Source organism: Mobula hypostoma, chromosome 24 (genome assembly GCF_963921235.1).
Source record: "Mobula hypostoma chromosome 24, sMobHyp1.1, whole genome shotgun sequence".
Classification (NCBI taxonomy): Eukaryota; Metazoa; Chordata; class Chondrichthyes; order Myliobatiformes; family Myliobatidae; genus Mobula; species Mobula hypostoma.
The window spans coordinates 28,820,513-28,881,460 of record NC_086120.1 but is presented as its reverse complement, the minus strand read 5'-3'; the positions used below and the strand labels follow the sequence as shown (position 1 = coordinate 28,881,460).

At 40.0% G+C, this 60,948-nt stretch overlaps 2 protein-coding genes across 2 annotated transcripts in view; both read left to right on the top strand.

Annotated features, from left to right (window-relative positions):
- The first annotated feature begins 9,566 nt into the window (after positions 1–9,566).
- cope (COPI coat complex subunit epsilon) lies at positions 9,567–44,286 on the top strand. Its single transcript, XM_063032158.1, has 10 exons — positions 9,567–9,693; positions 16,544–16,606; positions 18,348–18,448; positions 19,656–19,808; positions 23,045–23,098; positions 24,226–24,307; positions 27,343–27,498; positions 41,761–41,829; positions 42,766–42,840; positions 43,941–44,286. The coding sequence occupies exons 1-10, from the start codon at positions 9,589–9,591 to the stop codon at positions 43,986–43,988; spliced, it is 906 nt and encodes a 301-aa protein (XP_062888228.1). The 5' UTR covers positions 9,567–9,588; the 3' UTR covers positions 43,989–44,286.
- Positions 44,287–58,988: 14,702 nt separating this feature from the next.
- The window catches only part of LOC134337412 (CTD small phosphatase-like protein 2-B), a 29,125-nt gene continuing 27,165 nt past the window's right edge, over positions 58,989–60,948 (top strand). Inside the window, exons 1-2 of the mRNA XM_063032387.1 lie at positions 58,989–59,042; positions 59,958–60,122. Of these exons, the coding sequence (XP_062888457.1) occupies positions 59,976–60,122 (147 nt within the window). The 5' untranslated portion in view covers positions 58,989–59,042; positions 59,958–59,975. The remainder of the gene's footprint in view (positions 59,043–59,957; positions 60,123–60,948) is intronic.

The window sequence follows — 60,948 nt, the reverse complement described above, 5'->3', positions numbered from 1 at the left end:
GGCCTTCTCATGGCCCCTTCTGGCTCTCCTAATTTCATTCTTAAGCTCCTTCCGGCTAGCCTTATAATTTTCTAGATTTCTATCATTACCTAGTTTTTTGAACCTTTTGTAAGCTTATCTTTTCTTCATGACTAGATTTTCAACAGCCTTTGTACACCCTAGTTCCTGTACCCTACCACTTTCTTCCCTGTCTCATTGGAACGTACCTATGCAGAACGCCACACAAATATCCCCCAAACATTCGCCACATTTCTGCCATATATTTCCCTGAGAACATCTGTTCCCAATTTATGCTTCCAAGTTCCAATTAAATGCTTTCCTAACTTGTCTGTTCCTATCCCTCTCCAATGCTATGGTAAAGGAGATAAAATTGTGATCACTTTCTCCAAAATGCTCTCCCACTGAGAGACCTGACACTTGACCAAGTTCATTTCCCAATACCAGATCAAGTACAGCCTTTCCTCTTGTAGGCTTATCTACATATTGTGTCAGGAAACTTTCCTGAATACACCTCACAAACTCCACCCCATCTAAACTCCCTGCTCTAGGGAGATGCTAATCAATATTGGGGAAATTAAAATCTCCCATCATGACCACCCTGTTATTATTGCACCGTTCCAGAATCTGTCTCCCTATCTGCTTCTCGATGTCCCTGTTACTATTGGGTGGTCTATAAAAAACATCCAGTAGATTTATTGACCCCTTCCTGTTCCTAACTTCCACCCCCACAGATTCAGTAGACTATCCTCCATGACTTCCTCCTTTTCTGCAGCCGTGACACTATCACTGATTAGCAGTGCCATGCCCCCACCTCTTTTGCCTCCCTCCCTGACCTTTCTGAAACATCTAAAGCCTGGCATTCTAAGTAGCCATTCCTGCCCCTGAGCCATCCAAGTCTTTGTAATGGCCACAACGTCATAAACTGATCCACGCTCCAAGCTCATCCGCTTTGTTCAAGATACTCCTTGTATTAAAATAGACACATCTCAAACCATCAGGCTGAGCACATCCCTTCTCTATCACCTGCCTATCCTCCCTCTCACACTGTCTACAAGCTTTCTCGATTTGTGTGCCAACCAGCCAACATCTTCAATACAGAAGAGAACCCAAAGAATGAGTGACAGTAAAAATGTTAGAACCCCAAAGTCCCCTCAATTCTCTCACATGCACAAGTAGCAGCAAAGCATCAGCCCTCTCCCACTTATTTCAGCAGGAAGCATCAGCACCCAGCACCCACCAAGCAAGCAATTGCAAATCCCCCAAAGAGAGACCATGATCTGCGGTCAAACAAAAGCTAAGGCTCTCTCTTTCTCTCTAACCAGGAACAGAAGTGTCACCCCTTTTCCACAGTAAGAGGGGAGACCAACAAAACAACTCGCTGATTATGATGTTACAGTCTGCTGCGTCCATGGTGACAAGGCAAATGTGCCAAATATAGATGTTCATTCGTTTGAGTAGCTCAAGATCGTAGTGATCTTTCTTCTGGATACAATCCGATTGACTCAGGGTGAACCATCTGCCAAATAACTTGAAAAGTGACAGCTTTGGACAGAATCTTGTATCCACATTCAACAATGAGATGGGTCACAAATATCTGATTTTTTCCCTCTCTGCCTCTTACTTGTAGATGAGGCAATGATGTCCTCCTTCATAAACAGGGCATCACTCTCCCATCACCCACTGACCTAAACTGCGAACTTACAATCGCAATTTTTACTGTAACCTCTTGCATCTAATATATTGGTAACTTAGAGCTCAATATTCTCAACTCTCTTTCAGTCCAGAGTTTCATCCAAAAGATGGCATATACAAAAGCATAGCTGCTGGATAGATAAAATCTAAAAAAAAATACAAATGCTGGACATCTAAAATAAAAATAGATGGTGCGGAAAGTACTCAGCAGGTGTGGCCGCATCTGTGGGAAGAGAAACGGAATTAACATTTCAGGTCAAAGACCGTCCATCAGGAGTGGGTGAAGGAAGCAGGATAGATGGAAAAGAATGGACCATCTTCACAGTAGGAATTCTTGGAAATTGTGGTTCTGAGGAAGGCTCTTCAACATGAAAGATTAACTCTTGCTTTTTCTCCCCACAGATGGTATAATATTATTAGTAACTGATTAATCCTACTTCTACAGTAGTCTGCTACAATAGATCAAAAGCTTTTGTTTGTAGCTCTACGAGGATTCTAAACTGGGATTCTGAACTCTGAGAGAGATGAATAGTCTCCATTTCAAAGGACTGTATTCATTTGAAACTCTAGAAAATATTCCTGAGGCAATTTCTGTGTGTGAACAAAGCCTAATGTAGACATGCTATTGTGTCAGATTAGATTGTATAGTTTTAACCTCTTGAGTCTTAGGCCAAGAGAGTCTACTCTTGTATCATTTCCCATCACTGTAGTTAAAATATGTTTGGCTCATGCTTGCTTCTAAGTCAGGTGGTTGTAAGTTTAAAGCACACAAAAGAAATTGATGCATTATCCTTGAGCTCTGCTCCAAGGAAAACACTGCATTTGTGGACATACTGTGCTGGGGATGAAATATTAAATTCCAGTTCTGTAATGATTCACAAGAACACTGAAGACTGAAACACAGCATCTGAAGACAAGTTATTCAGCTAAATACTCCATCCATATGCAAGCATGAACTGTTTTTAGATATTATACCAGTATCTTTAAAATATATATTTTTGAAAATGATCCAAAGTACTTTACCAGCAATAAAATGCATTTGAGCTCTGGTCACAGGATACTCAACAGCTAACCTGTGCACAGCAAGCTCCCAAAACTGTAACATAATAATATTTTGGGCAATTGATTCAAGAGAGAATATTTGAAGATTGAGCTCCCTTGTTCAATCTTGTAGAGGGCATACAGGATTGGGCTATGCCAACTAGTGGAGTGGTGTCGCAACAACAACCTGGCACTCAACGTCAGTAAGACGAAAGAGCTGATTGTGGACTTTGGGAAGGGTAAGACGAAGGAACACATACCAATCCTCATAGAGGGATCAGAGGTGGAGAGAGTGAGCGGTTTCAAATTCCTGGATGCCAAGATCTCTGAGGACCCAACCTGGTCCCAACATGTCGATGAAGTTATAAAGAAGGCAAGACAGCGACTATACTTCATTAGTGCTGGAGAGGGCAGGAACAGGGAGATAATGGATCTGAATGTGTGGCTGAGGAACTGGTGCAGGAAGCAAGGATTTACATTCTTGGACCACTGGGGTATGTTTTGTGGTAAGGATGAATTGTACAAAAGGGATGGGTTGCACCTTAATAGGCGGGGGACCAGCATTCTGGCAGGCAGGTTTGCCACTGCAACGCGGGTGTGTTTAAACTAAATAGTGGGGGGAGGAGGGGATGAACTGGAACTATAAGGATGGAGTTAAAGGGAAAGTGAGAATAAGAAAAGTTAAGAAAGACTACAGAATCAATGGAGCAGAAAGCTCAAGAAGGGATCGTACAGTCTGGCCAAGTGAAATAGGAATTGATATGAAAGGTGAGGGGAGTAATGAATTAAAATCAGATAGCAGATTATCAGATTCTTACTGTACTTTCTGCCATGTAGTCACTGACGTAATGTATACTCAGGGAGTGATTAGGCAGACAAATGGAATGTTGAGAATGAGTAAGACTTGGGAATGGGATCTTTTACATCTCCTGAGGAAGCAATTATTCATCTTTTTTTTCAGTCAAAAATTTCTTTATCTGCAAGAGGGTACTCCTGACGGTGCAGTGTTCCTTCAGCATTGCTCTGCCGGGCTCGGAATAAGGGCTCTAAGCACCGAGGAACTTCAATACTCAATGACAGAGGGAAGGAAGGGCGCAAACAGGCTGCATTTTTGGGAGAGGAGGAGCTCCTGAAGAACGTCTGACCATGGGAGTGGATGGACCTTCTCCATTGTAGAGAAACAGTGAAACACTTGCATAGTACAGCACAGGCCATTCAGCCCAGAATGTTGTGCTGAACCAGCTAAGAAGCAAATCAAAAACATGCAAACACTGATCCCGCCTACCTACACCATGTCCGTATCCCTCCATCATCCTTACATGCAGGTGTCTGTCCAAGCATCTTTTAAAAGCCTCTACCACCATACCAGGCAGTGCATTCCAGGCATTCACCACTCTCTGAGTAAACTTACCCCTCACATCCTCTACATTTAAGGTTGGATAAGATTTTGCATAGGAGGGGAATTAAGGGTTATGGGGAAAAGGCAGGTAGGTGGAGATGAGTCCATGGCCAGATCAGCCATGATCTTATTGAATAGCGGAGCAGGCTCGACGGGCCAGGTGGCCGACTCCTGCTCCTATTTCTTGTGTTCTCTTTGAATCTACCCTCTCTCGCCTTCAATGTATGCCCTCAAGTATTAGACATTTCAACCCTGGGAGAAAGATGCTCCCTGTCTACTCTAGCTATGCCTCTCATAATCTAGTAAACCTCTATCAGATCTCCTCTCTGCCTCCGCCGCTCAGAGAAAACAACCTGATTTTATCCAGCCTCTCATGATAGCACGTGCCCTCCAAATCAGGCAGCCTTTGGCCCAACTTCAAATCTTCTCTACATTCCCAACTTTCAGCAAACATCACTATATTCACATAGAGCTTCTCATCATTACATTCCAACCTAGACTTTGTATAATTCAGCTCACTGCCTCCAGCTCCATCCATCTCCCTCTGTTGGACTTCCTCTCTATTCCAGCATTATTGCACTCAGTCGCCACTCTATTAGGTATACCAGCTCAGAAGAAGGCTGAAAAGCAGGACTTCCAGGGTGGTTATCTCCGGTTTGCTTCCAGTTCCCTGTGCTGGAGTGGTCAAGAACAGGGAGATAATGGATCTGAACGTGTGGCTGGGGAACTGGTGCAGGAATCAAGGATTTACATTCTTGGACCACTGGGGTATGTTTCGGGGTAAGGATGAATTGTACAAAAGGGACGGGTTGCACCTTAATAAGCGGGGCACCAGCATTCTGGTAGCCAAGTTTGCCTCTGCAACACGGGTGTGTTTAAACTAAGTTGTGGGGGGGAGGGGACGAACTGGAAACATAAGGATGGAGATGAAAGGAAAGTGAGAATAAGAAAAGTTAAGAATGACAGCAGAAAGCTCAAGAAGGGATCGTACAGTATGGCCAAGTGATATAGGAACTGATGTGGGAGGTGAGGGGAGTAATGAATTAAAAGTATTGTATATGAAATGCACGGAGTATAAGAAATAAAGTGGATGGGCTTGAGGCTCAGCTGGAAATTGGTAAGTATGATGTTGTGGGAATAACAGAGACATGGCTTCAAGTGGACAGGGCCTGGGAAATGAATATTCAAGGGTATACGTCCTATCGAAAGGACAGACTGATGGGCAGAGGGGGTGGGGTGGCTCTGTTGGTGAGGAATGATATTCAGTCCCTTGCGAGGGGGGACATAGAATCAGGAGACGTAGAGTCAGTATGGATAGAACTGAGAAATTCTAAGGGTAGAAAGACCCTAATGGGAGTTATCTACAGGCCCCCAAACAGTAGTCTGGATGTAGGGTGTAAGTTGAATCAAGAGTTAAAATTGGCATGTCGCAATGGTAATGCTACAGTTGTTATGGGGGACTTCAACATGCAGGTAGACTGGAGGAATCAGGTTGGTGCTGGACCCCAAGAAATGGAGTTTGTGGAGTCCCTCCGAGATGGATTCTTAGAACAGCTTGTACTGGAGCCCACCAGAGAGAACGCTATTCTAGATTTAGTGTTGTGCAATGAACCGGATTTGATCAGGGACCTCGAGGTAAAGGGCCATTAGGAGGTAGTGACCATAATATGATAAGTTTTAATCTACGAATTGAGAAGGAGAAGGGAAAATCGGAAGTGTCAATAGTACAATTGAACAAAGGGAACTATGCAGCTATGAGGGAGGAGCTGGCCAAAGTTCAATGGAACAATACCCTAGCAGGGATGACAGTGGAACAACAATGGCAGGTATTTCTGGGAATAATGCAGAAGGTGCAGGATCAGTTCATTCCAAAGAGGAAGAAAGATCCTAAGGGAGTAAGGGGAGGCCGTGGCTGACAAGAGAAGTAGTGGGCAGTATAAAAATAAAAGAGAAGAATTATAACATAGCAAAGATGAGTGGGAAGCCGGAGGATTGGGAAACTTTTAAAGGGCAACAGAAGATAACTAAAAAGGTAATACGCGGAGAAAAAATAAGGTACTAAGGTAAACTAGCCAGGAATATAAAGGAGGATAGTAAAAGCTTCTTTAGGTATGTGAAAAGGAAAAAAAATAGTTAAGACCAAAATTGGGCCCTTGAAGACAGAAAAGGGTGAATTCATTATGGGGAACAAGGAAATGGCAGACAAGTTGAACAGGTACTTTGGATCTGTCTTCACTAGGGGAGACACAAACAATCTCCCAGATATAATAGTGGCCAAAGGACCTAGGGTAATGGATAAACTAAAGGAAATTTATATTAGGCAGGAAATGGACTATTAGGTCTGAAGGCTGATAAGTCCCCGGGACCTGATGGTCTGCATCACAGGGTACTTAAGGAGGTGGCTTTAGAAATCGTGGATGTATTGGTAATCATTTTCCAATGTTCTAGATCCTGTTCCTGTGGATTGGAGGGTGGCTAATGTTGTCCCACTTTTCAAGAAAGGAGGGAAGAGAAAACAGGCAATTATAGACCAGTTAGCCTGACGTCAGTGGTGGGAAAGATGCTGGAGGCAATTATAAAAGATGAAATTACGACACATTTGAATGGCAGTAACAGGATAGGTCAGAGTTAGCATGGATTTAAGAAGGGGAAATCATGCTTGACTAATCTTCTGGAATTTTTTGAGGATGTAACTATGAAAATGGACAAGGGAGAGCCAGTGGATGTAGTGTACCTGGACTTTTAGAAAGCCTTTGATAAAGTTCCACATAGGAGATTAGTGGGCAAAACTAGGGCACATGGTATTGGGGGCAGAGTACTGACATGGATTGAAAATTGGCTGGCCGACAGAAAACAAAGAGTAGCGATTAACGGGTCCCTTTCGGAATGGCAGGCGGAGACCAGTGGGGTACCGCAGGGTTCAGTGCTGGGAGCGCAGCTGTTTACAATATACATTAATGATTTAGGTGAACGGATTAAAAGTAACATTAGCAAATTTGCCGATGACACAAAGCTGGGTGGCAGTGTGAAATGTGAGGAGGATGTTATGAGAATGCAGGGTGACTTGGACAGGCTGGATGAGTGGGTGGATGCATGGCAGATGCATTTTAATGTGGATAAATGTGAGGTTATCCACTTTGGTGGTAAGAACAGGAAGGCAGATTATTATCTAAATGGAGTCAAGTTAGGAAAAGGGGAAGTACAACGAGATCTAGGTGTTCTTGTTCATCAGTCACTGAAAGCAAGCATGCAGGTACAGCAAGCAGTGAAGAAAGCTAATGGCATGCTGGCCTTCATAATAAGGGGGATTGAGTATAGGAGCAAAGAGGTCCTTCTGCAGTTGTACAGGGCCCTGGTGAGACCACACCTGGAGTATTGTGTGCAGTTTTGGTCTCCAAATTTGAGGAAGGACATTCTTGCTTTTGAGGGAGTGCAGCATAGGTTCACAAGGTTAATTCCTGGGATGGCGGGACTGTCATGTGTTGAAAGATTGGAGCGACTGGGCTTGTATACACTGGAATTTAGAAGGATGAGATGGAATTTGATTGAAACATGTAAGATTATTAAGGGATTGGACACGCTGGAGGCAGAAAGCATGTTCCCGCTGACGGGTGAGTCCAGAACCAGAGGCCACAGTTTAAGAATAAGGGGTAGGCCGTTTAGAACGGAGTTGAGAAAAAACTTTTTCACCCAGAGAGTGGTGGATATGTGGAATGCTCTGCCCCAGAAGGCAGTGGAGGCCAAGTCTCTGGACATTTTCAAGAAAGAGATGGATAGAGCTCTTAAAGATAGCAGAATCAAAGGTTATGGGGATAAGACAGGAACGGGGTACTGATTGTGGATGATCAGCCATGATCACAGTGAATGGCGGTGCTGGCTCGAAGGGCCGAAAGGCCTACTCCTGCACCTATTGTCTATTGTCTATTAGGAGTTTGAAGAGATATCAACAAATGCACTGAAAACTTCTATAGATGCACCGTGGAGAGCATTCTGACAGGCTGCATCACCGTCTGGTTGCGGGGTGGGGGGGGGGGAACTACTGCACAGGACCGAAAGAAGCTGCAGAGGGTTGCATATCTAGTCGGCTCCATCTTGTGTACTAGCCTACAAAGTACCCAGGACGTCTTCAAGGAGCAGTGTCTCAGAAAGGTAACATCCATTATTAAGGACCTCCAGCACCCAGGGCATGCCCTTTCCTCATTATTACCATCAGGTAGGAGGTACAGAAGCCTGAAGACATACACTCAGCAATTCAGGAACATCTTCTTCGCCTCTGCCATCCGATTCCTAAATGGACATTGAACCCTTGAACACTACCTTACTTTTTAAAATACATATTATTTCTGTTTTTAGCATGATTTTTAATCTATTCAATATACCTATACTAATTTATTTTTTTTTCTCTATATCACGTATTGCATTGAACTGCTGCTGCTAAGTTAACAGATTTCACAACACATGCAGGTGATAATAAACCTGATTCTGATTGTTTCTTTCTGAAATAATGAAATAACATTTTGCTGCCACTTGAAATAGTAGAAAGGACTTCAGCCCAATGAGGCAGGCCTTCCCAACTAGATGCCCACCTTCTCCTGTTACACTGTTTATTTCCTGGTGCAATCTTCTGCTGCAGCTCAGTTTCCGGTACTTCACCATGGCTGAGCACATTATAGCGACCGTCATAGTACAGACAGCTGGCAAGGCCTGTCCTCAAACTCACAGGCTGCCGAAGCTGACAGTAGATTGCGACCATGAAATGTTTGTGTACATTCACAAACATTCAGTACAAGCAATACTAACAATGAAAGCAGTTTGCACAAGGGGTGTAGATCTAGAACTTATGCCCAGGCTCAGAGGCAACCATGAATAGAATGCTTTGTAATATTACCAGAAATTACATTATTACTATCAAAGCTACGGCTTTGAACCTGCCCTGATTCCAAGCCCCAACCGGACTTTCCGGCTTGTTCCTGAACGCTGTTTTGACAACATTCAAAAATATCTCTATAAACATATTCAATAACTGCAGGTGTTGGAACTTGGAGCAACAACCAATCCGCTGGAGGAACTCAGCGGGTCGTGTAGCATCTGTGGCGGAGAAAACTTATCGATATTTCTGGTTGGAAAGCTGCATCGGGACTGATAGCGAAGAGGGGAGACGGTCAGATGGGTCTCAACCAGAAATATCGATAATTCCCTTCCCTCCAGTAGTTTATAGCTCTCATTACGTCCCACTTTGATCGTGATGTTGGGCCTTTTTATAGCCAGCTTTGTATTATAATACCCCTGAGAAATATTTTGATGTGTTAATTATCCCGCATTACAGTCAAGACAAAACTCGGCCAAGTTCAGCAGTTCTTTTCGGAGCATGCGCAGAATAGCCGACGAGCTTCCCACACGGACTTCCGGCGCCACGTAGGCCGCGCCTGCGCATTTGTCAGGGCAAGCCGAGGAAGATGGCGGCAATGCAGCAGGGGGAGGGGGATCCGCTTTTCGATGTGAGGAACAGTTTCTACATTGGCAGCTATCAGCAGTGTATAAATGAGGCGCAAAAACTCAAGGTGAGTTGGCCGAGTTATAGAAAATTGCAAAAAGGGCAGGTATAACTTCCCTAACCCAGGCTAGTTAACTTGGGGGAACGGGCTGACAGAAGGCCGGCTGCTGGTGGGGATGGTGGTCACGGCCAAGGTGTCCGGGCTCAGGGCTCCGTGACCCAGTGGCCAGTTGGCTCGGCAGAGTACCACCTGTTTTAAATAATTCATTTACATGAACTTGGCTTTAACTGATAAGGAGTTGGGGTTCATGAAAGGTTGGGTTCAGGACTTAATTGGGCAGTGGATGCCAGATGGAGAGGTGCTAACATAGTGTTTACATCAAAGCTGAAGCTTGTCAAACCGGACAAAATTGAATGCAATTAATTTAAAATCTGAGCTTACTTTCAAATGGTTTATTACAGTTAGGTTGATGAACCCTACAACTGTGGTACAGGAACATTGAATGTACGAAATAAATAAGGACAGGCTATTTAGCCCTGTGTGTTTGCTCCATCATTCAATAATATCATGACTGGTATTTCACATTGGTGTCACATACCTGCTAATCTTTTATTCCTTCTGATGCTTAAAATCTAAGCACCTTTTTGATTTGTCTTGAAAATGCACAGTGTATTCCAAAGATTCATCAGTGTCTTAGTTTTCTATCTTTTCTCTCAAATTAGATGCCTTTCATGTACTTCTACACAGAATCACAGAGTACTACAGCACAGAAACAGGCCCTTTGGCCCATCTAGTCCATGCTTAACTGTTATTCTAGTCTCATCAACCCACATCAGGACCACAGCCCTCCAATCTGTGTACTGTTCTTAAATGTTGTAATTGAGCCCCATCCACCAATTCTGTTGGCAGGTCATTCCGCACTCACACCACCCTCTGAGTGAAGAAGTTCCCCCTCGGGTTCCCATTAAACATTTCACCTTTCACCCTTAACCTATGGCATCTAGTTCTAGTCTCCCCCAACCTCAATAGAAAAAGCCTGCTTGCATTAACCTTATCTATTCCCTTCGTAATTTTATATACCTCTATCAAATCCCTCCTCATTCTCCTACACTCCAGAAAATAAAGTCCTAATGTCTTCAACCTTTCCCTATAACTAGGGTCTTCAAGTCCCAGCAACTGTTAAATACTCTCTGTACTCTTTCAATCTTGTCGATATCTTTCCTGTACGTCGGTGAGCAGAATTGCACACAATATTTCAAAGTTCAGCCTCACCAATATCTAGTACAACTTCAGCATAACATCCCAACTCCTGTACTTGTACTTTTGAAGGTCTATGTGCCAAAAACTCTCTTTACAACCCTATCTACCTGAAATGCTACTTTTAAGGGATTGGGTATTCCTATGTTCTACCACACTCCTCAGTGTCCTACCATTCACTGTAAAGGCCAGTTTATACTTCTGCGTTGAATCTACACCACAGGTACAGCGTAGCCACCTACCCTACGCCGTAGCCTGATGCACACCTCCCCAAAAAATGTACCTACGCATCGCGGCGACGCAGACCGCCACATCTGTGATTGGTCCGCTTGGTAGCATCGCTTGGAGACGATGAACCAAATTGTCAAATCTACCTGCCTACATCCGAAAATATTTGAAATGCATTTCCTCGTCCATGCCTCTCAGTGGCCGGACAAGCACAGAAAATTCACCCTCCTTCTGCCTCAATCCGTTCAATGGTCGTACACACCATCTCCTCCGATGCCTTCTCTCTTTTCTGCATTGCAGTAATTTCAATAAAAGTAACTCTTGTTTAACATTTATTAGTTCCAACTCCAACATGATGCACTCAGTTTCAGTCGTTGTTGTTTGAAGTACACAAAGAAACTGTTTTGGCGGTGAATTGCAGAGCGACGCAGACACACCAACGCACAAGTATAAATGCTCACAACGGCGTGGAGCCTATACAAAAGTATAAATCAGGCTTTCGTCCTACCCTGGTTTGTTCTCCCATAGTGCAACACTTCACACTTGTCTGCTTTAAATTACATCCACCATTTTCAGCTGGTCCAGGTTCCATTGCAAGCTTTGATAGCCTTCCTCAATGTCCACTTTGCCTACAGTATTGGTGTCATCTGCAAATTTGCTAATCCAGTTTACCACATTCATCCAGATCATTGATATAAATGACAAACAACAATGGACCCAACACCAATCCTTGCAGCACTCCACTCGTCACAGGCCTCCAGTCAGATTGGCAACCATCTACTACCACTCTGTGGCTTCTCCTGTGAAGCCGAGGTGGAATCCAGTTTACTACCTCATCCTGAATACCAAGCAATTTAAACTTCTTGACTAACCTCTTTTGCAGAACTTTGTCAAAAATCTCGCCAAAGTCCATGTAGACAACCTCAACTACCTTTCCTTCATCAACTTTCCTGATAATTCCTTGAAAAACTATATAAAGTTGGTTAGACAGGATCTGCCACACAAAGCCATGTTGACTATCCCTAATCAGTCCCTGTCTCTTCAAATACTTATGTATCCAGTCCTTTAGAATACCTTCCAATACCCACTACTGATGTCTGGCTCACCTGTCTATAATTTCCTGACATTCTTAGAGCCTTCCTTTAACAACATCAGCTGTCCTCCAGTCCTTTGACATCTCATGCTTGGCTAAAGACATATTAAAAATCTCTGTCAGGCCCTGGGGATTTATCCACCCTAATTTGCCTCAAGACAGCCAGTACCTCCTCATCTCTAATCCATACACGATCCATTACCTCACTGCTGCTTTGCCTCAGTGTCATTCAAGTAAACATAGATGCAAGAAATCTATTTATTTGCCTTATCTACCAGCCCGAAGTCATGCCTCCTGATATCTCTTTTAAGTGTTCTCTTGCATTTTGTTTTCTCTCAAGCACCTCATTTGTTCTTTGCTGCCTATACCTGCTATGCAGCTTCTTCTTAACCAGAGCCTTAATATCCTTCAAAAATCAGGATTCCCTAAACCTGTTAGCCTTGTTTTTTATTCTAACAGGAACATACAAACACTGTACTTCAAAATTTCACTTTTGATGGCTTCCCATTTAACATACCTGATCGGATGCTGAGGGACTATGCAGCCCAGTTAACTGAGTTTCTAACAGATATCTTTAACATCTCTTTGGAATACTACACTGTCCTGTCAGGCATCAAGGCAGCCACCATCATCCCGGTGCCCAAGAGGTCACCAGTAACCTGCCTCAACAATTACTTTCCAGTAACACTGATCTCAACAATAAAGAGTGGCTGTTTATGGATCACATTAAATACCACCTTCCTCCTACACTGACCTGTTCCATTTTGCTTATCACTGAAGTCGGTTCACTGATGATGGCACAGTCTCTGTACTCCACTCCACCTCGTCTCCCCCCCCCCCCATAAGGATGCTGCTTATTAACTCCTGCTTGGCATTCAGTATGATTATCCCTCAGAGGCAGGTGAGTAAACTGCCCTCATTGGGTCTCAATACCTCTCTCTGTAATTGGATCCTGGACTTCTTGACAGAAAGGCCACAGCCAGTCTGTGTTGGCAGAAACATTTCTAGCTCCATCATGCTGAACGCTGGTATTCACCAGGGCTACGTGTTCTGCCCACTGCTGATGGGTGACTGCATTGCTAGATCCAGTTCAAAGCAAATCGTCAGGTTGGCTCATGATACAAGTGGTCAGCCTCTGAATAATTGATCAATGAGAAAGAGACGGCATACAGAGAGGAGGTGGAGCGGCTGATAGAATGCTGTGAATACAACAACTTGAGTCTCAACGTGGACAAGACCAAAGAGGAGATTGTGGACTTTTGGAAGGTGCAGGCTAACCACTCCTCACTACACATACACAGCTGCTCCGTGAGGAGAGTTAAGAGCACCAAGTTTCTGGCAGTGGATGATAATGGATGATCTCACCTGATCCCTCAACACCACCTGTTTGGTCAAAAAAAAGCATGGCAGGGTCTCTACTTTCTGAGGAGATTGAAGCAAGTAAGGCTTCCTTTCTCTCTCTCTCTAACACCCCCTCCCCCCGCCTTTTTAACCAAGGAGCACCATCTAGAGTGTCTTGACCAACTGTTCCACCATCTGTACAGGAGCTGTAAGGCGTCTGACCACAAGTCCTTACAAAGGTGTAGTGGTTACTTGAAAACAAACCAAAACTACTGAGAGACTGAGTACAAGAACTGACATTGTTTGGCGTGCTTCCAAATAGCTGAGTTCCAAGTCGAAGAAAAGTACATTCGGATTGCTCCTTTATTATGAAAACAGCAAAGATGAATGATCTTATAGCAATAAAAAAACTAATGAAACTAAATTAGTGATATGGCGAAATAAGAGCAACTAGTCTTCAAATCAGCATAATTAGTGAACAACAAAAAAAATCCCTGTACCTGGCTGCCTCTAACTAAACTAAAACTAAGACAAAGTGTGAATGCATAAGTATACTCATTTGCTTCTATCACGCTCTAACCCACGTGACAAATTGCAATAACCTATAAAATGTGCAACACATGATATAAAACAGACAGAAAATAGATAGGAACACACATCAAAGTTGCTGGTGAACACAGCAGGCCAGGCAGCATCTCTAGGAAGAGGTACAGTCGACGTTTCAGGCCGAGATCCTTCGTCAGGACTAACTGAAGGAAGAGTTAGTAAGATTTGCCAAATCTCTTACTTAACTCTTCCTTCAGTTAGTCCTGACGAAGGGTCTCGGCCTGAAACATCGGCTGTACCTCTTCCTAGAGATGCTGCCTGGCCTGCTGCGTTCACCAGCAACTTTGAAGTGTGTTGCTTGAATTTCCAGCATCTGCAGAATTCCTGTTGGTTGCGTTCAGAAAATAGATACGTGGTTCCTACAAAAGGATTGCAAGTACTGCAGAGAGGAGCCCCATTTATCAGGAGCGTTGTGTATGCAAGGCTATTAGCATTTTCAGTGATCCCTCCTATCCGTCCAACAATCTCTTTGAGTGTCCCCCCAACTTTCTCACCACCATCAGACAGAAAGTACCATAGCATTAGGATGAGAACTGTAAGGGTGGGACACAGCTTCTCCCCCAGGCCACAACGACTACTGAACTCCCAGCTGCCACCCAGGTCTTATCACGCAAGAAGTGCCAGGAGTGTTACACTATTTACTTTGTGTTGTGTGTGAGTTACATATACTGTGTTGTGCACCTTGGTTCAGAGGAACATTGTCTCATTTAGCAGTATGCATGTGTATGTTTCAGTAACAATAAACTTGAACTTTATTTTTTTTATTTAGAGATACAGCATGGAATAGGCCCTTCCAGTCCTTCAAGCCGCACCACCCAACAACCCCAATTAAACCCTAGCTCAATCATAGGACAATTCATAATGATCAGTTAGCCAACCTGGTATGTCTTTCGACTGTGGGAGAAGGCATTCCACAGGAAAGGCATACAGGGACTCCTTACAAAGGATGCCAGGATTGATCTCTGAACTCTGATGCCTCGAGCTGAAACAGTGTCTCACTAACTCCAATGCAACTGTGGCGTCCACTTGAACAACAGTCCTTATACATGTTTCATCATGTGTAACTATGTGGAGACCATTCATTTAGCCAGTCTACATAGCTCTAAACCCTCTTTCCAATGCGCAATGCCCTTTTCTATTCTGTGAATTATTGCAGCAACAGATCTGCCAATTATGATTTCCATTTTATAAATCTATGTTCATTCTACCCAGTCTTATTTCCTGAGTGCCCTGTGATAACTTCCTTAATAAAACATAGAATTATTTTCCACCAACATTCCGTCAGTTTTTTTTACACAGCTGCATGGATCAATCATTGCTCTAAGCAGGAGATTTTTACATGGTCTGAAAACTGCATGGCATGTTACTTTTTTTTTGTAATATGTATACTATGAATATTTAAAATGAAAATTGAAAAATCCCACACTTTGATTTTCTTTATTAAAGGGTATAATGAAATGCAGTACAACAAAGAAAATCTTTCACATTTCGTAAACTTTTTAACTGCGCCCAATTCCAGCTGCTGTGTGCATGGAAGCATTTCAGTTACTGTGTGGCTGTGCACCGTGCAGCTTAGAGGGAATGTTGTTTCCCACAGCTGCTAACCTGCCTCCAGCTCCCTGGTTTCTTCTTTATCTTTGCTGGAATTTATGTAATTTTCGATGAACATAACCAGTGCATCTACTTTCTCCATAGCAGCCACCTAAGATTCTGGTCATCAGGCCCGGGAATTCATTGGCCATTTATTGGAAAGGGTGAATAATCCTAAATGTAATCTGTACATAGGGTTAACGTTGTAAACTGCTTGGTATGAACGTAAACTGGCATTACATTTTGATGAACTTCTCCATCAGCCCGAACTCAATTTTCCAAAGTATCCTTTTCTGTACTTTAGTTGTAACTCTAAAGCCTAATTCATTTTCTCTTCACCTATTTGTAAAGTTCATTTTCCCTTTACTTCAAATTTTAAACACGTCTGGCTGCATTTTATTTCATAGAAGTGTGGATTGATGTTCTTTGACACACTGTGTGCTAGCATACTGACATCAAAATGTTGTCATTTGCAACATGCTTTAGTTCAATTGGCTGTATTTCAGTCATCTGCAAACTTTACTGTCTCTCCTTACAGTCTGGTACACCAGCATTTTTCACCTGTGTACCTCAGACTACCTGTCAGCAACACTGTACCTTGTTACAGCCTTTCTGCTTTTGAGCGCTCTTCCTATATGTGGTAATGGTCACCTTCCTCTTTATCTCTTACTCATTATCTGATTTTTTTTTAAATTGCCTTGAAAGACTTTTTTTCTGAAGATCAAGCACAGCGATGGAATTAAGTGCTGACAAGCAAAAATATTTGTTTTCATGGTCGTAACAAACTGATGTGTTTTTCAGGTCTCTAATCCTGAGAAAGAAATTGAGCGTGATGTTTTCCTTTATAGAGCTTATATTGCACAGGTATGAACAATGTTCACTATAATTATATCAATTCTTGTAATTGAATAAAATTTTTATTTATGTGTTTTCATGTGCAGCCTTACCCCCTCATTTTCAAGAGAGAGAGACTATAAGTCACTCATTGAGGCTCCCAGTTGAAAAGCATACAAGTAGGTCAAGGCAGATGTTTCCTCAGATTTCCACTTCCCACAGTGAAGCAGCTGGTGTTTTTTTTATATTTTACATGTTACGCACCTAGCTACTTTTTCCTACTGTCTGTTTTGAAATGTGAACTTGACCCCGCTTTCTTTTTTTTTGCCAGCACCACTTGGATGAAGGGCTTACTCACTTTTTCAATAGGGAAAACAGTTTTATCTACACTAGCAAGTCCTCTGCTCATTTTAAAGACCTCTAGTACATCACAATTGTATATGTTAAATGAAGTGGTAGTATAGTTTGTAGAAAATGTTATTATGGTTTCTTCTGAATCTTCAAGTGCTAGCTTCACAGCGGAGCTTCCTGAGATGTGCAACTTAGTTCAGTATAGTGGTGTTGACTCAAGAGCTTGGTAATAATTTCTGTAATAAAAATGTTTAATTGGCTCAATTTACTTGTGAATGATTGTAATGCAATGTAGTGACAATACTGTCTAACTACAGTATCAAGGGAGCCCCATAGGGTTAACCTACACCTGTCAAGTTCAAGTGTGTGTTGTATCACCAAACTTTCACTGTATCATTGGTCACTGGTACTTCAACTTTTAAATCTCTTTACTGCTCAGGGATATTATTTTATAATCAGTTTATTCCATTGATTACGTGTGATCAGTTGCAATCTGCAATCCCTATGTTTGCTTAGATTTGGTTGGATGCAAAATAAATTTAATGTGCTTGGCATTCGCTGTTGGATAGTTATATTGTGTAATTAATAGATTTAAAAAAAATAACTTTGCACAGATTTGTTGACTTTCTGTATTGCTTTTAGGAACTAAGGTATTCAGTTGCTTTTGTGTCTTGATTTCTCAGTTGGTACTACTAGATCTTGCACAGCTTGGGTACTATTAATCTCCAGTATGATGCATCAGCTTTCCTGCAGGTTAATTCAGTTAGTCCTGACTAATGCAATGAGTGTGTCTTCAGCTGATTATAGGTTATTCTCGAGTTAAGCACTCCCAATTTATGAACATTCCTACACAAGATTGAGCTTCCATAATATTAAATTCAAAAGCCCAGCATACCTACAGATGTTCAGCACTATGAATAGCAGAAATAGTTTTTTTTCTCTCTCTCTCTCTGTCTCTCTCTCTCCACTTTCAATAATTATTATTATCAGTCCTGTGTATTTTTGATACAGTTCATTACAATACCCTGTGGTTGCCATATTGAATGATTTTTCTGATTTCTAACTGGTGGACAAACATTCAGTAAGTGCTTATGGGTGTCTGTAAAGATGGAACCCATTCATTACCCTGTGACAGTCTGTAAATGAGAAAACTTGATAAAAGTGGTGACTGGACATTTGTCTTCCGATTCCTTGTATTATTATCAGTAATTCTGCTGTTTTACTTTGGAAAATGTACATAGTTGCTCAATTTTTTTAAGATGTGAAGGAGTAACCATATTGTTGAAGGAGAAATATTGGGCTAGATATAACAGGGAATGATTAAACTTGCTTTTCAGTGGGAACATATCAACCAACACCACTGAATTTAAAACCTAACTGATTAGAAACAGACTTCTAATTATTTTATCTTCCTCTTTAGCGAAAATATGGTGTTATATTGGATGATATCAAACCAGGAGCTCCCCCTGAATTACAGGCTGTAAAAATGTTTGCTGAATATTTGTCCAATGAGGATCAAAGGTAAGGGGTCATACTTGAGTGGATGTTCTTTTTTTGATGATGGGCTGGATATCTCTTCCTGGTTGATGCTGAATAACCCTGTCTTTCTCAGTGCTAGAGTTGACCTTGAAGCATCCTTGCATTCCGTGCCTAATGTAAACTATGATGTGTGAATGCTGCTTCAGATGTGATCAGGTTTGGTTGAGGTCTCAGTACCCATTGAAAGGCTACAGTTCCTTTGGAACTTCTTAGTTTCTGTAAGTGGTTGTGTTTCAAACAAGGTCAATATTGCCAGTCTCTATTTTCACGCAAGTTACCATTTCAGAGTTCATTTAAAAATTGACTGCATTGTTGAGGGTCTGGACTCACTAAAAGCCAGGTCAGTAAGTACATAATATTTCTTTACAAAAGTACACCAGTTGTATTTTTACAAGAATCCAGTAGTTTCACAACCACTTACTGGTTTTTTAATAGATATTCAATGAATAAACTTTAAATCCTTAGGTACTACAGTTGTGTTTTGTATCGTATCTCCAGCTCATTGTTCTTGGGCTGTTGTGTTATGAATCTAGTAACATACCCAATATGCAATATGGTAAATGCTATTTGGCAGTTTGCTGCATGTCTGTGGGTATTGCATCAAAGCACAATTACATCATCATTTGTGAAGTCCATTTTTAAGAAGGTATCACTGGATTCTGTAATTCTATCCTCTAGATCAGGGGTTCCTATGGACCCTAGGTTGGGACCCCCTGCTGTAGGTGATGATAATGAGAGTAGTGACAGATCCTAGGTGTTGTGATTTAATTTGGCTCAAAGGCATCCGTTAGTCTTGGATCTGCGCCTGGAAAGTCTTCACTCTCCAGGGCGCGGGCCTGGGCAAGGTTGTATGGAAGACCAGCAGTTGCCCATGCTGCAAGTCTCCCCTCTCCACGACACCAATGTTGTCCAAGGGAAGGGCATTAGGACCCATACAGCTTGGCCCCAGTGTTGTCACAGAGCAATGTGTGATTAAGTGCCTTGCTCAAGGACACAACACGTTCCCTCGGCTGGGGCTCGAACTCACGACCTTCAGGTAGCTAGTCCAACGCCTTAACCACTTGGCCACGTGCCCACACAATTTGGCTTGGAGCATAAATGAATACATTGGTCACTTAAAAAGCAACCAGAGTTGGTTTTTGTTAAAGTAATTTTGTAAGAATTATTCTTGATGTCATCTCTCATGCAGAGATGCCACCGTTTCAGAGTTGGACAAGAAGATGGCAAAGAATGTTGATGTTAGCAATACAACGTTCTTGTTGATGGCGGCCTCAATCTACTTATATGAACAAAATACAGATGCAGCCCTGCGTGCGTTGCACCAAGGAGAAAGTCTGGAATGGTGAGTAGAAATGTACAGATCCTGCTAGCCACATGTGCTTTGTGTTTCTGGATTTTGTTAACAGTGAAGTGACTCACACTTCTGTAAGCAGACTTTTCTCCAAAATGCAGTGAGTTTAATGTATTAGTTTAAAGGAGAGTGTTGATTAATAAACTAGAAGAGTACTATGCTCATCTTTAAATGGGATATTATAAGGTTTACATCAACAGTCAAAAATACAGATTAACTTTGTTCTGCATTTCCTGTCAAGAACCATCTTCTGACAGAGAAGCACTGTGGTGTCTATTAAGATCATGAGTCCATCCTCTAGGAACATTGAAGCACAGAGAAATGGGTGCAAGAGCAGGCTATTGAGCCCTTACAGCCTGCTTCACTACTCGGTGACTGATCTGAAATCTCAATACCATGGAGATTTAATAGTGGTGCAGTGCCACAGGGGTCAGTATTGGGACCTTTGTTCATGATTTAGATAAGTGCTTTGGATTTAAATGAATAAGTGTTAGGATTTGCAGATTATGCTAAAATAGGTGGTGTTGTAGTTACAGGGATCTTGATCAGTTAGGTTTGTGGGCTGAGGATTGGTTTTGTCCAAATAAATGTGAGGTTATTACCTATTGGGGAATCAAATTTTGTGACGATGCATACATTCATTGACTACAGCTCGGCATTCAATACTATTATCCCTTCAAAACTAATCAAGAACCTTCAAGTTTTTTTTGGTGTGTGCCTGCGTGCGTGCGCATCTGTGTGTGCGTGTCCGTGTGTACATCCCTGAAGATGTCTTTTTCATGGCTTTTTTTTTTACAAGGTGTGGAGCGAGAGAGAGACTGTGATACGCCACTCCTCACACAGACATTTTCACAGTATTTTCCTCTTATTTTACGAGGTCGAGTTGTGATCTCGACACTCAACCCGGCACAGATGGAAAGCATGCTCGGGGGCGGACCCGACTAGTTTTGAACCCGGGAACCTCCGCTCCCAGGTCTGGCGCCGATGTCGTTGAGCCACCAACTGGCCCCGAACCTTCAAGTTCTAAGCCTCAATACCTCCTTGTGTAACTGGATCCTTGATTTCCTGACTTGCAGACCCTAGTCAGTTTGGATTGGCAACAACATATTCACAATCTTCCCCAGGACAGGTGCATGACAAGGCTGTGTGGTTAGTCCCCGGCTCTACTTGCTTTACACTCTTGACTGAAGAGAAGCACAGCTCCGGTGCCGTATTGAAGTTTCTGACGACATCACTGTTGTTGTCCAAATCAAGGGTGGTGACGAATCAGCATAAAGGAAGGAGAATGAAAATCTGGCTGAGTGGTGCCACAGCAGCAACCCCTCACTGAATGTCAGCAAGACCAAGAAGAGGTTTATTGGCTTCAGGAGGAGGAAACCAGAGGTCCATGAGCCAGTTCTCATCAGGTGATCAGAGGTGGAGAGAGTCAGCAACTTTAAATTCCCCAGTGTTAGCACTTCAGAGAATCTGTCCTGAATCTAGCACATAAGTGTCATTACAAAGAAAGCATGGCACGACCTCAAATTTCTTAGAAATTTGCAAAGATTTGGCGTATCATCTAAAACTTTGACAAACTTCTGTAGATGAGCTGTGAAGAGTATATTGACTGGCTACATCACAGCCTGGTATGGAAATACCAATGCTCTTGAATGGAAAAGCCTACAAAAAGTAGTGGATACAGTCCAGTTCATCAAAGGTGAAGCCCTCCTCACCATTGAGCACATCTGCGTGGAGCACTGTCGAAGGAAAGCAGCATCCATCATCAAAGACTCCCATCAACCACGTCGTGCTCTCTTCGCACTGCTGCCATCAGGAAGCATAATAAATTTACCTTGAACAAAGCAACAAAGCCACTGGCTGAGGGCACTAAATTATTTATGTAAAATTCACAAGAGAACTGATAGAATTGGAATGTGCCAAGACTAATTTGTAAAGAAACAAGGGTAAAAAGAGAATTGATGTAACCTGTAACAAGAGAAAATGAGCAGATGCTGGAAATCTGAGCAACACACACAAAATGCTGGAGGAAGGTGAGCAGGTCAGGTAGCGTCTATGGAACAATCTCTTTCCCAGGGAAGGGGTGCTAAGAACATGAGGGCATAGAGTTAAGATGAAGTGCAAATTGTAAAAAGGGTAACAGGTAGCTGCTTCACGCACAGGGTGGTGTGTATTTGTAATTAGCTATCGGAAGTAATGGTTGAAATTGGTATATATGCAACATTTAACAGCTGTCTAAGATGGCTTTTGTACCTGATAGCTGTTTAAGGCGACTTCCCCCTGGTGTACCCTTCCTTTCCACTCTTCCCTCCTATCAGATTCTTCTTCACCCCTTTATCTTTCCACCTATCAACTCCCAACTTCTCACTTCATTCACCACCTTCCCTTCATCATCCTGAAACACTGAATGTTTATTCCCCTCCTTAGATGCTGCATGATCTGAGTTCCTGCAGCATCTTGTGTGTTGTCTAAGGTTAATACTTGGATAAGAGAGCTTTAAAGGGCTTTAGGTCAAGTGTGAGCAGATGGAACTAGCTCACTGGGCAACACAGTTGGCATAAGTGAATTGGACTGATGGGTCTGTGTCCATGCTGTATGACTGACTCTGTGTTATTGTAGTCTCCCTCTTTGATGCTTTTGGTGTTTAGATGTCTATCTCCTCAAATCTATTCATCAACTTGGTTGCAGATCTTTTTGTGGCAGAGAGAATTCTACAGATTCACCATCCTGAATGAAGATATGCCCCATCAATCTTAAAGAAACTATCCAGTGTGCTGAAACTGTTACTCTTACTTCTAGATGCCACCTCACCCCACTTCACCCAGCCAGAGAAAGCTTACTTCCTACATCTAGTCTGTTGAAACATGTAGATTCGGACAGGGTGCAATGAGATCTCCTTTTGTCCTTCTAAAGTCCAGTGAATACAGTTTTCTCTCCCAACACCATTTACTCCAGCCTGTGTACTACCAAACATGACATTGATGTCAACTGAGCAATATAATAGCAAGAAAAGATAATATGAGGCAATTTAACTCAAATTGTAGGGTGTTGCAGTAATGGCACATTTCACCTTTTTCTAGATCACATACCTGATGGAACATCCCTGGAATTTTGTGATTTATGGGTAGATTTTTGGAATAATATAGGAATGCTATTTACTGTTAATTATTTTAGCCTTTTGTTGAATTATTCATAACACAGATAATTATTCGTCTCTTTCACCCCAACAGCATGGCCATGTCAATACAGATCCTTTTGAAGCTTGACCGGCTGGATTTGGCTCGGTAAGAATCACCATTTCAACATGAAGTGTAGCTAAATCCAGACTGCAAACATCCTTTTTATACTGAGCGGTTGGAGATGACAATATGCACAATTTCTGCTTCTGTCCAAGTTCTTGAATTTGTGTGAACTAGCTTTGCTGAGAACAAGTACAGTTAACGAGTCTTTATTTTCTGTGGCTAGTTTAGATTATTCTGTAATGGTTACCTATAAAGTATGAACAGTCATGAATTGGGGAAAGGCCATTTGGTGCATTGAAGCTCTTCCTAGTTCAAGCATCCCTCTCCAGAGGTATTTGTCTATTTTACCAGAATTGGTGTTAGGAATATTTATTGCATAAAGGATTTGTAATGTTTAAACCATTTCTTAATATTTTGTTCTTAGACCATTTTGACTTTTGGAGCCTCATTGCAATTGTGTCAATTTTCTCCAAAGCCAAGCTTACAATATCAGCTATTTGATTTGTAGTATTCCTTCCAAATTTTACCGATAAGACTTAAAGCAAGAAGTTTTATCCAATCCAGACTTGGTACTTTGCAGAATAATCATTAGTTAATGTTGTGGAACTTGTAAACAAAACTTTATTTGCACTCTATTGATGGGGACCAATGCACTGAAGTCTGTCATTTTTCAGTCCGTTCCTTCTGTTGCTTTCCCAATCTGAACTCCAGCGAAGAATGGTGTGAAAGCAAGTCAAGTGTTGCTTTGGTGTTCTGTGATCGGAAAACATCTGTACAGCTGAGACTTGTACAGCAAGTTTCCACACTTGATGCTTAGCCTGTGATGTTGGATCTTTTCATGATTGTTGTGTCAAGGTGCAGACTTGAGTGGAATTTTGAATTGCTCCGAATAACTGGCCATCTGTTTCTTCGTTCATCCCATTGGACCATTGCATGAGAATGACCCTTTCTCTTTCAACCAGTTGGTTGAAGAATAAATCAAGTCCCACCTGAAACTACAAAAACCTTGTATTTGGTCGCGTCATTATCAATAGAATGTACTCCAAATGGGAAGCGAAGGAAATTGTTGAAGAAAGTAAAGCACATTGTTACTGTGACCTTCAGAATGCCAATTGGAGGAGTTGTGTCATCCATCTTGTTTAATTAGTAACTTAATTTATTTAATTTAGAAAAGAACTGAAGAAGATGCATGACCAAGATGAAGATGCTACCCTGACACAGTTGTCGACAGCCTGGGTGAACTTGGCTATGGTTAGTGAAGATACCTTAATTACCTTAACACCCCCATTTAAGTTTGCTGTTGCTGGGTGGGTTGAGAGATAGTGATTTGAATGAAGAAGAGAAAGACAAATCAAAAATTGAATTTCTCTAGAACCTACTGGACCTGCAAATAGGACCGATCTCTTCTTTTGTTTATTCCAAAACTTGATATTCCAGTTATTGCTTTATTTCTTCCATTCATGTTGTCCAGTTATGCTGCCTTTAATTTCTTGCCACTTGTGTGCTTTATATTACGAGTCCACAGTATCGTTATTTCGGTGCCTTCCCACTTCCCTGCTAATGCATCAAGTGTGTGGCCCACTTGTTTGATTCTGCAGCTGTACTTTGTACCTCACTTGTCATTCTCTAAATTTCTCATTGTTTCATTTAGAGCTGCACCCAAGCAAGCAAAATTTTTCCTCTTCCTTGCTAATCTTCCAACCAACTGTCCAATCAGAGTCAACTTCACCATATTTTGACATTATTTATTTGGAATTTAACAGCAAATCAACATAATGTCCCTCTTTTTGTCTTGGCCAGAGAATATGAGGGTAGTGCAGGGCACTAGTGCTGAATTAAGCACAGGGAACTCAGATGGCCTACACCTTATAACGTATTCTTATCTTTTACATTCATGTGATTGTTGTGAATCTTTCCCGGTTTTGACTAAAACTTGGTGATCTCATGATTTGTATCAAACTGTCATCAACAAAGTCTACCCATCCCAAATAAGAACTTACCTTCAAACGTACATAGGTGTAAATTATGAGCAACAATTGCCATTTGGTCCCTTAAGTTTGCTCCACTTTTTAATGTTAATGAAAGATCTGATGGCTACATTTCTCCCAGTAACTTTTTACGCCTCCTATATAAAATAATTATCAAACTCTTAAGATGTAACAGTCTCGATTTCCACTGTTTTAGAGGAAGAGAGCTTTAAAAACCCTCAAGCTTTTGAGAGGAATAAAGAATTACCTAATTTATATCTTGAATGGGCAGCTTTTTTATTTTTAAACAATTCTCCCCAGTTCTAGAATCCATTTAGACAATGTGCTTTTTAATTTTCTTGCCTAAGTAGATTATTTCACATTTTCAGACATTATTTTCCATTTGCTTTACATTTGCCCACTCACTTAATCTATAAATGTCCCTTAAGACCTTGCAGCATACTTTCCTAACCATCTTTGTGTCATCAGTCAATTTAGGTCTCTCTGATGCTACATTTTCACAATTTTCACTTTGCCTGATAACCTTGAATCTATGTCCAGATCCAAAGCCCCCCAAGGTTTAAAATTTTCCCTAAGGTAAATCATCTCACTAGGCTATTGTTTCCTCCTCTCTGTCTTGCTCCCTTTTTGAATAAAGAAGTTGCAGTTTCCGGTTTATAAACTAATGAACTTTCCCTGAGTTCAGAGAATTTTGTGAAAATTAGAGTAATTTTCTTACAAGTTGTTGAGACTTGGAGTCTTAATACCACCTTAAGCAATCTACTTGGACCACTTCCCTGGTGATCATAATTTTCTGGAATTCCACCTTGTCTTCCATTTCTCAGATTATAGCCACTTCTGGTATCTTCACTAGTGAAAACTGCAATATCCCTATTTAATTCATTTGCCACATCCTTGCTGTCCATTATTAAATTCACAACTACACTTTCTATTGGATCACAGAAACCCTTATTATCTGTACATTTACCTTTCTCAATGTTTAGACATTCTTTGATTTTTCATATTTTGTCCATCTTCTGACTTGTCAGCCAATTTCTGTGCCGTAATAGTTGCCTTCTCATTAACTTTGATACTAGTTTACTTTGGGTAACCTTACTTTCACTCCCTCAAGGCTAGTCTTCCTTATGTTTAAATTATTAGTTTTGGATCATTTCTCTTTCAAAACTAATGTAATACTCATTCAAATTATGAACATTTTTGCCAAGGGCTGCATTCATAATGAAGCTATTAATTAATCTTATCTCATTGTATCATACATGGTCAAGTATAGATTGCTTTTGGGTTTGGTTGCAGAGCATGCTTTTTTAAGAAGATAACCCTCTGAATCCTCATCTTGGCTACCTTTTGAATGCTTGATATTTCCAGTTGCTCTATGGATTGAAATCCTCTGTGGTTATTGCTTTATCTTTCTAACAAGCTCCCATTTCTTTACCATTTGTACTCTGATCTATAGTTATTGTGAATGAGGCCTGCAAAAGCACTATCACAAGCAAGATTTTGTTTTTAATATTTTCTTTAAAATGTCCAACTAAATTTGCAACATTTCTTAAACTGTGTCATCCCTTAATCCTGTGCTAATACTATCATTAACGGAGACAATCCTCCACCTTTTCTAGCTTCTTGTCCTTCCTAAAATTAATGTGCCCTTCAATATTCAGATCTCATTTCAGATTATTACCTTTTAGAGGTTCCTCCTCTTAATGTGGTGCCGAACTCAGTGATATTTATTTTTCCAGTGCCTTCAATTAAAAATGTTCACCTTCATGTTTACACCTCTGTAGCCTTATTTAGACATTTACATCCTCTTCCCTTGAAACCTAGTTCTGTATTTCTTATTTATTGCTACTGTCCTTTATCTCTTCTATTTCCTTCCGTGCCTTGAGGGGCTTTGATCTCACCATTTGAAATGTCTTCTTCCGTGACCATATTTCAGAACACATCTTTACAGCTTCTGCTTACCACTTCGATTTTATTTGGCTTGCCATGCATTTTCTTTCCTTGTGTGAATATTATTTTTTTTAGACACTTACAAGATGAGTTATGGAGATTGGGTGGGAAAGTGAACAATGCTCAAAATACTGTCAAATGATGGGACAGAGATGACTAGCCTTATGATCTACTATTTATGTCATGCACTGTGTATAAATGCAAGCATTTATGACATTGTTGCTGATTGATGGGTTGAAACAACTCTTACTGTTGGAATAACAATGGCCTGTAAATGTTCTTTGAATTCGTACTGTGCTATATAATTGCTGTTCGCACTGGTGAATCAATTTTATCGACTGCTCTCTACAGGGTGGGGACAAGCTGCAGGATGCCTTTTACATTTTCCAAGAAATGGCAGATAAGTACACAGCAACCTTGTTGCTCCTGAATGGACAAGCTGCTTGTCAGATGGCACAAGGCAAGTGGGATGACGCAGAAGGAGTTCTTCAGGAAGCACTGGACAAGGTAGGAAGGCTCTTAAAGTAGTTGACTGAGAGTAAAAGCCATAAAACTATAGTAAGTTTCAGCTTGATAATTTCGGCCATTATTTCTGAAATAGCTCTTTGCTAGAGAAATCCAAAAGTAGTCTCATTGTCCAGTATTTATCAGTCTTCGCTTGATGTGTTCCCTATGAAATACACTCAGTGGCCACTTGATTAGGTACACTTAATTGTTAATGCAAATATCTAATCATATTATAAAAATATCTGCTGATCATGTGGCAGCAACTCGGTGCATAAAAACATGTAGACATGGTCCAATGGTTCAGTTGTTGTGCAGACCAAATATCAGATTGGAGAAGAAACATGATTGAAGTGACTTGGATCGTGGAATGGTTGTTGGTGCCAGACAGGGTGGCTTGAATATCTCAGAAACTGCTGAGTAGCAATTCTCTGGGCAAAAACACCTTGTTAATGAGAGAGGTCAGAGGAGAATGCCCAGACTTGTTTAATGTGACTGAAAGGCGACAGTAACTCAAATAATCAGGTCTGACAACAATGGTGTGCGTAAGAGTATCTCTGAATGCATAACACATTAAACCCTTGAAGTGGATGGACTGCAGCAGCAGAAGACAACGCCAGGTTCCACTCCAGTGGCTACTAGGTACACTGCTGTACCTAATAAAGTGGCCACTAAGTTTAGTTTCACCTCCACTGAGTATTTTTGGCAAATTATTCTTTGCTCCAATGCACTGCATTGTTTTAAACAAAAACAAATCAGAACTCTCTTTTATTCCACTGTTTGTGAGCTACTAACCTTTTTCCTAACAGCTCCCCAACCAGAGGAAATAACATTCCTCTTTTCATTAAAACCCTTCACAGAATAAAAATAATCTTCTAGCGGAAATAATCTCTGCATCTCAGGTTTCATCTAATAATTATTGCTTCCAATGTTTGTCACCCTGGTGAATCAGAATTACATATCCTATGCTTTCAGTGTTCTTTATAAAGGGATCACTCAGGACTCTGAAAAGTGGTCTTAACAGTGTGCTAGAAAAAGTGCAGTTCAGACTATCTCTATTTTGGGGAACCAAGAGGGTAAGGTATTTGGCAGGGGTCACACATATCAAAAGATCCAAAGTTCAATCTACTAACTTTGGAAGTAGGAAAATAAACAGTGGCCACCTGAGCAAGGGAGAGAAGAATTGGACAAAGCTCTTGTTCTGTTTCTTTGCTGAGGGAGGGGGGACGATGAGGAACACTGGATGAATTGGGTTTGACTGACGTCTGGTTTAACTGGTGAAGTTTCTGTCCCTGTCGAGGTGAGAGTTTAATTCGGACAACAGTGAAAGTAGAATGGCAGTAGTAGGGCAGATTAAATCAGCAAGCTGGTACAGATTTTGCATGAATTTGCAGTATTGCTTACAGTTGCATCAGAAGTAGGCTGATGCAACAATGTTATTTGCAACATCCACATTACCAATCACTTTAAAATATTTAAAAGAAGAATTGTGTAAGCCTGACAATAATGTAGAGGAGGAGGTTTGGTGCCCTCTACTGGTGATAGTACTAAGAAGAAAATTAGATTATTCGGCATTCTGACGAAGATAATTCCACAAAGCTCTACTGTCAAGGATTTCAAGTGAGAAATGGTCCAGATCCTTCAGCGTGTACTACTTATTTTGGCGGGGGGGGGTGAAATTGTAACATTAATTTCTCATGGTAGATTGACTTAATCAAAACTCTTTAAAAAGAATCACTTTTACCTAATTAATAATTGTAGGTTCCAGTCATTGCCACTCTGACTCAAAGCCTAATACTCAGTACTATCAGTGTTCTTTAAAGTGGAATCCTACATGTCCCACTCTAAACTGAATTTCTCTGAACAGTAACTATTTAGAAAAGAGTACACATACCGAATATTCAATTCAGTGAATTTGAAGACAAGCAAAATTACCCATAGCTCAAGCTTGCCTCTCAGTAATAGTGTATAGAGATGCTACAATGTAGAATTAATAGTACACCATTTAGGAAGAGATGGAATGGATTAAACTTGAATGGTGATAAATCCTTTAATGAGAACAAGAAAATAGTTCTCTAGATCCTGATGGATTTCTTGCTTGGCCTTTAAAAGAAATGGCTAGTTGGTTTTAATTTCCCATAATTTTCTAGATCTGGCAGAAGATTTTAGTAGATTGGAAAATAGTAAAAACTTTATTGAAAAAAGGAGAAAGGCAGATTTCAAGAAAATGAAGATCACTTAAATTGGACCTGAGGGAAATATTAAAAGCTATTAATAAAATACTATTGCAGAGCACTGAGAAAGTCAAGGTAATCAGGCAGAGGCTAGGAAAACTGCATGTTTAATTTAGAATTACAGAGTCATAAAACACTACAGCGCAGAAACGTGCCACCTAGTCCTTGTTGAACTTTTATTTTCCCTAGTCCCATCAACCTGCACCTTGACGGTAGCCCTCCCTTCCGCCGCCCCCGTCCATGTACTTATCCAAACTGCTCTTAAATGTTGAAATTGAAACCACATCCACCACTTCCACTGGCAGCTTGTTTCATACTCTTACCACCCTCTGAGTGAAGAATTTCCCCCTCATGTTCTCCCAGAATATTTCACCTTTCACCCTTTACCCATGACCTCTAGTTCTATTCTCTCCGAACTTTAGTGAGAAAAAGCCTACTTGCATTTACCTTATCTATACCACTCATAATGTTGTATACCTCAATCAAATCTCCCCTCATTCTCCTACGCTCCAGGGTATAAAGTCGTAAACTGTTCACCCTTTCCTATAACTCAGTTCCTCAAGTTTCAGCAACATTCTTGGAAATTTCTACTGTACTCTTTCAAACTTTTTCATATCTTTCCTGTACGTAGGTGACCAAATCAGCACACAATGCTCCAATTAGGCCTTGCCATTGTCTTGAGCAACTTCAACATAACATCCCACTTCTGTAGTCTTACTTTGAATTATGAAGGCCAATGTGTCAAAAGCTCTGTTTAAGACCTTATCTGTGACGCCACTTTCAAGGAATTATGGATCTTTCTTCTTCCACCCCTCCCCCCAATCCTTATGTCTGCCCCACTCCTCAGTGACCTACCTTTCATGTCCTATCCTGGTTTGTCCTCCCAAAGTGCAGAAACTCGGACTTCTCTGTATTAAATTCCATCTGCCATTTTCAGCCCATTTCTTCAGCTGGCCCAGATCGCACTGCAAGCCTTCTTTGCTGTCCATTACAGCCCCATCTTGGTGTCATCTACAAATTTGCTGATCCAGTTTACCACATTATTATCCTGATCATTGAGGTAGATGACAAACAACAACAGACAATTTCTTGAAATTGTTTGAGGCAGTAATATATAGTTTGTAATGGTTAAAGGAGAAGTAATGAGATGCATTAGACTTGGGTTTCCAGAAAGCATGCATTGGTTTCAAAGGCATTTACTGAAAATAAAAGCTCATGATGTGATGGTTAACATTAGTGTTAGCAGAGGACTTGCAGGCTAACAGGGCAGGGTCTTTGCTGGTAAGGAAGGTGCAGTTAGTGGAATGTCACGGGGATATGTTTTGGATTCTCAATTTCCTTTTTGCAATTTGTAGCAATGACTTGGATAAAAGAATCCAAGTTACGTTTACTGTATTTGCTGATAACAGAAAGTTAGGTGGAAAGGTAGGTTATGAAGATGACCTATAAGGAGACTATGAAAGGGGAGATGGTTAAACAAATGGTCAAAGATCTGGAAAATGTGAGAAAATAAAATTGTCCCAATTTGGGGGCAAGGAGCATATTACCAAAATGGTGAGTGATTGCAGAATTGAAGTACAGAGGGATTTGGGTGTCCTTGTACACCTACTCTGCAGAAGGGTAGTATTCAAGTAGAGAAAGCAATTGGGAAAACTGATAATGTGATTTTTTTTAAAAATTAAATTCCCTGAATAATAAACAAAGTAGGGAAGTTGTGCTTCAATTATGTATGAAATCAGTGAAACCACATCTGGAGTTGAATATACAGTATCTAAGAAATTAATGTGTTGAAAGCAGTTCTGAGAAATTTTATCAGACTGATACCAAGAATGAACATGTTGTTTTCAGAAGAAAAGTTGGACAACCTAGCTTGTATCTGCTGAAGTTTAGAAGATTTTGAGAGGGGTTTTAATTGAAAAATATAAGATAGAGTGGATTGAGAGGTTCTTGATAGAGTGGATGTGAAGGTATTTCCTCTAGTGGGGGAATCTAGAACTGGCAATTACTGTTTTAAAAAATCCATTGAAGACCAATTGAGGTTATTTTCTTTTCTCTCTGAAGGCTATAAGTCTCCATACAGGAGCCCCTCAGGGCTGCGTACTGAGTCCCCTCCTTTACTGCCTGTATACCCATGGCTGTATCACCACGCACAGCTCCATTCTGCTAATTAAATTTGCCGACGACACTACATTGATTGGACTTATCTCAAACAATAATGAGGTGGCCTACAGGGAAGAAGTCATCTCTCTGACACAGTGGTGTCAACAAAACAGCCTCTCCCTCAGTGTCTCAAAAACAAAGAAGCTGGTTGTGGATTACAGGAGGAATGGAGACGGGCTAACCCCTATTGACATTAATGGATCTGGGGTTGAGAGGGTAAACAGCTTCAAGTTCCTTGGCATCCACATCACTGAGGACCTCACGTGGTCTGTACACACCAGCGGGGTGGTGAAAAAGGCACAACAGTGCCTTGTTCACCTCAGACGGTTGAAGAAATTTGTTATGGGCCCCCAAATCCTAAGAACTTTCTCCAGGGGCACAACTGAGAGCATCCTGACTGGCTGCATCACTGCCTGGTATGGGAACTGTACCTCCCTTAATTGTGGGACTCTGCAGAGAGTGGTACAGATAGCCCAACACATCTGTAGTTGTGAACTTCCCACTATTCAGGACATTTACAAAGACAGGTGTGTAAAAAGGGCCCGTAGGATCGTTGGGGACCCGAGTCACCACAACCACAATCTGTTCCAGCTGCTACCATCCAGGAAGTGGTACTGCAGCGTAAAAGCCAGGACCAACAGGCTCCGGGACTGCTGCTTCCACCAGGCCATCAGACTGATGAACTCACGCTGTGTTTGAGTGTGCTCTATATTACATTGACTGTTCTATTTACAATAAATTACTATGATTGCACGTGGCACACTTAGATGGAGATGTAACAAAGATTTTTACTCATGTATGTGAAGGATGTAAGAAATAAAGTCAATTGAATTCAATGTTATTTCTAATACACAAGTGTAAAGGAAAATGAAATGATTGTTACTCCAGTTACGATGCGGCACAAAAATCACTAAGAAGGGTCTTGGCCCAAAATGTCAACTATCTATTCATTTCCATAGGTGCTGCCTGACCTGCTGAGATCCTTTAGCATTTTGTATGTGATACAACAAGATAATTTAGAACACAATAATTAAACACAAACACTAACTATAAATACATAAGATAGCATATTTACATTGATTACTTGTTTGTCCATAAAGTGACGTGAGGCACAAGAGTGTGTACATAGGTGACTCTGACAGGAAACAATAAAGGAGTGGTGGGTTAATGGGTGGAGGTGTTGGTCATTCATACTGCTTGGGGAAAGTAACTGCTGGTGGTCCTTATGGTTCTGACATGGATGCTTCATAGCCTCCCTGATAGTGGGGGACACAGTCCATGAGCAGGGTGGGTAGAATCCTTCATAATGTTACTGGCTCTTGTCTGGGAGTAATCTATATACATGTTTTTGGTGGTGGGTAGGGTTGGTGCTGGTGAAGCCTTGGCCAGTTTTGACTACTTGTTGTAGAGCCTTCCTGTCTGTCACAGTGCAGTTTCCAAACCATGTGGTGATGCAGCATGTTAGGATGCTCTCTACTGTACATCTGTAGAAGGACTAGAGTATAGATGTGTATAGTCCAGCTTTCTTCAACCTCCTCAGCAAGCAGAGGCATCGGTGGTCTTTCCTGATTGTGTAGAATGTCTTCGTGACAGTTTGTGTGCGATGTGCCCTCCCAGGAGTTTAAAACTGCTTGCAGATTTCACTGCTGTGTCACTGATTTAAAGAGGGGTGTGAATGGTGCAAGTTCTCCTGAAACTGATGACGGTCTCCTTTGTCTTGTTGACATCGGGGAAGAAGTAACTCAGCCCCAGGTCTTGAGCTCTTCCAACCACCTCTCTGTAAACTGTCTCATCGTTGCTGGTGATGAGCCCCACTGCTGTCATGTCATTGGCGAACTTGACAAGTAATTATTCGGGTGTTTGTCCATGCAGCAACGAGCTCAGCACATTATCCTGGGGCCCCCTGTGTTGATGGAGAGGGAGTAGCGCGTGTGTATCCAGATAAATACTTCAATAGGAAAGTGGTGAAAGGTTACCACTGGTAGATAGGAACGCAGCTTTCAGGTTACAGTCAGGTGAGCCATGATCTGATTAAATGAAGCAAGCTCAAAAGATCATGCCTTGTTCTTTTTGTTTCATTGATATTTATGTTAATTACATCAATTGTAGAAAATATAAATTCGAATAATTTAAGTACAGAACTTTAATCTTTATGTATGAACTTTAACAGTATTTGACTGTTCCACAGCAGACTGATTGTACCACTTTCAATCCTTTCCATCCCATGTGCATGTTGGTACCAGGAGCTTCTTCACAGAAAGGCAAACTTATCTAGAATTTTCTTTCTGGCACAGCTGCATATCAGCTCAGCATTAACTTTTTTCTTTTTCAATCTCTTTATTAATTTTAGAATATATAAACAAAACATAGCAATGATACAAATAATAGGAGATAAATTGTTACACTTACAAACAGTAATTGTAAAGTCCAATATTGAAATTTGACAAAGCTCCCAATCATGTAAAACTAACAACGGATAAAACAGATCAAAAAAAAACTAAAAAAAAAACATGAAAAAGAAAAAAAAACCAAAACCAAAAAGAAAACCCCAACCCAAAAGAAAGACAAAATTAAGCAACTAAACTAAAAGACTTGGGCAAATCTAAGAACTTAAAAATGAAAAAGAAGAAAACCTCAGTGCCAACGACTCCATTCCCCTCCAACAACAATACGGAGAAATAGAATAGGTTTGGAAATAAAGATATTACATTAAGTGAAAATGCTGAATGAATGGCCTCCAAGTTTTTTCAAACTTGATGGAAGGGTCATAAACTGCACTTCTAATTTTCTCCAAATTCAAACACAGCATAGTTTGTGAAAACCAATGAAATACCTTAGGAGGATTAATCTCTTTCCAATTCAATAAAATGGACCTTCTGGCCATTAAAGTAAGAAATGCAATCATTCTTCGTGATGAAGAGGTTAAATTATTTAAATCTATCATTGGTAGTCCAAAAATAGCAGTAATTGGATGCGGTTATAAGTCTATATTTAAAACCGTTGAAATAATATCAAAAATATCTTTCCAATATTTCTGCAACAGGGCATTAACTTTTTTTTTTAAATTTTATTTTTATTTGGATAAGGAGTTCACAATTATCATGTACTTTTTTCAAACATATAACCTTTTCCATTTTTTTATATGTATAAAACTACAATTATTTATACATTCTTAAGTACACATTGAGATGATATAAAAGCAAAATAAACATTTAAATAGATAATTATGTACTGTGGTAAATCTAACCTATTAGGCTAAGTAATGAAATTAGTTGTTAAGAAAAATGGTAATAATAGTTTCCATACAACCCTTCTGGACCATTTCCACTGGTCCAAAATGTTGCATACAAGCCTATATACCAACCATTGTAGGTGTTTATATCCCAATTTGTTCGTGCTTGTTCCTGCCCGCAGACATAATTATCCAATCCCTATGTACTTATTTACTTAATTTTTTCATTTTTTTTTATCCCTTTCCCAAATCTTTCCCTTTACTTGTGTTAATTCTCTATCTTCCAAAAAAAAACAACAACAAACATTTAGACTAGGGGTGCTTACGTTAGCAATATTACTGTGTTGATGAGAAGAGCAATATAAATCATTAGGAGAGTCATCTAAAGTCTGCTCGCATTGGGGTTATATATTCAATCCATTTATTCCAGATTCGATAAAATGTTTCTTTTTGAGTTCTCAGGGAGTAGGTCAACTTTTCCATTTTAAATATTTCCAAGATAATTTTGTACCAATCTTCTAATGTAGGTGGTATTGGATTTAGCCATTTTCTAGTGATTGATTTCTTACTTGCCGCTAAGAGGGCCTGCAGCAACTTTATATCTTCCTTCTGTTCAAGGAACAATACATGCCCCAAATAGAGCGTCTCAAAGTTCAGAGGTATCTGGGACCTAAGTACCTTAACTAATGTTCTATGAATACCTTCCCAAAATAGACTTAATTTAGGGCAATCCCAGAAAATATGAAAATGATTTGCCTCCTTAGAGCCGCACCTTCTCCAACACATCACATTTGTATCTTTATATTTTTCCTGATATGGGGTCTTGAAGTATCTTATAATGTTTTTCCAACAATGTTCTCTCCAAGTCAAAGAATTAGTCGAGGACCATTGAAAGCTGCAGATTTTCCCCCACGCCTCCTCTGAAAGTACCAACCCCGCTTCTTTCTCCCACTTCTCTTTAATATACAGTGTATTTACATTTTTAGCATGGGAGAGTGCATTATATAGGCGAGAAACTGATTTACTAGGTATTGAACTGCAAGCCGAATTCAGAATCTTGAAAAATTCTAATTCTACTGTTGATAGGTCTGTATATCTACAACTCTGGTTAACATAGTTTCGTATTTGAAGGTACCTAAAAAAGTCATTATGTTCTAGGCCATGTTTGTCCTGCAGGATTTGGAAACTTTGTAATACTCTTTTATCTATAAATAAGAGGTAGGTTGTAAGACCTTTCTTTATCCATAGCTCAAATCTTTTATCTCCTCTGTTGGGAAGGAATTCGGTATCATATGCACACCATCTAAAGAGTTTTAGCATGTTATTAATTCCACATGAATTAACCACCTTCTGCCATACTTTTAATGTAAGATTTATCCAAGCATTATTAAATTTTTCCAACTGGGCCATCAATCCTTTGTCAGCTATTGAGGCCTGAAGAGGAAAACTGTCAACTAATCCAAATTCTATTTCCTTCCATCTACCCTTATATTCCCTATTACACCAATATAACAGAGGGGTTATCTGTGAGGCATAAAAATAATTTCTCAGGCAAGGAAGAACCATACCTCCTCTTTCCTTCCCTAACTGTAAAGTGTTATATCGAATTCTAGGTTTCCTTCCTTGCCAAATGAAGCGGGAAATCCATTTGTCCCATTCCCTGAATTGATTATCATCCACCTCCACTGGTAAAGTACGGAAAAGATATAATAACCGAGGAAGAATATTCATTTTTATAGTATTTATCCTTGAATTTAAACTTAAAAAGGGGATAAGATTCCATCTATGCATATCTGCTTTTATCTCTGAGATTAATGGCCCATAATTTACCTGTGACAGTGTTGAAAGATCCTTCGGCAGGGTTATTCCTAAATATTTTAATGATTTAGCTTCCCACTTAAGATCGTATGTATCCTGCAATTTTTTGGATGGTGTATAATTTAGGGACATAACCTGCATTTTCTTTACATTTATTTTATAACCTGATATTTTCCCAAAGTCATCCAACAGTGTAAACTATCCTATAAATGATTTTTCTGGTTCACTCAGATAGACCAAAACATCATCTGCGAATAACGCCACTTTCTGTTCAATCCCTGCCACCTTGATACCTTTTACGATTTCGCTCTGTCTTATTAGTTGGGCAAGTGGTTCAATATATAGCGCAAAAAGGAGAGGAGAAATTGGGCATCCCTGTCTAGTGCCTCTCTCTAAAATGAAGGAGTCAGAGAGGTCCCCATTTATCTTAATTCGGGCTGTTGGGCTGTCATACAGAGTCTGAATTACTTTAATAAACCTTTCTTGAAAGCCGAATCTTCCTAACACTCTGTATAGGAATGCCCAACTAACCGAATCAAAAGCTTTCTCAGCGTCCAATCCTACTACCATTGTCTCTGTCTCATTCTTATTAACCTGTTCTAATATGTGCAGAGTTCTCCTTATGTTGTCCTGTGTTTGACTTTGTTGAATAAATCCAGTCTGGTCTAAATGGATTAGGCCAGGTAAAAGCTTTTCCAATCTGCGCGCTAATATAGATGTAAATAGTTTGTAATCTAAATTAAGAACACTAATTGGCCGATAATTGCCACATTCTAGTTTATCTTTACCCTCTTTAGGAATAACTGAAATAATCGCTTCTCTCCAGGAAGGTGGAGTTTCTCCTCTCTGCAAGATCCAATTAAAGGTGTTAAGTAGTAATGGGGCTAACTGTGTCTTCAGGGACTTGTACCACTCTGAGGTAAACCCATCAGAACCCGGGGACTTTCCAGCCTTTAACCTAGAGATGGCCACGTTCAGTTCTTTGACAGTTACTGGTTCTAATAAACTTTCATTTTGTAAATCTGTAAGTTTAGGTAGATTTAAAAAATTCAATACACTGTCTATATAGGGCTCATTGGGGGCCCGGGGTTGGGAGTACAGCTCTCGATAATACGTTTCAAAACTCTCTTGAATTTTCCCTATTGTACTCTCCACAAGCTTTGTCTTTGGATTCTTTATTTTATGAATTGTATTGTCTGCTTGTTGTTTTTGTAATTTATATGCTAATAATCTAGCTGATTTACCTCCTACTTCATAATTCTTTTGTCTCAGGTAAAGAAAATTTCTTTGAGTTTCCAACGTATAAATATCATCAATTTCACTTTGCAATTTCCTAATTTCCTGTTTTTGATTTGAATTACTTTTGTTGCTATCTCCAACTTGAAGTTGTTTTAATTTTCCTTGAAGGTCTGCTAATTTTTGTGCATTGATTTTTTTTCATGTGAGTAGTAATGGAAATAATTTTCCCTCTCAGTACAGCTTTCAATGTATCCCATAAAATCACTGGTGATGTTTCTCCCGTGTCATTAAGGTCTAGATATTCTTTGATTTCTCCCCTTAATCTCTCCATTACTTTTGGGTTATTAAGTATATGTGAGTTTAGCCTCCATAGTGTTTTCCTCATTTTCCTTTCCAGGATTAGAGACATAGAGACTGGGCTATGATCCGACAGATCAATTGTTGCAATATTACAGTTTTTTATCCTGAGTCTATCTGTATTAAAGATAAAGAAATAGTCTATCCTTGAATAGGCTGAATGAGAGAAAGAGTAATATGTATAATCTTTACTAGTAGGGTGTAATTCCCTCCAGACATCTATAATTCCCGACTCCTCCATCAATGAATTCACTTTCCGACTCAGAGGTTTATTCTGAGTAACTATTCTTGAAGAATCTAATATAGGATTTATTCTAATATTAAAATCCCCTCCACAAATTACTACCCCTCGAGAACTGACCATTAGGTCAAAAATGTGTCTATAAAATGACCATTCACTACCTGGAGGAGCATAAACATTCAGCAATGTTATTTCTGTACCTTCTATTCTTCCTGTGATTTTTACAAACCGTCCTTCTTTGTCTCTAGTCTCTGAAATATGTTCATAATTAAGAGTACTTGATATTAAAGTAGCTACCCCTCTTTTGTGACTCAATTTATATGATGAATAAAATATATGCTTAAAGCCCATTCTTTTTAATTTTCCATGTTCAGATTGGCTCATATGTGTTTCCTGGAGGAAAGCTATTTGTGCCCTCTCTTTTTTCAATTTAGACATAATCTTATTTCTTTTAATTGGATTCAAAACCCCATTAACATTATAGGAAATTATTTTTACCAATTCAGTTTGCATTTTTCTCTAGTAGAAAAAAAGCACTCTCCTTTTCTAACCAAACAGTAAGCAATCCCTTCTCAACAGTAAACCAAGACATATAACCACACCCTAGACATTTCTGAACGTATAACATTTGAAAATTTTCCCCTACTTCCCACAGTGAGGCCTGAGCACCGACCCGCCTCAGTTCAGAGGGATAACCTCTATCTTCACCCTGGGTTAGAGGGCCCTCAGCAGTTTGAATAATCATAGAGAATTTTCTCCTATTTATGTCTCGACCATATTGCTATCATTCAAGTTATTCCGCCTAGATTATTTTCAATTATCAGTTTTCATTTTACTTTTAAATCCGATTTACTCTTTTCAGTCATTTCTCTTAATTAATCTGTATTCTCTGTACATTCGCGTCTGAATATTTGCAGCTTTTCCTTGTAGTTTGACACTCTGTTTCGAGTGGAGCATCCTCGCCCCACTAACTGCCACGACTTCTGCCGAATCCTCTCCAGTAGCGACTCCGGTTGGGTGATAACTTTAATAGGTAGTCCCCGGTCCACCAGGTCCGACATTGCCTCCTCCACCGTAGCGTAAGTTTTTGTCCCTTCGTCGTAAAAGACTCTCAGCCGAGCTGGATACAGGGTCTGGAATCTGATGTTGTTTTCCTTCAGGACTCTCCGTGTTTCCATATATTCCTTCCGTCTGGCAAGAATCCCCGGTGCGTAGTCGTGGTCTAAACTGATTTTACAGTTGTTCCACATGAAACCTTTCTTTTGCCATGCTCTTTTAAGCACCTCTTCCTTCGTTCTGTAACTGAGAAATCTGACCAGAATCGATCTGGGCTGGGCGCCTGCCGGGGGCTGTGGTGCCAACGCGCGGTGAACCCTTTCTATCTGTAGGTCTTTTGCGGCCGGCATATCAAGGTTCTCTCTAAGCAGCTTCTCCACGAAGGGAATCATCAATCCGGGTTTACCTTCGGTTCCTTCGGGAACTCCGTAGATCCTCACATTTTCCCTTCTCGAGCGGCCTTCTTGATCTATTAGTTTCCACTGGAGTTGGTCTTGTAGCTTCAGCATTTCTGCTATCACTTCCTCGGCGTTTTGTAGCTTTTCTTCAATTCCAAGAATCCTCGCTTCGGCTTCATCTATCCGCGAGTTAGTTTTTACTATTTCTCCTTTAATATCTTCCAGCTGTTTGCTGTTATCTTGTCGGAACTCGCGAATCTCTCCGAGAATCAAAGACAGAGTCACCGATTCCCCCTCATTATCTCCGTCCTGGCTTGCCGTGGGAGAGCTAGGCCCTTCGCCTTGCTGCATCTCTTTATGTTTATCAGACTTCGAAGCGGACTTTTTATTCTTGTTCTTACACATCATCCTTGCCCCTTTTATTAATATAGTTATGCAATATTAAGTATTTGTCTAAATTCGATTTTGGGGCAGTTTACCTTCTTTTTTGTCGAGAGACCTTTTCCTTACGCCGCCATTCCCTTGATGACCCGGAAGTCCCCAGGGCATTAACTTTTAAGTGATGTTTTATTATACTTAAATCTACACACCAGTTTTTTATTTTTCATGAATTTAACCTGAAATTTAAAATGAGTTATAGATGATCATCTCATTGACTATTCAGTAGATCCATTTTATATAGGTCCTGCTGCAGTTTGATTCCTTTTGTCCCAGTGTTTCATTCTTCAGTCTGATTTTGGATATACTTTGTGCACTGACCATAGTGTCGCTATGACCCCTTTCCCTTGCCGGTCAAACTTGAGCCATGTGTTTGTTATCTACTTCGAATGTTAACCGTTATTACTCAGATGACACCGCTGTAGTGCACTGAATCACAAATAATAATGAGTCAAAGCAGAGTAAGGAGATAGCCTGGTAGCTGGGCATCGTAACAACAATTTCCCATGGTCGTGACAAAAGAGCTGGTCATTCCCTTCAGGAAGGCGCTGCAGCCCACACGCTCCTGTTTACCTGAGTGGTGCTAAGGATGAGTGAGTTAAGAGCTTCAAGTTCCTAGAAGGGAACATCAATATCCATTCCTGGTCCAACCACAGGGATGTCACAGGCATTTCTACTTCTTGAGGAAGCTGAAGAAATTCAGCAAATTCCCATTGGCCTTTAATTTTTATTGATGCACCATAGTAGGCATCGTATCTGGATGCATCATGGGTTTGTTTGGCAACTGCTCTTCCTAAGACTGCAAGAAACTGCAGAACAAGCTCAGCACATCACAAAAACAAGCCATGAACTCTGTCAACACTTCTCAGTAAAGCAGTTAATGTAATCTAAGACCCCACCCCATGGTCATGTACCTTATTGTCTGCCTGCACTACACTTTTTCTAACTGTAACACTTCAGTATGTATTCTGTTGTTTTTCCTATGTATTAGCTTGATGTGATGAAATGATCTGTATGAACAGCATGCAAAACAAATGTTCTCACTGTCCCTTAGTTAATGTGACAATAATTACTTAACTTCAATTCCCTTAGGACAGTAATCACCCAGAAACTCTCATCAATTTGATCGTACTTTCTCAGCATTCGGGCAAGGCTCCTGAGGTAAGGCTTCTGAAAAATTTGACATAATGATGTTTACTAGATATCCCCACATTGATGTGAAAGTAAATCCTTCATGCTGACAAGAACTGTTCCATTTTCAACTCCTTATGTCTACTGAACAAAATTGCATCAGTCATGAGTAACCTAAGGGACCCTAGAATTGGCCTTTGCATCCCTAGTATAGAAAGGTCATGTTGGAGTGGGTGGTAGAAGGGGTTGTAGAATTATCTGAAATATATTGCACCATGTGAACCAGACTCTTCAGCAAAGTCTTTCATCCTAGTCAGTGCGATAAGACACCAGAGCTGTCAAATACACTTTCCTCACCTTAACTATATTGAACGACTCTTGTATTTTAGACCATTTGAACCAGTTGTTCACACCTGGTAGAAGTGGAATTTCTGTACTTCTTTTTGCCAAGTTGTTAGCAATTTCAGTGAGGCATCAGAATGTAATTTTGTTTCAGAGTTGTGGTCGTCTGAGCCTTCTTGTTTTCTCCAATAGGAGAGAGCTGCTGTGAAAGTAAAACAAGTCTTGTGCCAACCTTAGAAAGAGATCTGGCAGCATCAGTCACAACTGCTAACTATCCTTTAAGGCAGGTGTTTCCAAACCTTTTTTTAATGCCATGGACCAGTACCAATAAGTAAAGGGTCTGTGGACTCCAGGTTGGGAATCCCTGAATTAAGGAGGGTGCATTTGTTGATAGTTGATGTAGGGACGGAATTGACTTTGGTAAATCACCTGTACAAGTACACAAAATTGACCTGTTTTGCAATACTAAATTCGTCAGCAGGTGGCACCATCTACAGATTTCTTGTGCAATTATCTGCATTGATATGACTCATCAACAGAGAGTGTTCCGGTAATGCCACATGCAGTCTGTCACTGTTGGTGGTGCCGTCTCATGCTAAATTGTACTTTTTTTCCCATAAACAGGTTAGTAACCGCTATCTCTCGCAGCTGAAGGATGGGCACAGAGGTCATCCTTTCGTTAAAGAGTATATAGCCAAGGTATGTAAAAACGGTTACTGGCTGTGAATTTCCTAAAGAATTTTGGTTTATAAATGAATACTTATTTCAGTAGAAGTCAGGAGGTTTCTCGCTTAATCTCAAATCTTTAAATAGAAATCATCTTGGTGATTTGGGAAATTTATAACTGACTTAAATCTTGTTAGGAAACAATAAAAGCGAGAGCAGCAGTTCTTAATTGCTATTTTGAAGAACATGTAATAAATCCTTAATAAGTACAGTGAGTTGTGATTTAAAATCCTAAGAAAATACCAAATACTATTTGGCTCATGGAATAACTGTCTTTGCAGATGGCTTTGGTCAATCTTGCTGAGCATTCTGTTAAACTGTGGAACCTCAGGTCATTATATCTTTGCATCAAAGTTGGTTTGATTGAAGTGTTTTGTGTGACCATCTAGGATTAATAAATAACAAGACTTGCATTTTTTCTTCACTTTTACAGCTATCAGACATTCCGAAATGCTTCACTTTGCAAGTACTTAAATTAGTTTGATTGTCATTAGCAGAAGCAAAGCCAGGAGCCAGTGTACACATAGCATGCTCCTACAGGAAACAGCTATCTAAGAATAGGTTATTTATTTTTGGTTGTGTTAACCAAGAGACATATCCACTTATTTAGGAAATCAGTAGAATTTTGCTCAAGGGTATATATTATTTTTCTTGCTGTCACTGACATACCAGGGGATTTTTAGACACAAACCTAATGACATATTTATCTCACTGAATTAATGGAATTGAAAATAAATATAGTTGTGGTTCTATATTTCAACATGTAGCAAGACCTTGCATGGCTAGATTGCAAAGTGCAGCTAGCCACCTTATTCATTCTAGAGGGAATTCCCAGGGATGTGAGTACAGCACACACATTAGTATGAAGAGGCACAGCTCCTCCAACAGGTGTGACCTTTGAGTGATGTCTGCTGGAAGGATTATGAAATGTGTTCAATGATTATGATGTTAATTGAGCTTCTGATTCAGTTCTATTAAGAATGTACTAAATGTATATTTAGTAGGCAAGAGATATTCTATATGTTCATTTCTGTTTTTAAAAAATCTAAATGAGTTCTGAACTCTCCTCACAGGAGCACGAATTTGATCGATTGGTTTTGCAGTATGCTCCAAGTGCATGAGAAGAAGGGAAATAATACCTATGAAGATGAAATGATCAGAAATTAATATCTTGGACTGTTTATCCTTGGAGCAACCCAACTCTGGATGTACATTTAAAACTAATGTCGTAGGATCTGATTCCTTGTATAAAAGTGACTAGCGAGCAATTATTACTTTCTTTGAGACTCTATTGTTTAATATTAAAGACTGTATTTGAGGTTAATTTTGGTCATAAGATTTGTCAATCTGCACAAAATTCTAACATCAGTTATAACAACTTCTGAATTGTAACTGTCAATAAAATCATCATGATTCCAACTATCTCTTGACAGGATTTGAACTACACTACTAAGCTTACATTTATTGCCTAAAATCAGTGGTTCTGAAGTGCTGCAGCTCTTGTAATAGTTAAATATTTGGTTTAACCAGGTCATCTGTTACCCACCACCTCAAACGCAGGATTCGGGGTCAAAGTACAGTTTGTACAGTGGTATATGATCTCCATTAGAGTAGTTGTAAGAGTTATTTCAAAGAATTCAGTTTCAAAAAATGTATGTGTAGAGAGAGAGATTTTTAGTGTTTCACACTCTGACATTCTTCTGACAAAAGGTTTCATACCTGAAACATTAACTCTGTCTGGTGTGCTGCCTGACCTGCTTGGTATCTCCAACATCTTCCTTTTAAGTTTCCAGCAACATTTTTTTTGAGTTAGTTTGTATTCAGTTAGACTGTTATTGACTTTGGAGGGCGGAAAACTCATAATTGGTAATCTTTCTGCTAACTGTTACCTTCTGCTCAATGTGAATATAAACATGGCATGGGATCTGAGTCTAATATAACAGTATACCTTGTGGACCTGGTTTCCAACTTAGGGATTGGTAGCCTGGCCTGTTGAAGCTGGATTTCAGCAAGAATCAGCACTGGCTGTGAAGGGAATAATTATTTTCATATTATTCCAATCAACATGAATGTATAAGAAATCTCTTCACAGCAGTGTTTTTGTGGTCACTTTGTAACTTGTTTTGTATGGCAAGTGTGGCCCGGGAGGGGCAGACATGAGTCTGTCCGTTCGGGAGCCGGGGTTGGATCGATCTTTGTCTGGCATCTATTCTACAGCCGTTCCAACATGTGTGGCCCTGAGTTGGCATCGCCCGATGGGATCCTTGAAGCATGCAAGCCTCTGCACGACATCAACACGTTGATCTAGTCATTCTTTGTAACAGTAATAATTAAAATGGCTAGCTCTAATCAGTTGGGTAACTTAACCAGTGATAAAACAACATCAACACACATAAAAGTTGCTGGTGAATGCAGCAGGCCAGGCAGCATCTCTAGGAAGAGGTGCAGTCGACGTTTCAGGCCGAGACCCTTCGTCAGGTGTCCTGATGAAGGGTCTCGGCCTGAAATGTCGACTGCACCTCTTTCTAGAGATGCTGCCTGGCCTGCTGCGTTCACCAGCAACTTTTATGTGTGTTGCTTGAATTTCCAGCATCTGCAGAATTCCTGTTGTTTGTGATAAAATAACATTTTGTTTTGTACAACATTCTCAACATATACTCTATAGTCTGAATGAATAATGTATTTATTGATTCTCTTTATAACCAAATCAGGATATGCATCGTACTTTTGTACTATTGATTGCTGTGAGCTACTGTGTCCTTCGTAGAGAAACAGGGTATGTCTAAAGTCCCTGAGGTGCATCGTGCCAGTTAGCAGTTCAGATGGTAACCGTGGAGAGGCATATGATAAATGTTTTAATGGCAGTCATAACTGCAAAAGTGAGATGATGAGCACTCTATGTTGAAGAGAGGGGGGTGATGCAGAAAACAAGGGGAATGCCTTTATTAAGATGGAACCAAGATTGTCTAGGTGACACAGTGGGCCTTCCTCGTGAGACAAGTGAATGCTTGTTAACTGTAGTCGATTTATCTGGAGGAAGATGAATGAGGGTGGTGCTGGAACTGTGAGGTGCAGTGTGTGGAAATGTGGAACAAAAATAATGCAAGTACCATCAGTGTAAAGAGGGTAAAAATTGAGCTAATATTCAGGTGCATAACCTTGTATCAGAACTGGTGGTTCAGACATAAACAGGAAAGGCTGGTGCACCCAAAGGGAAACGGGGTGCATTGGACTGCATTGGAACAGTGTAGCAGAGCAAAACAGAGGTCAAAGTGGAATGGAAAATTAAAGAGAAGCTCGGGCTCAGCCTCAAAAACTTATTGGGGCTGTGTGCAAAGCAATCACTTGATCTGAATTTGGTTTCTCCTCAATGGCCACCAAATGCAATCTACTAAATTTAATCTCAACTGCCTTGTTAAGACAATGTTGTGAAAGGAATAGGTCAAAGATAAATTATAATTGACTTCTATCACAACCACCAGCTTAATAACAGTTTATCTTATAACACCAGCAGAATTTCCATTCTCCCAGTTATATTACATCTGTTCCAATTTTAGATTATTTCTGTACATCAAACCCTCAATGAATTCAAATACTAGTCACTTTCCATTAAGCTTGTTCACTCCTCAGCCCAGAATAGATTTTGATTGCATCCCTGGAGAATTACACTTGGACACCTGCACATTAACCTGTCTATCCTTGTTTGTGTAATACTATTATAAGTAAGTATACACAAAATATATCAAAACAACATGCAGTTCTGTAGACTTGTAATGCACACTTGGTGATTCAGAGCCATCACTGAGTAATAGCCAATATTTTCTGTACCTTTTGGTACAAAAGAATGTAGAAATCTGGATTAGTCTTTGCAGAAGGAACTAAGGAAGTCCGGTTAGGTAAGATGGGAGATGATATTTTAAGGATAAGGATAAATTCACAACACCTGAAGTTAAGTCTTGACAACCAATATTATAGGATGGGAATATGCCCAGATGAACCAAGAAAACCATTTAGCATTTGAGTCTATTTTCATAAGATCAAGGGTGATGAAATGCATCAGAACTGTGAGCCACTGAGGACACTGAAGGAACAAGGAAAACAGGAACTCTAAATCCAATAGTCAATATTCATTGGGGTACTCATTTTAAAGAAACAGATATCAAACTAAAAGCTGAGATACTGTTCTAAATGGGAGATGTACGTAACTTCATTCTATCATACAAAGTCTTCAACTGCTAGTACAAATTTTTTAAGCATTATTCTTTCCATCCAGGAACAAGTAGATGAGATTCAGTTTCCCATCGCCAACTATATTCCAACAATCCACCAAGTCATTAAGAAAGAACAGTGGACCTGGGAATTTATATAAGTCCAGATGGTGAATAAATAAACAAAGAAAAAGAGACTGGAACTGCACAGTAGTCCATCAACTGAAAGAAAAATAAAGATTCATTACTACCTTCCAATGTACCACACAGTGTGAATGGATAGAAAATTGAAAGCAGCCGTAGGGTTTTGGTGAAAAGAGCAAAAACCAAAGATACAATTTTATTTATTTCAAACTGTTTGTTTGGAATTGTTATCTTTTAAAGGTGAGGGTTGAACTGTGTGCACTGTCTTTTGTTATTTTGGGGGTGTATCAGAACCACTGCCTATCAACAAGAAAATGGAGATCTGCCTTCTGATAACCCTTTTACATGAAGGTGCTCCCATAATATTGTTGAGATGAGAATATTTAGATGATGGGAATAAATTGTTGATATATTCAAAGTCAGAATATCGTGTGGCTTGAAGCCCTTGGCATTACAGCCTTTTCCTCTCTTTCTGTTGGTCAGGTGGAAAAACCTTTAATTTGTCTAGCTTGTTCATTGTACTTGGATGAAAATAGTAATGGGTATGTGGTGTTTGACAGTGCATTTATGTAAGAGTAGGAAAGAGGAGTGAATCATGTAATGGAAAAATGAGGCCAATATAGAACTGGCAAAAATTAAGCTCTGTTTATTCTAAATCATAAGCTAAATAACAGTTGATAAATCAAGTTGCTATGATTCATCATGGCTAAGAAAAGTACCTTAATATTAAATCAGGCAAGTTTTTCTCTATTTTCTCACAATCTCAGTTCTTCCACAGTCAACTGTAGGGGAGAGGCTGGGTGAGAAGTAACACAGCAGTTTGCTGGTGCTGGGTCTTTGGCTCAGTTCTTCCCCCCCCCCCCCCACCCTTGCCCTCAGAGGTTGAATAGAACCCATTTTCACAACACACCCGGTTCCTGCAAGGGATGGTAATGTTGATATATCTATGTGAAACTATAAATAAGAGAGCCAAAAAATGGGCTGCCAATTTACTATCACCCATCAGACAGGGTTGTACAAAGTCAGAATTCTATGGTTGGAAACTCTGCCCTGGAGACACTGGAAAGAAGTGTTGCACTGTGGCTTCAGACCAGCTGACTTGGCAGAGACCAAAGATCAAGCTTTCTTCTCTGTATGAACTGCCTTTACCATTCCAACTGTCAGGGGAATTTTGATTCAATATTATTCTCAATTAAAATTGGACCATCTCCATAGGGACAAGTTTTTCCTGCATGTGATGATTCCATTTCTCTGAATACATCAATAATTGGCCTCATAATTATCCATATTGCTTTCAGCAGCATTCTAAGTAAATCCCAAATGAATATGCTGCATTGAATAATTCAGCACATTCCGGATTAGGTTTGGAAGCATGGTAAAAATGGAACTCACATGGAGCCACGGGCTATGAATGATGTGATGCCCATGGAGATACCTTGTCAGATGAGTTTTGGTATTCTCTTTAGTTGAGATTAATCAAATTGCTTCAACAAAAAGTTATAAATCGCTCAATGAATTTTAATTAGATATTTGATTGCTCTTTCACTGAAGTCCTGTGTTTGCTGGTTGAACTCCAGCAGCTAAAGGAAAATTATCAGCTCAGCGGTCTTGTTCCGCTATGCAAATATTCTCACCCCAGCTTCAGGAACATGCAGGTTTTCAGAGTCAAAATAGTAACAGTGTCCTCATGTTTGTAGTCAAAGGGATCTCAATTTTAGAACTATTGTGCCTTGAGCTACCCAAGAACCTCTCTGTTCCAATGGCAACCAATTTGTGCACAGAAAGCTGCCCCAAACTTATAATGTGATAATAAAGTTCGAAGTAAAAATTCTACTTGAACTTGCAGTAGGCTATTAGACCTGGGAAAGAATACTTTTGCTACTCTTCAAATTAGTGTTGAATATTTTACATATGCAAAAAAAAGCACACTAACCATTAGTTTAACATCCCATGCAAGTGCCCCTCAATATGTACTGTAATGACAGTAGTTCTAGATTAGGATTTGGATCCATAACATTCTCATCCAGAGACAAGAGTGATCCATTAATTCATAGCCAAGTCTCTGGTATATCAATACTAAAGAAATACACTGGAAAAATATAAAATTTGAAAAGAAAAGCATAAAATGTTGGACAACTCAAAGGACATCTGTGGAGAGAGAAAGTACCTTTCACCAGGACTGTGCTAATGATTGCAAATGAGACAAGAACTAATGTTCTTTCCTTGTGATTTACAACCAGACATTTCATAAATGAGATCTGATGCATTTTGTTGGGTGGTTTTTAAGATTAAAAATAGAAAATAATGAAGTTAGAATCCTAAAATAAACAGTGAATGACACAATAGGTGGATCAGCTTCATTTTAGGTTTTGATACTTTGTCAGATCGCTAGTGTTGATCTTCCTTTATCATTTACAGTGCTGAATATTCTACTTATCTATTCACAATATGTAGTCACAATATATTGTTCTGGCATTTGTTGCCCATCCTAAATTGGTCCTGTACTGATTGGAGGCTAGTTAATATTCAACAGCATTGGTGGGTCTGAAACAACCCGACCTTCTTTGAAGACAATCTTAAGAATATGATGAGAGATAGGACAAAATTACAGCCATCAGGGTCCGTATCAGTGCATTAGGGATGCAGAATCAGAAAAAGGGTATCAAATACAGTACTCTCAATGCACGGAATATCTCAATGCATGGAATATAAGAAATAAGGTGGATGATCTTGTTGCACTATTACAGATTGTCAGGTATAATGTTGTGACCATCACTGAATCATGGCTGAAGGATGGTTGTAATTGGGAGCTGAATATCCGAGGTTACACGTTGTATCGGAGGGACAGGAAGGTGAGCAGAGGGAGTGGCGTAGCTCTGCTGGTAAAGAATGGCATCAGATCAGTAGAAAGATGTGACATAGGATCGGAAGATGTTGAATCCTTGTGGGTTGAGTTAAGAAACTGCAAAGGTAAGAGGACCCTGATGGCAGTTACATTACAGGCCTCCCAACAGTACTGGGATGTGAAACACAGATTACAACGATAAATAGAAAAGGCATGTCGAAAGGGCAATGTTATGATAGTTATGGGAGATTTCAACATGCATGTCAATTGGGAAAATCAGGTTGGTAATGGGTCTCAAGAGCACGAGTTTGTTAAATGCCTAAGAGATAGCTTTTTAGAGCAGTTTGTCGTTGAGCCTACTAGGGGATCAGCTATACTGGATTGGTGTTATGTAATGAACCAGAGGTGATTAGGGAGCTGAAGGTAATGAACCCTTAGGAGACAGTGATCACAACATGATTGAGATGAACTTGAAATTTGATAGGGAGGATGTAAAGTCTGACGTAGCAGTATTTTGGTGAAATAAAGGAAATTACAGTGGTATGAGAGAGAAGTTGGCCTAAGTAAATTATGAGGATTTGCTGGCAGGGATGACAGTAGAGCAGCAATGGCATAAGTTTCTGGGAAAAATGAGGAAGGTGCAGGATAGATGTGTTCCAAAAACGAAGGAATACTCAAATGGCGAAATAGTACAACTGGCTGACAAGGGAAGTCAAAGATAATTTAAAAACAAAAGAGAAGGCATACAACAAAGCAAGATAGACGATTGGGAAGCTTTTAAAAACCTACAGAGAGCAATAAAATCATTAGGAGAGAAAAGATGAAATATGAAAGCAAGCTAGCAAACAATATCAAAGTGGATAGTAAAAGCTTTTTCCAAGTATGTAAAAAAATAAAAAAGAAATGAGAGTGATAATAAGACGGCTAAAAAAATGAGGATGGAGAAATAATAAAAGGGAGAAGGAGGTGGCAGATGAACTAAATGAGTATTTTGCATCAGTCTTCACTGTGGAAGACACTGTCGGTATGCCAGATGTTGAACAGTGTGAAGGAAGAGAAGCGAGTGCAGTTACTATTACAAGGGAGAAGTTGCTCAAAAAACTGAAAGACCCAAGAGTACACAAGTCACCGGGACCTGATGAACTTCTCCCTAGGGTTCTGAAAGGGGTAGCAGTAGAGATTACGGAGGCATTAGTAATGATCTTTCAAAATTTATTGGACTCTGCCGTGGTGCCAGAGGACTGAAAAATTGCAAATGTCACTCTACTATTTAAGAAAGGAGGAAGGCAACAGAAAGAAATTATAGACCGGTTAGCCTGACCTCAGTGGTTGGGAAGATGTTGGAGGCAATTGTTAAGGATGAGTTTATGGAGTACTTGGTGACACAGGACAAGATAGGATATGATCAGCATGGTTTCCTTAAGGGAAAATCTTACCTGATGAACCTGTTGGAATTCTTTGAGGAGATTAGAAGTAGGATACAGTGGACGTTGTATATTTGAACTTTCAGAAGGCTTTTGGCAAGGTGCCACACATGTAGCTGCTTACCAAGTTAAGAGCCCATGGCATTACAGGAAAGTTACTAACATGGTTAGAGCATTGGCTGATTGGTAGATTAAAAGGATCCTTTTCTGGTTGGCAGCCAGTGACTGATGGCATTCCGCAGGGGTCAGTGTTGAGACCGCTTCTTTTTATGCTGTATATCAATGATTCAGATGATGAAGTAGTTGGCTTTGTTGCCTAGTTTGCAGGTGATACGAAGATTGGTGGAGCAACAGGTAGTATTGAGGAAACAGGTAGGCTGCAGAAGGACTTAGATTAGAAGAATGGGCAAGAGAGTGACAAATGAAATACAATGTTGGAAAATGCATGGTCATGCACTTTGATAGAAGAAATAAATGTGCAGACTGTTTTCTAAATGGGGAGAAAATCTGAGATGCAAAGGGACTTGGGAGTCCTTGTGCGGAACTCTCTAAAGGTGCTCACCTTTTGTGTTCCAGATTTAACTACTTCCACTTAAATTCTCTTACTGTCAATGTGAATTTCAAACTTAAACCTCTGGATCAGGTGGAGTGTAGGAGGATCCTAATGGAGAAGAGGATGTCTAGCTCATGAGGTGATGTGCTCCTTATACCACTAACACCAAGCTTCTCTGTACTCCTGACTCATGGGTTAAGATCTCCTTGCCATCCCCAGTGCTTCTCCTTCATTTTATAAAGCTACTGTATTGGATAAGGATTTCTAAGAGGTGTACTTTTCTTTAAATGAAACTTTTGATCAAATCATTCTTTTCATCTATCCATCTGATAATGTATTTCTGAAATTGCGCTCATACTAAAATGTTCATTCCAGGAGTATGCTCTGGAGCATATAAACATATGCCCCAGAGCATACATAATGATCTAATCAACAGAGTGGATTAAGTGCAATCCAGGCCTTGACACTGGGACAAAGCATTGCAGTGAATTTCCCTATTTTTCCACAGAAATTGGAGGATTTTGCAGAGACGACATGGATGGTGCATTTCTAGCCCCATGAGGTACTTGCTGTAGGTAGGTCTCAGAAGCGTATAAGAAAGCAGAGTTCACATTCACAGATCATGAGTTTTCTGCCAGATTTAAAATTTTTGATCTTCAGAAACACTTTTCCTCAATTAACCAAGGTTATGCTGGCACATCAAAGGTAACAGTGAATTTCATCACATCTTCTCACTTTTACTGAGAAGTGGCCAAGTTTTCTATGGCATCACTATGAACATTTATTGTCAGACTGTAGAGGTGTATGGAGACACATTTTACAATCCTTTTCATAGTATGGTTGTACCCTGACAAATTTCTCAGAAAATAGAGCTCATCTTCAGAACCAATAGAAGATTGTTCAATAAATGGTGACTGCAGCAGTTAATTCTAAATTATTGCAATATGCAGAAGGCACTCATGATAGGCAAATGCTAGACGTCATCTCAGGCCATTGCTCACTGTGAGGGGAAGGGTCTTACACTCAACATTTGCAAGACAAGGGTCCCCTGCTAACCAGCTTCTGTGGTAACCTCTAGATGCTGGTCTAGAAACTGAACCACCATGTTATTGTGGATGGAAAATGTCTCATTTACATCTTCTTCACAAATGATATTTGCTTTTTTTTTTAATTTTATTTTTATTTGGATAAGGAGTTCACAATTATCATGTACTTTTTTCACACATATAACCTTTTCCATTTTTTTATATGTATAATACTACAATTATTTATACATTCTTAAGTACACATTGAGATGATATAAAAGCAAAATAAACATTTAAATAGATAATTATGTACTGTGGTAAATCTAACCTATTAGGCTAAGTAATGAAATTAGTTGTTAAGAAAAATGGTAATAATAGTTTCCATACAACCCTTCTGGACCATTTCCACTGGTCCAAAATGTTGCATACAAGCCTATATACCAACCATTGTAGGTGTTTATATCCCAATTTGTTCGTGCTTGTTCCTGCCCGCAGACATAATTATCCAATCCCTATGTACTTATTTACTTAATTTTTTTCATTTTTTTTATCCCTTTCCCAAATCTTTCCCTTTACTTGTGTTAATTCTCTATTTTCCAAAAAAAAAACAACAACAAACATTTAGACTAGGGGTGCTTACGTTAGCAATATTACTGTGTTGATGAGAAGAGCAATATAAATCATTAGGAGAGTCATCTAAAGTCTGCTCGCATTGGGGTTATATATTCAATCCATTTATTCCAGATTCGATAAAATGTTTCTTTTTGAGTTCTCAGGGAGTAGGTCAACTTTTCCATTTTAAATATTTCCAAGATAATTTCGTACCAATCTTCTAATGTAGGTGGTATTGGATTTAGCCATTTTCTAGTGATTGATTTCTTACTTGCCGCTAAGAGGGCCTGCAGCAACTTCATATCTTCCTTCTGTTCAAGGAACAATACATGCCCCAAATAGAGCGTCTCAAAGTTCAGAGGTATCTGGGACCTAAGTACCTTAACTAATGTTCTATGAATACCTTCCCAAAATAGACTTAATTTAGGGCAATCCCAGAAAATATGAAAATGATTTGCCTCCTTAGAGCCGCACCTTCTCCAACACATCACATTTGTATCTTTATATTTTTCCTGATATGGGGTCTTGAAGTATCTTATAATGTTTTTCCAACAATGTTCTCTCCAAGTCAAAGAATTAGTCGAGGACCATTGAAAGCTGCAGATTTTCCCCCAAGCCTCCTCTGAAAGTACCAACCCCGCTTCTTTCTCCCACTTCTCTTTAATATACAGTGTATTTACATTTTTAGCATGGGAGAGTGCATTATATAGGCGAGAAACTGATTTACTAGGTATTGAACTGCAAGCCGAATTCAGAATCTTGAAAAATTCTAATTCTACTGTTGATAGGTCTGTATATCTACAACTCTGGTTAACATAGTTTCGTATTTGAAGGTACAAATGATATTTGCATGTAAATCCAGGTGGTTTGCATCATTTCTAGAGGGATAAAGTGAGCTCTCACCCATTTAGTGTAATAAGATTTTTTTAGCAAACTTCCTGTATACACACACACAAAGTTTCTCAAGGGTGGCAAATAAATACTTGCTCATTCAGCTTCTTTCAATCAGAACTTTCTATGGAGTTTTGTCCTGTGGCAGTGCAGAAAGTTTAAAAGGTGGTGGGCTGCTGAGAGTTTCAAAGTTGGACAGTCCTACTTGAATATTAAATTAATTAGGACATGCCCAGTCTTTTTAGAAAATGGGAACAACAACCTTGAGGTAATTTGCAGTGGATAGTAGTCACATGTTCCCTGGACAAGGCCACAACTGTGACCCTGAATATTTAATTGCCCAGTTCTCAACTCATTTCCTCTAATCCCAGCCCTTAACCTCCAACAACATTCTGAAGAAGCTCACAGAACATCACTTCTTTCAGCTCAGCATATCAGCCATCTAGATTCAAATTAAATTTATTATTAAATCAACTCTATCTCAGGTTAGTATACATCACCATATACTAACCTGAGATTGTTTTCTTGCAAGCATTCACAGTAGAACAAAGAAATACAACAGAATCAATGAAAAACTACACAAATTCAATTTCAGATAACCAGCATCTTATTTTAATTTCTAGCCTTCTCTCCAACTTACTCTGTTGACAATAACTTCTTCTTCCTTCTTCCCTCTTCCTCCAGTTGGCATCCACACTGTTGCATTACTGCCATCTTCAGCATTTATTGTCCCTCATTGTCCATTCACTTTAAAGCCATCTTTCCAGTCCCGTTGCCCTTAAAAATCTAAACAACCATTTCCTCCCCTGATCACACTCCCCACATTCCAATAAACCTTTAACACTGTTCTCTACCAGTCCTATTTTGCGTAATTGTTGTAACATTTGTTGCCTTTCCTGTTCAAATTTCCAGCATGAAATAAGGATATCCTCTACTGTTTCATTCTCCTGACGTAGATCGCAAAAACCTGTTGGATGCTTATTTATGATGGCCAGAGTACCATTAAGGTTGCTGTGCCCAATTCTCAGTCTACTTATAATTACTTGCTCCTTCCGCTTTGCTCCCCTACTTCTTCCCATATCTACTCTGTTCTGAATTGAATGTAAATGTCTTCCTTTTATTGCTCTATCCCAATGCTGCTGCCACTGTTGATTTATCCTTCTCCACACTATGCTCTTCCCCTCTGACTTTGATAGTTTAATATTGACCTCTACAGATCCTTTTTCAACTGCTGCTTTTGCCAACCTATCTGCTGTCTCATTTCCCATAATACCCGAATGTGCTGGAACCCACATGAATGCGATATTTTTGCCTTGTCTAGCCAGTCTTGAATTTGCAAACACGATTTCATAAAGCAGATCCTGGTGACCTCTAGCTGTGCCCACCTTAATGCTTGCAAGGGCCGCCACAGAATCGCTACATATCACAATATTATTACAATCAACCTGCTCACTCCATTCTAGTGCTAACAATATGGCAAACATTTCAACTGCATATACACTCAAGCAATCAGGTGTTCTCTTGCTAATTTCCACTCGATAACTTGGCACAACAATTGCAGACCCTGTTGCACCTGTTTCTGGATCCTTTGATCCATCCGTAAAAATCTGTACACCTTTATATTTACATTCCCTATAACTATGATATTCACTGAGTATATCAGCCGGCTTATTACTGTGCTTAATCTTAAGCATTTCCAAACCTACAGAGGGATTTTCTAATACCCAGAAAGGTCTGACAGGCCACACCACACTTGGACAAAACTCTTTATCGTATACACCCATATCTTTTGCTGTTTGCTCTCCTGTCCAGCCAAAACTTTCTTTTTGTGTCCTCTCCTTCTCCCAGTATGTCTGCAACACCCTTTTTGTAGGATGGCTATCACCATGCCCCTTAAGTTAATCCAGTAATTGTCCTCCAGCTGTTTACGCCGCAGCCCCAATGGCATTTCATTTGCTTCAACTTGGAGTGCACACACTGAGGAAGTTCTAACCGCTCCCAAGCCCACCCTGAGAGCCCGAGCTTGCACGATATCCAGTTCTGCCAGCACGGATTTTGCTGCTGACCCGTATACAATACTTCCATAGTCTAATCTTGATCTTATTAATGTTACATAAATATACTTCAGTGATGCAAAATCAGCGCCCCATTCCAATGCAGCAAGACACCTTGTGACATTTATCACATTTTTACATTTACTAACTACATATCTAACATGTTCTCTCCATGTTAATCTCAAGTCAAAGTACACTCCCAAAAACCGAAAATGTTCAACTCTCTCCGGGTTACTTCCATACAGTTTCAAATTAAGTCCCCTGAACTTCTTCCCTGTAAAGAACATGGCTTTTGTCTTCTCCACTGAAAATTTAACACCCCACTTTGTCCCCCACTCTTCAACTTGATTAATTCCATCTTGCATTTTCGTAATTATATGTTCAATATTTCACCCTCTTTTCCACAAAGCCCCATCATCTGCAAACAATGACCTCCCTACTTCCATTAGAATATTTACAAATATATTATTTATTAAAATGGAGAATAAAGTTGGACTCACTACACTCCCCTGAGGCATCTCATTTTCTACAACATACTGGCTTGATAGCTCTGATCCTATCTTCACCTGAATAGTTCTCCCGTTTAAAAAGTCCTTAACCCAATTGAACATCGCCCCCCCCCCAATTCCCATTAAATGTAGCTTGATTAGGAGCCCCTCTTTCCATAACATATCATAAGCTTTCTCAACATCAAAAAAATGCAACCACTGTCTCTTTATTTACTTGAGCTTTTCTTATTTCATCCTCTGGACACAACACTGGATCCATAGTATTCCTTCCTTTCCTGAACCCGCTGTGATACATAGCCACCATGCCTCTACTTTCCAAGAAGTACACTAACCTCTCATTTATCATACGTTCCATAAGTTTGCGTACATGTGACGTCAAGGCAATTGGCCTGTACTTTTCTGGCCTGCTGACATCTTTCCCAGGTTTCCTTATTGGAATAATTATAGCCTCTTTCCAGCTCCCTGGTATTCTCCCTTCATCCCAGACTTTGTTATACAGAAACAGTAGTTTCTCCAGACTTCCTTCACTCAAGTGTTTTATCATACTATAACATATTTCATCTTTACCTGGCGCAGTCTCTCCTGTTTTATCTAGTGCCTTTCTTAATTCTCCTATGCTGTAAGGGACATCTTGCACACTGTCAAGGTTAGCTTTCCTACATAAAGCCTCCATATTTTCAGCTTTTGTTCTCTCTCTACCTCTTCTTTCCTTCTCAGACAAATTATCAGAACTATGTACCATAACAAAAGTGTTTGCCAACAACTCTGCCTTTTCCTTATTTGTTACTACAGTCACATTTCCATCAACCAGAACTGGGTACCTCCTGTCCCCTCCCATCCTTTTTATCATCCCCCACACCTCTCCTACTTGAGCTGTGTTTCCAATTGGATCACAATACTTTCTCCAGTGTGTTCTAGCATGTCTTATTGTCCTCCTTACTACTGTCTGAGCTTGTTTGTACTGAATCATATGTTGGAAGTTATGAGTTCTTTTAACCAGTTTAAAAGCCTTATTTCTATTTCTCACTGCTTCCTTACAATTATCATCCCACCATCTGTTAATTTCAGTTAATGATCCTGCATTTACATCCCATCCACTCTGACCTTGCATTGTCTTATTTATCCTGAATATCACTCTTATCCATTTAACCATATCATCCTTTTAGTCGTTAATCTCTCATGGCTTCCACTTGTCCTAGGCCTTTCTATCTGTGATCAGCCCAGACGCAGAATCCCTCAAGACAAAAAAAAACACTTGAACTCGTAACATTGGAAAAATCTGCTTCTTCCTAGCAAGGTGATTTTCGTACAAAATTAATTGGTATTAGTCTCAAGCCAAGCACAGGTGAGTACGATCACCCCAGGGCATTTTAGTTAACCCTTTGTACACTGGATTACCCTGACACAAACCAGTGAGGGGTTAGATTGCAAAGGTCTCATCAAACACAAAGAGGAAATAGAATATCTAGACTAGTACTCCATTCTCATTTTAGCTGGACAAATAGGACAAGGCTAATTTGTATGTAAAACTGACAAAGAGTTGATGAAGTAGGAAAGGGTTAAAATAATCCACAAGCTGAAGAGCTGCTCAGGAGGAGATAAGCAGTGATTAAGTATATGGCCTTGGAGTTGGAAGAAAATGGAGGCTTTATGCTTTCTGGACTGACCTGGATTTGAACTCAGGGAAGCTGGTCGTGTTGCATTTTATCATCCAGGTACCTGGCAGATAATGCAAGTGTGTTTGAACTGTAGCTCCATTTCACTACTAATTCTGTTTTGTCTATAGCTCCTCAATGATGATGTAAATCTATTAGAGCAGGTGTTCCCAACCTTTTTTATTCCTTGGAGCCCTACCATTAACTTGGGGCTCTGTGGACCCCAACTTGGGAACCCCTGTACTAGAGGATAAGGTACTAGTTCAACTATCTGTTAAACTCTGTTGGGATTGAAGATAACTTCTGTTGAAATTTTGTGGGTTCTGAGGTAGTTAATGTGATCATTGTGGGAACTGAATACTTGTACAGCATATGGAAAAGATGAAAAGGTGATAGGGACTTTTAAAGGGAACTGGTTTATATTTGATGTAGAAACATGGGTTTTGCAGGAGGCCAAGGATTGTGATCAACTGGGTATCTTTTTCAAAGGAAGATATAGGTATTATGTACTGCTAAACTTGATTTAAAAGACTGAAGGATTTCAAATTGCCTTACTTTAAGTGGATATATTAGATTAGTTTTAGGTAGCCTCTATTGATCAAGTACAGAACAGGAGGCATTCCTAAACTAGTATGAGACCACCAAGAAACCTGCTTTCCATATAAAGGTGAATGGAAGTCTAAAGTAACCCAAAAGACTGTTAGGACCAAATATGGAGACAGGAAGTGCAGAACAGGGGAGAGCTATGTCGATTGAAAATTTTCTGGCCTGTTGGTAGATTGTTTTTAAACTGAAAGAACATGGTAATAAAATAAAATTGGCTTTAAACATAGTAATAAGATCTAATAGAATGTGTTATAGGTGCTAAAGAGCATTTTTGTGTTGACTTGGCAGCTGAATGAGCACATTCATATTCTCAAGTTTTAATTTTTAAGGATAACATTTCAAAGGATATAATGACCATAGATTAAATGTCTTGAGTGGATTTAAATTTCTCAGCTTCAAAAGAGCATGATTATATTTTAGATGGGGCATTTTTATTGTGGATGTTATGTATTGGAGATGGGTCATTAGGTCTATACTTGATTCAGTTCAGCTCCGCAATTCCATGTGCGTGTTGAGTGTCCAGCCTTTTCCTCTGTGTCCATTTTCCATTTCCCTTGGATCCAGCCAGCTGCTACTTGCAGGATGAACCTGAGGTCCGGCAAAGCCACATCAGCAAACCCTTCCACCGCTCAGACTCCGCACTGCACCGACAGTCAAGATGGGTTCTTGGACACACCAGGAGGTGGAGAATTTGGGGAGCCTTCAAACGCTAAACATTCAGCAAGAAAGGTAACACGGAGAGGTTCATCAAAGGGGAGAAAGAAACCCCCCCCCCTCTAATTTTCACACAATTATTTCAGTGATTTGGTTTCTGAAGTTTCAAATGGCATTGCTTTACTGCCAAATACAAGCACTTGCATAATATGGTGCCTGTTGGGCTGTTAAATATAACAACAGTTTGCATTGTAAAGCACCTGATGCTGACCAGCACAGTTATCAGCAAGACATACAAAAAGCTGTTGGACCGTGACCAAAAACATGATTAAAATCTTTTTTCAAGGTTCTGTGTAAGTTAGTTTCAGACTTTGCGATGACCTGGCTGCCAGCAGTGGACAGATTAGATCAAGTTCCAAGCTGGAACTTGGAGATGCCCAGAACTCTAAAATTGCAGGGGTGAAATACTGTGATAGGAATAGAGGTAGATTTTTAAAAGAAGTACTACACAATGAAAGTATGAAGGGAGTTGAAAGGTTTTTGAAATCACAAAGTTCCCTAATCTAGAGCCAAGGTAGGTCAGAGACCACTGGCGTTATGGGTGCAGGGGACTTGATGAGATGCTTAAGACATCATGGAGTAATTTCTATGCTGTTGTTTTACTTAATAACTTGGGCGGCTGGTGGCACAGTGGCATCAGCACTGGACTTCGGAGCGAAGGCTCCCACGTTCAAATCCAGTCCCCCCCTCCCCTCCCACCCCCGAGCACGCTTTCCATCTGCGCCAGGTTGAGCGTCGAGTTAGCCACTTGGCCTCGTAAAAAAACAAGGGTCGAGTCAGGAACGTTCTTACCATGACCCAGTTAATCCGAAAGGAGACCAATCCTGACATTACACACCAG

Bases quoted from the DNA above. Each gene is read 5' to 3' on its own strand.
- cope (XM_063032158.1), top strand. From the start codon at position 9,589: ATGGCGGCAATGCAGCAGGGGGAGGGGGATCCGCTTTTCGATGTGAGG. The intron at 24,308-27,342 runs GTTAGTGAAGAT...TGCTCTCTACAG, and splicing joins CCTGGGTGAACTTGGCTATG to GGTGGGGACAAGCTGCAGGA. The intron at 41,830-42,765 runs GTAAGGCTTCTG...TCCCATAAACAG, and splicing joins ATTCGGGCAAGGCTCCTGAG to GTTAGTAACCGCTATCTCTC.